The 62,465-nt window shown below is 46.3% G+C and overlaps 1 protein-coding gene across 2 annotated transcripts; it reads left to right on the top strand.

Annotated features, from left to right (window-relative positions):
• Positions 1–1,730: 1,730 nt before the first annotated feature.
• On the top strand, positions 1,731–41,355 carry exd2 (exonuclease 3'-5' domain containing 2). Of its 2 annotated transcripts, none has more exons than XM_078233459.1 (8): positions 1,731–2,237; positions 7,091–7,347; positions 24,314–24,440; positions 28,187–28,509; positions 31,115–31,221; positions 33,174–33,309; positions 34,876–35,232; positions 39,459–41,355. In XM_078233459.1, the coding sequence occupies exons 1-8, from the start codon at positions 1,893–1,895 to the stop codon at positions 39,673–39,675; spliced, it is 1,869 nt and encodes a 622-aa protein (XP_078089585.1). In that variant the 5' UTR covers positions 1,731–1,892; the 3' UTR covers positions 39,676–41,355. The 2 variants fall into 2 exon arrangements, with proteins under 2 accessions (XP_078089585.1, XP_078089584.1); XM_078233458.1 differs by having other exon boundaries at positions 24,311–24,440.
• The last annotated feature ends 21,110 nt before the right edge of the window (positions 41,356–62,465 follow it).

Genomic DNA, 62,465 nt, shown 5'->3' with positions numbered 1-62,465 from the left:
CCCCACGCCCCCCCCCTCTCCCCCACGCCCCCCCCCTCTCCCCCACGCCCCCCCGCCCCCCCCTATCCCCCCCGCCCCCCCCCTATCCCCCCCGCCCCCCCCTATCCCCCCCCGCCCCCCCCTATCCCCCCCGCCCCCCCCTATCCCCCCCGCCCCCCCTCCTCCCCTCTTCCCGGCCCCCTCCTCCCCTCTTCCCGGCCCCTCCTCTTTCCCCCCCTCCCGGCCCCTCCTCTTTCCCCCCCTCCCGGCCCCTCCTCTTTCCCCCCCCCTCCCGGCCCCTCCTCTTTCCCCCCCCTCCCGGCCCCTCCTCTTTCCCCCCCCTCCCGGCCCCTCCTCTTCCCCCCCCTCCCGGCCCCTCCTCTTCCCCCCCCCTCCCGGCCCCTCCTCTTCCCCCCCCCTCCCGGCCCCTCCTCTTCCCCCTCCTCTCCCCCCCCCTCCCGGCCCCTCCTCTCCCCCCCCCCCCTTCCCGGCCCCTCCTCTCCACCCCCCCCCTTCCCGGCCCTCCTCTCCCCCCCCCCTTCCCGGCCCCTCCTCTCCCCCCCCCCCTCCCGGCCTCTCCCCCCCCCCCCTCCCGGCCCCTCCTCTCCCCCCCCCCCCCCCCCCTCCCGGCCCCTCCTCTCCCCCCCCCCCCTCCCGGCCCCTCCTCTTCCCCCCCCCCTCCCGGCCCCTCCTCTTCCCCCCCCTCCCGGCCCCTCCTCTTCCCCCCCCCTCCCGGCCCCTCCTCTTCCCCCCCCCCTCCCGGCCCCTCCTCTTCCCCCCCCCTCCCGGCCCCTCCTCTTCCCCCCCCCTCCCGGCCCCTCCTCTTCCCCCCCCCTCCCGGCCCCTCCTCTTCCCCCCCCCTCCCGGCCCCTCCTCTCCCCCCCCCCCCTCCCGGCCCCTCCTCTTCCCCCCCCCCTCCCGGCCCCTCCTCTTCCCCCCCCCTCCCGGCCCCTCCTCTTCCCCCCCCCCTCCCGGCCCCTCCTCTTCCCCCCCCCTCCCGGCCCCTCCTCTTCCCCCCCCCCTCCCGGCCCCTCCTCTCCCCCCCCCCGGCCCCTCCCCTCCCCCCCCGGGCCCCTCCCCCCTCAGCACCCCCCAGCGCCCCCCCCAGCACCCCTTCTCCCTGCTCTCCCCCCTCCTCTCTCTGGCCTCCTCTCCCCTCCCTTTCTCTCTCTCTCTCTTCACAGATGCTATCTGACTGGAGTATTTCCTGTGTTTATGCTTACATGTCAGATTATATCATATGCTGCCTGGTTTGGAGGGTAGGTCTTATGAGGAAAGGTTGTGGGAGCTAGGGCTGTTCTCTCTGGAGCGGAGGAGGCTGAGGGGAGACTTAATAGAGCTTTATAAAATGATGAAGGGGATAGATAGAGTGAACGTTCAAAGACTATTTCCTCGGGTGGATGGAGCTATTACAAGGGGCATAACTATAGGGTTCGTGGTAGGAGATACAGGAAGGATATCAGAGGTAGGTTCTTTACGCAGAGAGTGGTTGGGGTGTGGAATGGACTGCCTGCAGTGATAGTGGAGTCAGACACTTTAGGAACATTGTAGCGGTTATTGGATAGGCACATGGAGCACACCAGGATGATAGGGAGTGGGATAGCTTGATCTTGCTTTCAGATAAAGCTCGGCACAACATCGTGGGCCGAAGGGCCTGTTCTGTGCTGTACTGTTCTATGTTCTATATGGCAGTTTTTTTCAACATGTTTGCAAGGTTCCTCAAAAGACAAACTGCAATGATTATTTTTTGGCAGGTTGATAATCGTGTTGTTGGAAGGCCACATTGGGTGGCTCGGTTTGAAATGTCTGGAGCTGCAACCGAGCTGCATGCGACACCGCGCCCTGTGTTTTCCCACTCCTTCCTGACGAGTAATGTGTGGTCCAAATCAGGACATCAGTCACACTGAAAAAGCATGTCCCGGCCACAGGCCCTGGCAGTGACAGCGGCCACAGTGCTGGGTACGGCTGTGGGCTGTCTGTACTTATGGAAGGCCTTTAAAAGTCCCAAATGGAAGAAGCCTCTCAGCAGACAGAATGGAGAAGCTCTGAACGAAGGAGAGAACGCCTCACAGAGTCACGGAGAGCAAGCTCGCCAACCGGACAACACGGATGATTTTGTTAATCCCAGTCCACTGGTGGGGAAATTGCTGAATGCAGAGGCCTTGATAGTGGAGTCAGAGACTGAGTGGGAGCAAGCCTGGCCGCTGCTGAAAGCAGAATTGGAACATTACCCACTCATAGGAATTGACTGTGAGTGGGTGAGTATCGTTCATAATATCTGTCGATATCTTTTGCTCTGTGCTTTTCTGTCTGGGAGGAGAAACAAGCCTAAGTAGCGTGGAAGGTTTAAAGTTTATTAATGTCACAAGCAGGCTTACATTAACACTGCAATGAAGTTACTGTGAAAATCCCCTATTCGCCACACTCCGGTGCCTGTTCAGGTACACTGACGGAGAATTTAGCACGGCCAATGCACCTAACCAGCACGTCTTTCGGACTGTGGGAGGAAACTGGAGCACCCGGAGGAAACCCACGCAGTCACGGGGAGAACGTTCAAGCTCCACACAGACAGCGACCCAAGCCGGACATCGAACCCGGGCCCCTGGCGCTGTGAGGCAGCAATGCTAACCACTGTGCTGCCATGGTACCAAGGTAGCAGAATTGAGGAATTATATATCCAGCTCCCTCACACTGTCACTCAGTAACCCCTCTCCCCCAGCACCCTGTGTTACTGACTGTATCTCTACTGATGTTAATCCAGCTCCCTCACACTGACACTCAGTAACCCATCTCCCCCAGCACCCTGTGTTACTGACTGTATCTCTACTGATGTTAATCCAGCTCCCTCACACTGTCACTCAGTAACCCCTCTCCCCCAGCACCCTGTGTTACTGACTGTATCTCTACTGCTGTTAATCCAGCTCCCTCACACTGACACTCAGTAACCCCTCTCCCCCAGCACCCTGTGTTACTGACTGTATCTCTACTGATGTTAATCCAGCTCCCTCACACTGACACTCAGTAACCCATCTCCCCCAGCACCCTGTGTTACTGACTGTATCTCTACTGCTGTTAATCCAGCTCCCTCACACTGACACTCAGTAACCCCTCTCCCCCAGCACCCTGTGTTACTGACTGTATCTCTACTGATGTTAACCCAACTCCCTCAGTATTGAGTGAAATATATAGATTCATGTAACCTCTTTAATGGCTTCAGGATGTCACCAAGTGGTTTACAACAAATGAAGTGTTTGCTTGGAAGTCCCAGATGTAAGGCAGGAAAGAAAATAGTTAATTACACATAAGCTTCCACAAATAACAATGGATAATCACCTAATTAACCGTGTTTTCTTTTATGATTGAGGCATAAATATTGGCCAGGGCACTCGGGAGAAATCCCTGGCTGTCTTTGAAATAGTGCCAGAGGATCTTTCATGTCCATCTGAGATCAGTAAGTTTAACAACACCAGGTTAAAGTCCAACAGGTTTATTTGGTAGCAAAAGCCACACAAGCTTTCGAAGCTCTAAGCCCCTTCTTCAGGTGAGTGGGAATTCTGTTCACAAACAGAGCTTATAAAGACACAGACTCAATTTACATGAATAATGGTTGGAATGCGAATACTTACAACTAATCAAGTCTTTAAGAAACAAAACAATGGGAGTGGAGAGAGCATCAAGACAGGCTAAAAAGATGTGTATTGTCTCCAGACAAGACAGCCAGTGAAACTCTGCAGGTCCACGCAACTGTGGGAGTTACAAATAGTGTGACATGAACCCAATATCCCGGTTGAGGCCGTCCTCGTGTGTGTTTGTGAACAGAATTCCCACTCACCTGAAGAAGGGGCTTAGAGCTTCGAAAGCTTGTGTGGCTTTTGCTACCAAATAAACCTGTTGGACTTTAACCTGGTGTTGTTAAACTTCTTACTGTGTTTACCCCAGTCCAACGCCGGCATCTCCACATCTGAGATCAGGCAGGGCTCTGGTTTCATGTCTGAATGGGACGATCCCAGCTCAATTATGGCTTTTTTGTGCTGAAGACTCTCGAGTGAGCCCCAGCCTCCTCACCCAGAGGTGAGAGTGCTGCCCGCTGATCAAGCCGAATAGCTGTTCATGGTCCGTTCCCCTGAACACCGACAGCAATATTGTGGAAAAGTTGACTAGAAATGGACAGTAACGCAGCTGAGTTTAAACTGTGGGTAGCTGAGTTTTTTCAGAGCACTGAAAAGGGAACTTCCTCAGCTCCTCGGCTATAGTGCTCCTGATTCTTCAACTGTGATGCCCATGATTGATGTATGCATGGGCACTGGTTTTCCATGCTGCTTGTCCAACACCAAAACTGGATGAGCAGAGGTAGCCTCCAAGTAACTATTGGAAAGTGCAAAAACATTTGTTTTGGTCCCCTCCTCCGTAAACTCATAGCTACTGATTCCATCTCTCTCCTTGGTCAGTATCTGAGGCTGAACTGTTCATAACTATGGCATCCTATTTGACCCTGAGCTGAGTATTTATAAGGATTTCTCAGACGTGTGGCGCAGTGGTGCAGGGACCTGGGTTCAGTTCCGACCTTGAGTGGCTGTCTTGTGTGGAGTCTGCACGTTCTCCCCGTGTCTGCGTGGGTTTCCTCTGGGTGCTCCGGTTTCCTCCCACAGTCCGAAAAATGTGCGGGTTAGGTGGATTGGCCATGGTAAATGCATGGGGTTATGGGGATAAGGTGGGGATGTGGGCCCCTGGGTAAGATGTTCTTTCGTAGAGTTGGTGCAGACTTGATGGGCCAAATGGCCTCGTTTTGCACTGTAGGGATTCTATGGTACTACACAGAAATAGATCACTTGGCCCAACTATTTTATGCGCCGCAAGAGCTTCCTCCCACCTTACTTCATTTCACCTCTATTCCATCGTCCTTTAAGTGTTTGTCAAGTTTCCCCCTCAAAGGCATCCATGCTGTTTACCTCAACTATGTCACGTGCTAATTTCTGATCATGAAAGGCCCTTGGATGAAGTGAAATAGTCCCTGGCCAGCGAGGGGAAGGCTCAACCGCGTCACCCCAGCCTAAGGCCATTCACCTGTCAGTCTGAAACAACCAAATTACCCATTAGCTGGCATTTACTAAATGCAGGATGTTGTGGGGTGGGTAATCGGGACAGTATCTCAGGCACTGCCTCTAGGACCATAGAATCATAGAAACCCTACAGTACAGAAAGAGGCCATTCGGCCCATCGAGTCTGCACCAACCACAATCCCACCCAGGCCCTACCCCCATATCCCTACATATTTTACCCGCTAATCCCTCTACGCATCCCAGGACACTAAGGGTCAATTTTAGCATGACCAATCAACCTAACCCGCACATCTTTGGACGGAAACCGGAGCACCCGGAGGAAACCCACGCAGACACGAGGAGAATGTGCAAACTCCACACAGGCAGTGACCCAAGCCGGGAATCGAACCCAGGTCCCTGGAGCTGTGAAGCAGCAGTGCTAACCACTGTGCTACCGTGCCGCCCACGTACAGACATTCACAGTGATTGGAGTGAGCAGCTAGAAAACTTGGGCGCAGGACATTTGAGCAAGAGAAAAGTTGTATCCATTCCTTATTTTCAGAACCCCCGATCCATGCTTTTGTTCCCTCTAGACTTGAATATTCCAATGCTGCCTTCATCAGCCTCCCACCTATTACCCTCTTTTCAGTTGATTCAAACTACTGCTGCCCATATCCTAGCTTATATCAAGTCTGGTTCATCCACTGACCCGATACTTGCTGACCTCCATTAGCTTCCAGTCTATCAAGACTTTGATCTTAAAAAAAAAAAATCTCATGCTGTTTAAATCTCGTCATGGCCCAACCCATGCTTCTCTCTGAAATCTTTGTAGGAATGGCACAGCGGTTAGCACTGCTGCCTCACAGCGCCAGGGACACGAGTTCGATTCCCGGCTTGGGTCACTGTCTGTGCAGAGTCTGCGCATTCTCCCCGTGTCTGTGTGGGTTTCCTCCGGGTGCTCCGGTTTCCTTCCATAGTCCCAAAGACATGCTGGTTTGGTGCATTGGCCATGCTAAATTCTCCCTCCGTGTACCCGAATAGGTGCCAGAGTGTGGTGATTAGGGGATTTTCACAGGAACTTCATTGCCGTGTTAATGTAAGCCTACTTGTGACACCAATAAATAAACTTTAAACTTCTCCTTTTCAGCAACTCTGCAATCCCTGTGTTCCCCAACTCTTTTTGCACATCATCGATTTACTATGCTTCACTATTGATAGAGTCTGCCTCGCCCTTAAGCTCTGGAATTCCCTCTTTAATCCTCTTCACCTTTCTCTCTTTCCCTGATTAGGTAAGTACTTGATTTGAAACAATGTGCAGTGGTATGGGGGAAAAGGCAGGGGAATGGCACTAAGCCAGAATGCTCACTTGGAGAGCTGGTGCAAACATGATGGGCCAAATGGCCTCCTGTGCCACAACAATTGTGATCAGTGCATTCCTTAAAGCCTAACTATTTGATAAGGCTTTTATCTTGTGACTAGGTGCCAAATTTTGTTTGATAATGCTGTTGTAAAGTGCCATTGAAGGCAATGTATAAATACAAGTTACTGTGATAGAATCATAGAGTCCTACAGTGCAGAAGGAGGCCATTCGGCCCATCGAGTCTGCACCGACCACAATCCCACCCAGGCCCTATCCCCATAACCCCACGCATTTACCCTAGCTAATCCCCCTGACACTAAGGGGCAATTTAGCACGGCCAATGCACCTAACCTGCACATCTTTGGACTGTGGGAGGAAACGGGAGCACCCGGAGGAAACCCATGCAGACATGGGGAGAAAGTGCAGGCTCTGCGCAGACAGTGACCCAAGCCGGGAATCTAACCTGGGTCCCTGGTGCTGTGAGGCAGCAGTGCTAACCGCTGTGCCACCGTGCTGCCCATTAAAGCATCTCATACTCCAGAAAGAGTTGAAGGGCATAGAGAGCAGAAAAGGCCCTTTGGCCCAACCTGCAAACTGGATTTAGTTGATTAGTTTTTAAACTGTATTTTCTTCTCTAGAAGTTTGAAACTTTTGGTTTAACAGTGGCAGCGGTGACATTTTCTTTTCCTCCTGTCTTGAAATTATTTTCCAGATTTCTGTCAAGGGGAAGCCAAACCCCGTGTCTCTCCTTCAGATTGCCTCTTACAGTGGTCTGTGCCTCCTCGTCCGCGTGACACACATGACCAGGGATGGTCAGTTGTTGCCGAAGACCTTACTCGACCTGATGGGGAATGGTAGTGTTCTGAAAGTTGGTGTTGATGCCTTTGAGGATGGCTGCAAGCTGCTCCGAGACTACTGCATTACAGTCAGGGGCTGCTTGGATGTGAGATACTTGGTCATGCGCCAGAGGTTTGTGATGGGTTGAATTATAAGGACAGATTGCAAAGATTATATTCGGTAGTGTGTGGGAGATTAAGGAATGCTGTAATTAAGGTGTTGATGGGGCACATAGAGACAGCAATATCTTTGGTGGGAGAGTCCAGAACAGGGGGAGGGAGGGGGGCATGACCTTAAAATGAGGACATGCAGGAAACACTTGGTCACAAAACGTAATAGAGATCTGGAACTGTCGCCAAAAAGCTTCTGGAGCTCAATTGAAATTTTCAAAGCTAAAATTGTTCGATTTTTGTTCAGCAAGATGGAGTTGAGAGACAGATCAGCCATTGTCTCACTGAATGGCAGATCAGACTCCAGGCACTGAAGAGTCTCCTCCTCTGCCAATTGTTTTCTGGAGAATTGTAGGGTTTTTTTTTCCCTCCCTCTTTCTAAGGCCGTGTATGTCTGTTTTCATCCTAGTGTAGGATTTCTTATCTTTGCTGTTTTAGGGTAAACCAGAGATTACTGAAGCTTCAACCTTAATAATGATTGGTTTTATTGACAAAACACACATTTTATAGAGGACATACTTACAATCTTAGTAATGCAATGCTGGAGTAAATGGGAGGTTAGCTCTCTGTTGACATGCTGCTGCTTGGTTTCTGTTCCTGGTATGTCTCTTCCTTTCACTTGAAATTTATGTTTTAATTGTTTCACTGCTGGCAAAGTCCTCTCTCAGTAACTTTCCCTTCCAGCCAATGCTGCGGCTGCTTCCTCATTGTGACAATTTTTAATATATTTGCACACAATGATTGTCTTTCATAAGATCATAAGGAATGGCAGTGGGAGTCGGCTGTTCAGCCCCTCAAACATGCTCTGGCATTCAGTAAGGTAACTGGGAGGGCTGGCGGTTGGGAGGGGGCTTGGGAGATCCTGCCCGAGGCTAGTGAGGCCCCGCGGGCGGGAGGAGGGTAGTGAGGTCCCGCGAGTGGGAGGAGGGTAGTGAGGCCCCGCGAGTGGGAGGAGGGTAGTGAGGCCCCGCGGGCGGGAGGAGGGTAGTGAGGTCCCGCCAGCGGGAGGAGGGTAGTGAGGCCCCGCGAGTGGGAGGAGGGTAGTGAGGCCCCGCGAGTGGGAGGAGGGTAGTGAGGTCCCGCCAGCGGGAGGAGGGTAGTGAGGCCCCGCGGGCGGGAGGAGGGTAGTGAGGTCCCGCCAGCGGGAGGAGGGTAGTGAGGCCCCGCGAGTGGGAGGAGGGTAGTGAGGTCCCGCCAGCGGGAGGAGGGTAGTGAGGCCCCGCGAGTGGGAGGAGGGTAGTGAGGTCCCGCCAGCGGGAGGAGGGTAGTGAGGCCCCGCCAGCGGGAGGAGGGTAGTGAGGCCCCGCCAGCGGGAGGAGGGTAGTGAGGCCCCGCCAGCGGGAGGAGGGTAGTGAGGCCCCGCCAGCGGGAGGAGGGTAGTGAGGCCCCGCGGGCAGGAGGAGGGTAATGAGGCCCTGCGAGCAGGAGGAGGGTAGTGAGGCCCCGCGAGCAGGAGGAGGGTAGTGAGGCCCCGCGAGCAGGAGGAGGGTAGTGAGGCCCCGCGAGCAGGAGGAGGGTAGTGAGGCCCCGCGAGCAGGAGGAGGGTAGTGAGGCCCCGCGAGCAGGAGGAGGGTAGTTAGGCCCCGCGAGCAGGAGGAGGGTAGTGAGGCCCAGTGAGTGGGAGGAGGGTAGTGAGGCTCCGTAATCGGGAGGGGGGTAGTGAGGATGAGGGGTGTGAGGTTCAGTCGGTGGGAGTGGATTTGGAGGGCCAGTGAGTGGATGGTTGGGATGGCGGTGATGAGCAAAGTGGCAGGATTTGTTTAAAGACCATACTGAGCATGTGCAGTTACAGTGGAGTTTCTGATCCATGTACAGGAACAGTGTTTTAAACAAAAAAGTGCCATTATAATGCACTTTAAACAGGGGATACCTGTACGAGGGTGATATTAGTCATTGAGATATACAGCATGGAAACAGGCCCTTCGTACCAACACGCCCATGCCAACCAAGTTTCCTAAACTGAACTAGTCCCTATCCTTCTAAACCTTTCCCATCCATGTACCTGTCCCAATGTCTCTTAAATGTTGTAATTGTACCCTCTCTCCCACCTCCTCTGGCAGCTGAATCCATACACGCATCCCACCCTCTGTGTGAAGAAGTTGCCCCTCAGGTCCCTTTTAAATCTTTCCCCTCTCACCTTTAACCTATGCCCTCTAGTTTTGGGCTCCCCTACCCTGGGGAAAAACCTTGACTAATCACCTTATCTATACCCCTCATGATTTTATAAACCTCATAAGGTCACCCCCTCATCCTCCTACGCTCCTCCTAAGTCTCAACATCTTACGTTTTTGCTTCAGTTCTGATTCCCCGTGGACTATTTTGGAGTTTTTGAGGGCAAATGTTTCTGCCGCCCCCACCCCCTCCCCATGTGTTTTGAGCCCCATGCTCCATGTGGTGGCAAATTCCAAATAGCCATTCTTTGATTAAAGAGGATTATCCTGAATTGCTTAATAGCTTTGTTAGTGACTGTTTATATTTCTGGCCTCTCGTTTTGGTCTCCCCTACGAGGGACAACATCTGCTACCCGAGTAAGCCTTTCAGAATTTTGAAGACCTCTATTAGGGCACTCCGCAGCCTTCTCTTTTCAAATGATGTCTGTCTCCCTTGGGCAAGTCATGTCCAATGCTTAGAGGGTGAGTCATTGGCCTAGTAGTCCACTTGACTCTTATCCCTCTCATTTGCGCATTGACTTTCTCTTTCTGCCCCAACTTTACCCGTGCCACATTTTGATTGGTACCTCAGCAGTTGGTAAATCTCAGATTGGTTGTGGCATTTCACTTGTTTTGGTCCCACAGACTGTTGGAGTTCAGCTGCTTAGTGCGCCTCCACACTGCATGCTTTATTGAAATCCGGCATATCAAAATAATGATATAAAATATTTACGGTCTGCATGTACAGTTCATTATGCTCCTTGGACAGTGGAATTAATTATTTAAGGTGGGATTTATTGTGAGCATAAATTTGTATTATTAATCCAACAGCAACATTCCCTTAGCCAATGGGAAATCTCACATCTCGAGCAGGGTTTTTATTGTCGAGATGAAATCAAAATTACATCGTGAAAAGGAAATAATTTGATTCATATGTCATTGTAAGATATACAGAGAGGCTTGTTTAACAGACTGTGACTTCTAGGTCTCCACCGAATATCCAACCCAATGGCTGGTTTGGGCAATCACTACTTCAGCTGTAACTCAGTTGTGGCATTTTCACCTTTGAGTCAGAAGGCCATTAGTCCACGCCAGAACCTGGAGTACATAATCCAGGCTGACATTCAGGTGCAATCCTGAGGGAATGCCGTCTTTAAGACGGGATGCTATCCTGAGGTGCTGTCTGCCCCCCCCTCAAGTGGATGTAAAAGAACCCAGGACTATAGTTTGTACAACATGGGAGTTAATTCCAGTGTCCCTCCCCCAACATTATCCCCCAAGCAACATCATTACTAGCATCTAAAATCAAAGCAAAATACTGTCCATTCTGGAAATCTTAAACAAAAACAGAAAATGTTAGAAAAACGCCACAGCTCTGGCAGCATCTGTGGTGAAAGTTAACCTTTTGAGTCATTTGATTTGATTTATTATTGTCACATGTATTAGTATACTGTGAGAAGTATTGTTTCTTGCGCGCTATACAGACAAATCATAGATAAGGAAAGGAGAGAGTGCAGAATGTAGTGTTATAGTCTTAGCTGGGGTGTAGAGAAAGATCAACTTAATGCAAGGTAGGTCCATTCAAAAGTCTGATGGCAGCAGGGAAGAAGCTGTTCTTGAGTCGGTTGGTACGTGACCTCAGACTTTTGTATCTTTTTCCCGAAGGAAGAAGGTGGAAGAGAGAATGTCCAGGGTGCGTGGGGTCATTAATAATGCTGGCTGCTTTTCCAAGGCAGCGGGAAGTGTAGACAGTGTCAATGGGTGGGAGACTATCAAAGATAGATGTAAAAGACCTGATGGAACAACTTGGAAGAGCAGTGTCCTGGCTAATATTTAGCCCTCAATAAACATGGTCAAAAACCGATTATCTTGCCACTATCATACTTCTGTTTGTGGGAGCTTGCTGTGTGGAAACTGCTTTCCATGTTTCTTGCCTTACACCAGTGACTATACTTGAAAAACACTCTGTTTGCTGTAAAACATTTTGGGAGATGCAGAGATTGTGAAAGGTTCGATAGGAATGCAAGTTTTTTTTACTTACATAGGATATCCGTTTGAGGAACTTGCTTCACAAATCACATTTTCTTGGCCCTTCAGTATCTAATTTATGGATAAATAATTTAGTGAATGGCTAATTATTGATTTTAGGCGGTTTTAAGGTTATTGAACAAAGTAGGACACAGGGTTACTGCTGGGAAAGGAGTAAAAAACAAAATAAAGATCAAAAAGCATCTTTCACAAGCTCAGGACTGCCAAAGTGCTTTACAGTTAAAGTGCTTTGAAGTGTAGTCTCTATTGTAATGTAGGCAATCCAACAGCGAATTTGCATTCTGGAAGATCTGACAAACAACACTCAACTAAATGACCGGATAATCCATCTCCGTGCTGCTGATTGAGGGATGAACAATGGCCAGGGCATTGAGGAGAATCCCCCTGCTCCTCTTCAAAATTGTGCCATGGGATTTATTTTACACCTGAGGGGGCAGATGATGTCCTGGTTTAACACCTCATCTGAATGATGGCAGCTCCCTCAGTATACACTCGATGTCAGTTTGGATTATATGCTCAAATCTATGGATTGGGACTGAACACACAATCTTCTGACTCACTTCAGAACATCAGTACTGAGCTGTAGCTGACACCCAATGAGAAGATTATTGTCCATCATGACCTCACTATTTGAGTATTGTTATGAAGCAGAGGTGGATCCTCCCTCTGAGAACTAACACCTAACCACTCAAAGAGGAGCACCTCGCCCTATAATCTGTAAAAGTGAGTGATACGATCTGCTCTTCAACAACTTTTGATGGTTAAATCAAAATAACTCCCTGACACACACTCTAAAATCAACAAGTAACAATTTATTTATCTAACTAACTGAACAAATGAACTAAACTATTAACAAACCAAATAAAACACGATTCTAATGGAATGCTGTTCCAACAAACACAATTCCCACTCATTAACAAAAAAAAGATATTTAGTCACTCTCTAAATTACAACCAGGTTTTGTCTCTTCTGGAATATTCTGGGCTTTCTCTGTTGATTCTTCTGTCAGGAACTTATGCCTTCTTTGGTACCTTCGCTATTGAGAAGAGGCTTTGAGCTAATAGCTGTAAGCTGTGGCAGATGGCAGTTGCTCTCTGCTTTTGTCTCTATACGTGTGAAGACATATCAATATCCCCATAATATGATTGGTCCTTGGTTGCCAACACCATCAAATTTAAATTTAATAGGTTCTTGGTATCCAAGTGTCTGATTCAAATTTGACTGGCTGAATTTTAAAAAACGAAAGCCTGTTGCCTTGGTAACCCTGCTGCTTAGCCTTCTGAAACAAATGTTTCATTTTGGGCACTCTATCTGTACTTGCATTTTTTTTAACCTTAAAAAAAAACACCTTTTAACAGACAATTTTACAAACACCAACTTCAGAATAATATTAATACCAGCCATTCAGTATTTTTTCCCCCTTCATGTGCTAGGTGACCGTGCAGTCCTGGGGATGATTGATCCAGCCACAAAGTCCAAACATGCACAGTTTCAGCACAGCAATGATAGACTCCGAAGGTGATGAAAAGGCTGAGGGACAATGTGCATCAGACAATCTACCATAGCAAAGATGCAGAAAGATCACAGACATTGTGCAGAGATAGTGGCTCCGTTGACCTTTGGATTACTGGCTTCAAGTTTAATCTGAGGTTTGTGTGATGTGATCATTGCATACTTCCTCCAATTGCCTTGCTTGATGGGTCTGTGTTTGATGATGCTACATGGTTTAGCAATATCCTTTTGTTCTGAGGTCAAAGTTCCTTCTGCAAGTTTGCTGAGGTCAGCTAAATAGTCCCCAGGTCAATTCCCTCTTCCAGGCTTTGGTGCCACACGTTGACACGAGCCAAAATATGGGAAAATATACACAGGCTTAGGGTAACTTCACCTCAAACCTGGTGCAAAGGTAACATGTATGCTAGCTGAAGTTCCCTCAATCATAAACCTCCTCATATCCCCAGCAATATATGCTGCTAATCCTCCACACATCCCCGACAACAGGGTGATAACACACCTCACATCTTTGATAATGCAAAAGGCAAATGCCCCATGTCACTAACAAAACATGCTGCAAGCTTTTCACATCCCAAACAATACACGGGGTTAATTCCACATCATTGCGCACAATACGAACACAGTTCATCCTCAATAACACACAGCACTAACACTGCTCATTCCCAATAACACACAGCACTAACACTGCTCATGCCCAATAACACACAGCACTAACACTGCTCATCCCCAATAACACACAGCACTAACACTGCTCATCCCCAATAACACACAGCGCTAACACTGCTCATCCCCAATAACACACAGTGCGAACACTGCTCGTCCCCAATAACACACAGTGCGAACACTGCTCATCCCCAATAACACACAGTGCGAACACTGCTCATCCCCAATAACACACAGCACTAACACTGCTCATCCCCAATAACACACAGTGCGAACACTGCTCATCCCCAATAACACACAGCACTAACACTGCTCATCCCCAATAACACACAGCACTAACACTGCTCATCCCCAATAACACACAGCACTAACACAGCTCATCCCCAATAACACACAGCACTAACACTGCTCATCCCCAATAACACACAGCACTAACACTGCTCATCCCCAATAACACACAGTGCGAACACTGTTCATCCCCAATAACACACAGCACTAACACTGCTCATCCCCAATAACACACAGTGCGAACACTGTTCATCCCCAATAACACACAGCACTAACACTGCTCATCCCCAATAACACACAGCACTAACACTGCTCATCCCCAGTAACACACAGCACTAACACTGCTCATCCCCAATAACACACAGCACTAACACTGCTCATCCCCAATAACACACAGTGCGAACACTGTTCATCCCCAATAACACACAGCACTAACACTGCTCATCCCCAATAACACACAGCACTAACACTGCTCATCCCCAGTAACACACAGCACTAACACTGCTCATCCCCAATAACACACAGCACTAACACAGCTCATCCCCAATAACACACAGCACTAACACTGCTCATCCCCAATAACACACAGTGCGAACACTGCTCATCCCCAATAACACACAGCACTAACACTGTTCATCCCCAATAACACACAGTGCGAACACTGCTCATCCCCAATAACACACAGTGCGAACACTGCTCATCCCCAATAACACACAGCACTAACACTGCTCATCCCCAATAACACACAGCACTAACACTGCTCATCCCCAATAACACACAGCACTAACACTGCTCATCCCCAATAACACACAGCGCTAACACTGTTCATCCCCAATAACACACAGCGCTAACACTGCTCATCCCCAATAACACACAGCACTAACACAGCTCATCCCCAATAACACACAGCACTAACACTGCTCATCCCCAATAACACACAGTGCGAACACTGCTCATCCCCAATAACACACAGTGCGAACACTGTTCATCCCCAACAACACACAGTGCGAACACTGTTCATCCCCAACAACACACAGTGCGAACACTGTTCATCCCCAATAACACACAGCACTAACACTGCTCATCCCCAATAACACACAGTGCGAACACTGCTCATCCCCAATAACACACAGCACTAACACTGCTCATCCCCAATAACACACAGCACTAACACTGCTCATCCCCAATAACACACAGTGCGAACACTGCTCATCCCCAATAACACACAGTGCGAACACTGCTCATCTCTGAGGCGATTGCTGAGCAGGGCTTGGTATGAGTTAGGATACTGGCAGTAGAGCTTTGGATGAACTCAAGTTTATATAGGGTGTAAGATAGAAGATGTACCATGAGCGCATCAGAATTATCCAGTTAAACGTAATAATGCATGGCTGGGGTTTCGTCAGCAGTTAAACTGAGGCAGGAGTAGAGTTTGGGATGTGTAAGGGGTTGAAGGAGATGATCTTTATGTTAGCTGCAGTACCCAGGTTGTGCATGAGCCTGAGACAATTGCTCGGAAAAGGGATGAAGCCTGTGGTTTGCAAATGAAGTTTGATGACGGAACAAAACCAGTGACTTCGAGCCACTTAATGTTCAGTTGGTCATTAAAAGTTGGGATGACGTGGCTCTTTCTCTTTCTCTCTCTCTCTCTCTCTCGAGGACTATTACAACTCTAGATCAATTCAAGAAGATGTTCAATAAGGTAGCATCAAGAATGTTAATTGTCTGAACATCTAACAAGGCAGCATATGCAAAAGGAAGGTATCCTAAACGTTTGGAGAAAAGGGGATCATGCTTTGAAACTGCTTGTTGCTTTGTCGGCTGCTCCTTTATAAGTGTTTCTATGTATACCCCCACTTCATGTGGCGTCCACATGATCCCTAATGACACCCAGCAATCCGTTTTGCTGTCGGCTCTTTAATCCGTCCATCTACCTCTTTCCAGCAGCTGCAGTTTAAAACAAACTGCAGTGTTTGGGTTTACGCAACCTTTTTTGTTGATTCATGGAGTATGGGTGTCGCTGGCTAGGCCAGCATTTATTGTCCATGCCCAGTTGCCTTGAACTGAGTCGCGTGCTTGGCCATTTCAGGGGGCAGTTAAGAGTGAGCCACATTGCTGTGGCTCTGGAGGCACATGTAGGCCAAGGACGGCAGATTTCCTACCCTAAAGGACCAGATGGGTTTTTCCGACAATGGTTTCTTGGTCATCAGTAGATTCTTAATTCCAGATATTTTTGATTGATTTCAGATTCCATCTGCCATAGCGGGATTCAAACCAGGGTCCCGAGAACATTCGCTGAGCTTCTGGGTTAATAGTCTAGTGATAGGCCACCGCCTCCTCAGTAGTGCGGAGCATTTGATCGAGGTTTAGTTTGAGTTGGGTTGAATTTGAATTTCTGTGCTACCCAGTTGCTCAGTTCCCTGAGTTTGCTTTAAAGCTTTTGCTAGATGTGGACATCCTTATTTTTCATGTGGCTCCAAAACAGATCATAACAGGGCGGCACGGTAGCACAGTGGTGAGCACTGCTGCTTCACAGCTCCAGGGACCTGGGTTCGATTCCTGGCTTGGGTCACTGTCTGTGTGGAGTTTGCACATTCTCCTCGTGTCTGCGTGGGTTTCCTCCGGGTGCTCCGGTTTCCTCCCACAGTCCAAAGATGTGCGGGTTAGGTTGATTGGCCATGCTAAAATTGCCCTTAGTGTCCTGAGATGCGTAGGTTAGAGGGATTAGTGGGTAAAATATGTAGGGGTATGGGGGTAGGGCCTGGGTGGGATTGTGGTCAGTGCAGACTCAATGGGCCGAATGGCCTCTTTCTGCGCTGTAGGGTTTCTATGATAAAGGACAGGGCCTTCGAGGAGAAGATAATTCACATGGACCCATCATAATTAAATGCTGTCCTCACAGACCTTACAATGTGAAAGTGTTCGAGTCTGCAGTAACACTCTGGCACTGCTGATAATGCAAGGCATGTTTCGCCAATAATTTTTAATGCGTGAATCAGAATTTCTACAAACGTAGCTGAAAACAATCAATTGGTAAATCTTATGGGGCACAGTTCAATTTAATTACCATTTACCAACTTGTGTAAACGGGAATGAATATTTTATACAAATGTTATTGGGCTCTTGAAGCATGCTATGTTCAGTTTGGTTGTGAATAGGATGTATTCAGTACCTTCCCCACTTAATGGGCGAACGAGGAATAGACCAGGAGCTTACTTCACTTCAGTTTTCTCCCTTTATCTTTGCATATTGTCCCCCACTTATTGTACTTCCTCCATCGCCTCAATACGTCCTTTGCCCCAGTGGTTACCCTTTTATATGTCACAGCACACCTCTATACTACAAAAACATTTGGAGGCACGCCTCCTATTTTCTCTGAACTGCCCTCTGGCAAAATACTTTTTTGGGGCGATTTTCAGCCCACGTTTGCAGCCGGAGAAAACAGCGACGTGGGTGGAAAATCCGGAGAGAACTGGGAAACACGGGTTTCCGTGTTATACTGTGGATGCCAAAAATCTGATTTCCGCCATAATAATGCTGAGCAATGATAGCTTCAGTTCCAGCTATGGCAAAACCGGGACCATTGACTTGGAAAAATGGAAACAGGACAAAAACTGTATAAAAGGGAACCTCATTTCCTTAAAAACACTGTTCACAAATCTATCCAGTTCATACACGATGTAATATTTTGAAATGGTAATCAACATGAATGTTGACTGTTTCCCTCCATAGATGCTGCCTGATTATCTGAGTTTTCCAGCATTTTTTTCTTCTTGTGTCAAATTTTCAACATCTGCAGTATTTTGCTTTTGCATTAATCTTTTGAGAACGATGTATGATAGAAGCAGGAAGGTTGTTTCCACTGGCGGGTGAAACTAGAACTAGGGGACATGGCCTCAAAATAAGAGGGAGCAGATTTAGGACTGAGTTGAGGAGGAACTTCTTCACCCAAAGGGTTGTTGAATCGGTGGAATTCCCTGCCCAGTGAAGCAGTTGAGGCTACCTCATTGAATGTTTTTAAGGCAAGAATAGATAAATTTTTGAACAGTAAAGGAATTAAGGGTTATGGTGAGTGGGCGGGTAAGTGGCGCTGAGTCCACGAAAAGATCAGCCATGATCTTATTGAATGGCGGAGCAGGCTCGAGGGGCCAGATGGCCTACTCCTGCTCCTAGTTCTTATGTTCTGTTACCTTGGATAGAAAAATGAAGTATGAGAGAAAAGCAGTAACATAATTTAAAAAGAGGAGAAAGCTGAAGTGCAGGTCAGAAGTCTCAGCATAATGCTCGTCTTATATCGAGACATTAGCTAAACATAACGATAGATACAAGTTTTTTTTATTTTTAATTTGATTTATTATTGTCACGTATTAACATACAGTGAAAAGTATTGTTTCTTGCGCTCTGTACAGACAAAAACATACCGTTCATAAAGAAGGAAAGGAGGGAGTGCAGAATGTAGTGTTACAGTCATAGCTAGGGTGTAGAGATAGATCAACTTAATGCGAGGTAGGTGCATTCAAAAGTCTGACGGCAGCAGGGAAGAAGCTGTTCTTGAGTCGATTGGTATGTGACCTCAGACTTTTGTATCTTTTTCCCGAAGGAACAAGGTGGAAGAATGTCCGGGGTGAGTGGGGTCCTTGATTATGCTGGCTGCTTTGCCGAGACAGCAGGAAGTGTAGACAGTGTCAATGGATGGGAGGCTGGTTTGCGTGATGGATTGGGCTACATTCACAACCTTTTGTAGCTTATTGCGGCAGAGCAGGAGCCATACCAACCTGTGATACAACCAGAAAGAATGCTTTCTATGGTGCATCTGTGAAAGTTAGTGAGAGTCATAGCTGACATGCCAAATTTTCTTAGTCTTCTGAGAAAGTAGAGGCATTGGTGAACTTTCTTAACTATAGTGTCGGCATGGGGGGACCCGGACAGGTTGTTGGTGATCTGGACACCTAAAAACTTGAAACTCTTGGACCTTTCTACTATGTCCTCTTTGATTGTTCTTCTTTACGCTTCCTGAAGTCGATGACAATCTCCTTCGTTTTGTTGACATTGAGGGAGAGATTATTGTTGCCGCACCAGCTCACCAGATTCTCTCCCATTCCTGTACTCGTCATTGTTTGAGATCCGACCCACTACGGCGGTGTCGTCCACAAATTTGAAAATCAAATTGGAGGTGAATTTAGCCCCACAGTCATAGGTGTAGAAGGAGTATAGTAGGGGATTGAGAACACAGCCTTGTGGGACACCAGTATTGAGGAGGAGGAGGTGTTGTTGCCTATCCGTACTGATTGTGGTCTGTGAGTTGGGAAGTTCAGGATCCAGTCGCAGAGCGTGCTGAGGTCCAGGCCACAGAGTTTGGAGATGAGTTTCGTGGGAATAATAGTGTTGGAGGCTGAGCTGTAGTCAATGAATAGGAGTCTGACATAGGTGTCCTAGTTATCTAGGTGTTCTAGGGTTGAGTGTAGGGCCTGGGAAATGGCGTCTGCTGTGGACCTGTTGCGGCAGTAGGCAAACTGTAGTGGATCCAGGTGGTCCGGGAGGCTGGAATTGATTCGTGCCATGACTAACCTTTCGAAGCACTTCATAATGATGGATGTCAGAGCCACCGGCCGATAGTCATTAAGACACGCTGTTTGGGTTTTCTTAGGTACCGGGATGATGGTCATCTTCTTGAAGCAGATAGGGACCTCAGATTGTTGTAAAGAGAGGTTGAAGATGTCTGCGAATACTCCTGCCAGCTGATCCACACAGGATCTGAGTGCATGTCCGGGTACCCCATCTAGGCCAGTTGCTTTCCATGGGTTGACCTTCAAGAAAGCTGCTCTGACATCTGCAACGGTGACCCCAGACACAGGTTTTTCCAGGGTGGAGGGCATGTTCTCGCTGACCCCTTGCTCAAAACAGGTGTAGAATGCATTGAGCTCATCAGGGAGAGGTGCGTTGCAGCCGGTGATTTTACATGCCTTCATCTTGTAGCGTGTTATGTCTTGCAGACCTTGCCATAGTCGGCGGGGGTCGGTGTAGCTAGCCTGGAACTCTCGCTTGGTCCGGTACTGTCTTTTGGCATCTTTGACGGATCTCCTCAGATCATATCTGGCTTTCTTGTAATGGTCAGTGTCACCTGACTTGAACTCCTCAGATCTGAACTTCAGCAAGCAGTGGATATCCCTGTTCATCCATGGTTTCTGGTTGGGGGACACACGGATTTGCTTCTTTGGCACACAGTCTTCTACACACTTACTAATGAAGTCCGTTACTGTAGTGGCGTACTCGTTCAGGCTGGTTATTGGCATGGTTGTGATTTTCAGAAAAGCATATACCTGATTTTTAACCTCTCTCTTGCTTCTCCCAGGATTTTTGCACCCTTTTTGAGTTTTTGCTTTTTGTGAGGGTGCATGGGGTCTTTGTCTTCAGCTCCAAATCCCATTGGTCATGCGCATAGGCCTGACCAACATAAAAAATCTAAACCACATGTATGGCTCTTTCATAGCCGGTGCATGTGCGGGAAGCCTGAAGTTCGTCGGGTCTTGGAGATGCTGACCACGAGCTGAAAACAAAGGTGCGAGGGACCAGATCAGAAACTCCAGGTCTATGTTCAGCCTAGACTCCAACTTTTAATTTTGATTTTGGCCGTAGAGTCAACATGAGATGTTTCGCTCCAGGTATAAAGCAGTTGACCCACGAGGAAGCTTTTATCAAAACAAACTTTATTTAAGAACACAGTTCGAATATAACAAAAAGAATTAGCATAACTTTTATCTATTAAAATACTTAAGCATGACGAGGCATAATTCTTAACAGCTAGCTATCTCTATTGTTCCAATTTAAAGCAATATCCCCATAGACATACACCTTCTTCAGAATTAGTTGGCACAAAAAACAACTATGCTCACTTCATGCTAGATCTCCAGCCTTTTAACACTCATGGACAGAGATCCAGACAGCAGTTTCCAGAGAAGGATACATCTTCAAACAGCAAAACCTCAGAGAAGTAAACCTAGTCTCCAGCAGTTCCCAATCTACAGACTTCAGAAAGGGGAAAAGAGGGGTATTGCTTTCTCTCTGAACTCCAAGCAGCATTGAACCTTGAATTCTTTGTGTAAGCCAAACTCCAGCCAGTCATATGACCTTACCTGTCCATCAACCTAATCAAACCCTTCTCTGCAAAATCCCAGGGGAACACAAACAGAACAGCATTAGTCCAGATTGAAACAAATATTGTAGCAATTAAGATCAATTATGCTGCTGCAGTATTAATAGAAGATGCCAGTTATAGACAGAATTGCACTGATAAAACGATCGGGACTGCGAGAGACATCCTGCACAGAAACATCACTAAAACACATTTCTTAGAGGCACAATATTGTCACACAGTTTTAGTTTGATTGCATGAATTATTAATCATTTTGAATCTTTTTTCACGGTTCACTTGGGCAGCTTTCACGTTACATTGGTTGGGAACCACTGCTTTACCCCTTCCACCAGACTCTTAAACTTATCTCTCTCCCAGTGCTTTCCCTTGAACTTCCCATTCAAACCTGTATCCTCCCCCCCTCATGTCTTGCTCACTGATAATCTTCCATATAAATTCCCCACTTTAACTCACTTCCCCCAAGACTGGGGGTGGTTACCTCTTCCCTGCCCTCCCTTTCTACCTGTTCCCTTCAAAGAACCTTCATTTTCTTTCAAACTTCAACCTTTTTATTAAGTTCAATTGGAATAAGGAAACTCTTTGAGGGTGATTTTACCATATTTTGTCCAAGTGCTGGGCAGACTTGAAACTGGGAGCGTTTCAGATCCTCCTTTTGGGCGTGTTTTCAGGCCCCCACATACACATTCTGCCTGCAAAATTCTGAGGGAGTCTGCTGCTCGCTGCAGATGCCTGTGGGTGGGGCTTAACGTGCCCGAAAGCCTGCAGAAGGAGTTAGTGCGCATGTGCAGGCCTCTGATGCTGCACATGCGCAGTAGCAGGGGTCTGACAGAAAAGAGAGAGACTTGTCAGGCCCCTGCTAGTGCAGGCAGCCTCAAACAACTCCCCCCATCCCCCGCCAATCTCCCCCACCCCCATCCCTCCCCCTGCAATTGTGGGGGCCTGTGGCCCGAGATACAGCTCCTGCTGACCACGCCGTCCAGATCGATCGTGGGAAACCCCCCCCACCAAACTCGGACCCGCTGTCCTCCCCCCACTGATCGCTGCAGAAAACAGACGCAATGCGATGGTAAAATTGCCTCCTTTGTTTTTCTCTCGAACCCTCTCCTTCCACTTCTCTATTGTGTTAGAAATTGTAGCATTAGAATTGATTTTTTCTGTTAGCAAAGCTGAAATAAAAAACATTGGCTGGCACAAGTTGTAACTTTTTTTGAAAATTGAATTATTTTTAAAAGAGGAAAATCCTTCGGTTTACTTCACTTTTCGTAGAAGACAAAACAGAAGTTACAACAGCTGCATATTCTAAATATAATCATTTATTTTCGTCATCCCTTTTTGAAAGAAAAATCTGTAATTTTCGCAAGCACTGCTTGTCTGTTTGGGTCTCAAAATTATTTGAATGAAAGCCACTGGGTAGAAGTTGCCAGAAACTTGAGAGCCATTCCTCAGTGCAGCTGACTGAGTGTTACTGATGCATCAGATATATGTTACAAATTCTTTTTTTTATTATTCATTCGTGGGACATGGGCGTCGCTGGCTGGCCAGCATTTATTGCCCATCCCTAGTTGCCCTTGAGAAGGTGGTGGTGAGCTGCCTTCTTGAATCGCTGCAGTCCATGTGCTGTGGGTTGACCCACAATGCTGCTAGGGCGAGTATTGCAGGATTTTGACCCAGCGACTGCAAAGGAACGGCGATATATTTCCAAGTCAGGATGGTGAGTGGCTTGGAGAGGAACTTGCAGGTGGTGGTGTTCCCATGTATCTGCTGCCCTTGTCCTTCTAGATGGAAGTGGTCATGGGTTTGGAAGGTGCTGTCTAAGGACCTTTGGTGAATTGCTGCAGTGCATCTTGTGGATAGTACACACTGCTGCTACTGAGCGTCGGTGGTGGACAGAGTGGATGTTTGTAGATGTGATGCCAACCAAGCGGGGCTGCTTTGTCCTAGATGGTGTTGAGCTTCTTGAGTGTTGTTGGAGCTACACCCATCCAGGCAGGTGGGGAGTATTCCATCACACTCCTGATTTATGCCTTACAGATGGTGGATAGGCTTTGGGGAGTCAGGAGGTGAGCTACTCAGGCAACACAATCTAAATGTAGCTCCCAGAGTTGAACTCTGGATAGAAGGATCAAGTTGTAACCCAGGCTTTTGGGAGAGGCTGAAGATTTCAAGTGGACAAATGAATGAAGGCATTAAACGATGCCGCAGACAATTCAATATATAAATTTAATCAAAGTACGTCTCTTTAAATTTTGTGCACTTTTGGGCACGAGCAGTGTCAGTTTCTGAGGAGAGAAAAATGGTAGAAAAATATTCAATAAAGCATTATGTGCTTTGTTGCACAGTTGCAAGGTGATTTTAGTTTTGCTGTAAAATAGCGACTATTATGTGTGTCTCGGTGTGACACCCTGAACATTAAACCTGCCTATCACAGAACCACCTCCTAAATAAAGTCAAGAGGCCCTGCAGCTACTAGCAATGAGTTTTCAGTGAAACACGTGCTCCTGTGTGTGGGAGTTATAAATGAGATTGGAATGAATAAGGTTTGCTTTGTTGGAATCCAGTATAATGAGAGTGAATTAGGGCAAGTTTAGGGCCCATAGTGAATAGAATTCCAATGAGTGTAAGTGTTGTTCCTGTTGGAGTTCTGTGTGATGGAATGACTGATGTTTAAACCATTATAGTTTCAGCAAGATGTGTTGAAATTTTGAGCAATGGGGGCTAGAACTATTTCACTTAGCTTTCTCTAGATTCCAATTTCAAGTGTTCAATTGTATTCCTCATTCAGATTTTATTATGAACCTATTACTGTACTGTATTAAGGGATACATGTTGCTATGCTATAATCTGCTCTACAGAGTTTTCTTGCCATTGTTTTGTGATTGTTACATTTTAAGCATGATTTTTATGACTTCCTGCTTTGCGCCCTGGTCATCTTTTGTAGTAAGAAGTTTAACAACACCAGGTTAAAGTCCAACAGGTTTATTTGGTAGCAAAAGCCGGTGGCTTTTGCTACCAAATAAACCTGTTGGACTTTAACCTGGTGTTGTTAAACTTCTTACCATGTTTACCCCAGTCCAACGCCGGCATCTCCTCATCACCTTTTGTTTCTACAGCAGGAAGAATAATTTTACCAGCTCCCTCAGCCTGAAGTCCTTGGCTCAAGACATCTTGCATTTTACCCTCGACAAATCCCTCCACCTGCGATGCAGCAACTGGGAGGCAGAAGAGTTGGCCAGCGAGCAGGTACTCTTGTTCAGGGACTGTCCATCAATTTATTTGAAAGCACATTATTTCATATTTTCTTTTGAGAGATGAAGTCACTTCCTTCACATTCGATTTCCTTTTTGGGTTTTTGGAGTGAGACTCAGATAGTGGTGATTCCCGATCACACCTTCCATCTCCACAACATCACCTGTCACTGTCCCTGCATTGGTCCATTTGCTGCTCAAAGCCCCATCCATGCATTTGCTGCCTCCAGACTTGACTATTCAAATGCTCTCCTCGCTGGTCTCTGTAATCTTCAGCTCAACTAAAGATTGGGCTAAATCCCCCGCCCCCCCTTGTTCTCAGTGACCTACACTGGCTTCTGGCAATGATGTGTGTTCCAACCCCTCCGAAACCTTATCCTTCACTATTTCTGCAACTTCCTCCAGCATTACAAACCTTAGAGTATTCTGCATTCCTCTAACTCTGGCCTCCCGCGCTGGCTTCCCGCGCAGTCCGAACTGTGTTCTCAGCTGCCCACGCCCTGAAGTCTGGAATTCCCTTCCTGAACCTCTCTACCTCTCGATCCCTTTCACTTCACCTGAGAGACTTCTCAAAACTCCTCTTGTCACATCTCCTAATGTTTCCTTTGGCTGTCAAATACTTAATCCAAAATGATAAACGCAGTATAAAAATGTAAGCAGCTACTGTGTTCAGGGTACAGTATTAGTTTGGTAGAGCAGCAACATCAAATAGTTATTTTGAACTTATGTTTTTAAATTGAGTGTCAAGTTACCTTGTTGAGCACACACTCACTAACCAATCCGTTTTACTGTCACTAAGATTTCAATAAATGTAGGACTAAGTATTCTGTAGTCACTGTTGTAATGCAAGAAACACGGAAGCTAATTTGTCCACAGCCAGCTCCCACAAGCAGCTGTCCAGGTTACGGAGAACTCTCCTGCTCTACCTTGATGGATTGCCATGGGGTCTTTTAGGTCCATCTGATATTGGAGATGGGACATTGGTTTAATGTCTCATCAGAAAAATAACACTTCTGACAGTGCAGAACTCCCTTAAATACTGCAATGCCATGATAGCCTGGGTCTTGTGCACAGCACTAAAGTGGGTCTGCGTGGGTTTCCTCCGGGTGCCCTGGTTTCCTCCCACACTCCAAAGATGTGCAGGTTAGGTTGATTGGCCATGCTAAATTGTCCCTTCGTGTCAGGGGATTAGCAGGGTAAATACGTGGGGTTAAGGGGATAGGGCCTGGGTGGGATTGTTGTTGGTGCAGACTCAATGGGCCGAATGGACTCCTTCTGCACTGCAGGGATTCTGTGAGTTACGTTGAGTTGGTATTTATGATGGAAGAGGTCACATGTGAGGCATCCTAAGGAAGCTGATATTAAATCAGGCATGGATGCTTATCAAATAAGCAAATTAACTGTAATTGGAAAATAAAAGCTCTCTTTCTACCCCCCTTGCACCCAATTTCACTGTTCATTTGCAGCTGAAACCCTCATTTATGTCTTTGGTAACTTTGGACTTGATTATTCTGTCCTGACTGGTTTCCCACATTCTCCCTAAACTTGAGGTCATCTAAAACTTTGCTGATTGTGTCTTAACGTCACACCAAGTACCTGTTCCCCTATTACCCCTGTACTCACCGACCTGTATTGACTCCCAATCAAGCAACATACTGATTTTAAAATTCTCAGCCTTGTTTTCAAACCCCTCCATGACCTCGCCCCTCTGTGATCTGTTCCAGTTCCCCCATCAGTCCAAAGATGTGCGGGTTAGGTTGATTGGCCAGGTTAAAAAATTGCCCCTTAGAGTCCTGGGATGTGTAGGTTAGAGGGATTAGCGGGTAAAATATGTGGGGGTAGGGCCTGGGTGGGATTGTGGTTGGTGCAGACTCGATGGGCCGAATGGCCTCCTTCTGCACTGTAGGGTTTCTATGATTCTATGAAACCCTCCTGGCTATCAGTGCTCATCTAATTTTGGCCTCTGGTGTATCCCCGACTTTAACTGCTCCACTGTGTTTTCAACTGCCTAGGTCCTAATCTCTGGAATTCCCTCCCTGCATTTGTCCGCCTCTCTAACCTCGCTTTACACCTTTAATTCAGCCCGTAAATCCTATCTCATTGTGCAAGTTTTTGGTCATCTAACCTAGTATCTCCTTTTGTGGCTCGGTGTCATATTTTGTTTTGTAATGCTCCTGTGTAGTGCTTGGGGTTGTTTAATCACACTAAAGATATGATATTAATATATGATATAAATGTAAGTTGTGGGCAAAACTGTGGCAAGTAGATTTCAATACAGGCAAATGTGAAGTCATCCATTTTGAATCTAAGATAGACCAGAGTATGTTCTAAATAATGAAAAGCTCGACACAGCTGAGGTCCAGTTACAGAGATTGCTAAAATATTATGGACGCATCTGAAAAATAATTTAAGAAGCTAATGGAATGCTGTCCTTTGTATTTATAGTATTGGAATGTAAGGAATTAGAAGCCATGCTGCACAGCCCTGGTCAGACACCTCTGGAGTACTGAATGTGTTCGGGAGTGCAGCATAAACATACTAAAATCATACCAGGGCTTCAAGGGTTAAATTATGGGGAGAGATTATAAAAATTTGAGACCTGTTCCTTGGAATGCAGAAGACTAATTTGATTGTAGTTTTCAAGGTATTACAGAGAATTGATTGAGTTGTTAACTATTTCAGCTAGTTAATAAATCTAGGACTAGAGGATATCGCTGAGTTAAGTTAGGAAATATTTTTGCATACTCAGGATGGTAGAGGTTTGGAACTTCTGAAAATTGCAGCTGATACTGGGTTAATATTAAATTCCACATCTGGAATTCATTGGTTTCTGTTAACTGAAGGTGTGAAGGAATGCAGCACAAAGTTGTGACACAGTGGTTAGCACTGCTACCTCGCAACGCCAGGGACCTGGGTTCAATTCCAGCCTCAGGTGACTGTGTGGCGTTTCCACGTTCTCCCCGTTTCTGCATGGGTTTCCTCCGGATGCTCCGATTTCCTCCCATAGTTCAGAGATGTGCAGGTTAGGTTGATTGGCCTTGCTAAATTGTCCCTTAGTGTTAGAGGAATTAACAGGGTAAATATGTAGGGTTATGGGGATAGGACCTGGATGGGAATGGTGTTGGTGCAGCCTCGATGGGCTGAATGGCTTCCTTCTGCAGTGTAGGGATTCTATGAAGGTTAGATCAGAGATCAACCATAATCTGAATGAGTGACAAATAGGCCCGAGGGGCTAAAAGGCCACCTATTCCTGTGTTCAATTCTACCAATTCCTTTTTAAAAATTAATTTGTGGGACCTGGGTGTCGCTGGCTGGGCCAGCATTTATTGCCCATCCCTACTTGCCCTTGGAGGGCAGTTGAGAGTCAACCACATTGTTGTGGCTCCGGAGTCACATGTAGGCCAGACCAAGTAAGGATGGCAGATTTCCTTCCCTCAAGGACATTAGTGAACCAGATGGCTTTTTCCGACAATGGTTTCATGGTCATCAGTAGATTCTTAATTTCAGATTTTTAAAATTGAATTCAAGTTCCACCATCTGTCGTGGCGGGATTCAAACCCAGGGTCCCAGAACATGAGCTGAATTTCTGGATTAATAATCTAGCGATAACCCCACTAGGCCATCGCCTCCCCTCCTTGTTACGTGCAAGAAATGTATTCATAGCAACTTGTAAGTTTTGGTAGGTTTTAGTTAATGTTTTAAATCTGTGTCTGAATTTTACATTCTGTTTTGTGCTGTCAGGTAAGGTATGCTGCACAAGATGCCCAGATATCTGTAGCTCTGTTCTTTCACCTGCTGGGATTCAGTTCCGCACCACTTGAAGATGGTACCTCATCCGAATGTGAACCCAGCTGGAGGCAGATGTTGGCACGGTGCCAGGGCCTGGTGGACATCCCGTTTAAGGGCAAAATGGGCTGGAGCAGAGGGGAAGATGGAACAGGAGAGGAGAACTCTCAGCAGAGACGGCGAAACAAGAAGTCTGGAGCTAACCAGAACTCAGAGCTGAACACCCAAGACCCGAGGAAAACTCAGCACAAACCACTGGGGGTGGGATATTCTGCCAGGTAAAAGGGGGGCGGTTTGTGTGCTCATTTCCTGAACCGTGAGTGTATCTGTACTTGGGACCGAACGGTAATGTGCCTCCTGGGAAAATTAGATACGTGCTCAGACCACATAATAATATAGTTCACACTGTCTCAAGTCTGGGCAAAATGATCAGCTCCAGGGCGGCATAGTGGTTAGCACTGCTGCCTCACAGTGCCAGGGATCCAGTTTCGATTCCTGGCTTGGGTCATTGTCTGTGTGGAGCCTGCACATTCTCCCCATGTCTGCGTGGGTTTCCTCCGGGTGCTCCGGTTTTCTCCCACAGTCTGAAAGACGTGCTGGTTAGGTGCATTGACCGTGCTAAATTCTCCCTCAGTGTAACCCGAACAGGCGCCGGAGTGTGGCGACGAGGGGATTTTCACAGTAACTTCATTGCAGTGTTAATATAAGACTACTTGTGACACTAATAAATAAATTTACTTACTTTAAAAAACATGATTGAAGAGCTGAAAAAGTGGAGGCAAAGGCCTTCAAGTAAAACTTCAGCAAGCATTCAAAAACACAAAAAGCTGCTTGTTAGCGGGGTTTTCCAACAAGGTGGCAATTATATTCAGGAAACCATTGTCACAGTATAAAGGTAAAACTTTATCTAAAACCAGTTATCAATAGGAGAAATTATATCAATTGGCTCAGATACAGAATACCCGGACTGTTCGAATAAATTCTAATGTCATCAGTAAAAAAACAGGACAGTTATACATTTTCTTAATTTGATTCTCCCCCTTACATTAATATAGAAGTAATTTTGTTTCATGTCAATACATCAGTATAAATCTTTGTCAGACACTTCAGCCAATTGCTTAGTACTTTACAGCATAATGGTTTCTTATTTGTCCATTACCGACCGGACATTATTCCCACTCTAGCTCTATTTCCCTATTGTCTGTATACGGCAGACATTACTGTGAGGTCCAACATGGAAGTTCCCACCGGCTCACTGCCAAGTTTGACTCGATATCTGTCCCCGCGCCCAGGGTTGTAATCTGTGTCTGGGCTGCGAACCAACTATTCATAAAATTGCAAAATGTGTTCCCTTATAATGATCTCCCAGATGTGAGTATGCTAACTGAAGGTTCCCAGGCCTATGGCTCTTAGACTATTCAACTTTCCCATTATGCCTTTCGGTACTTTGCATTGACTGAAAGCATAATCATAGTAAAATACTTTGAAATGCATTTAAAATATCAATTTATATGTCTTAAAATCATAATTACTTGATTCCGTTCTCTTTCTGCATTAACATGTGGGTAAGTTATCATTACTCCGCCTACTGTTAGCTCTGTCAGTATCTGTATTCTGTCTAAATTAAGAGAAATTTAAAATAATCGCTTTCACAGCTTAATTATCGTGAAATATGTATTTTGTTTCATTTAAACCTTTAAGTTTGAACATTAGAAAAATTAGTTTAAGATGGTGGAAATGGCAGGTGAAAAAGAGATTTGTACGAACCCAGTTGTCAGCCTCCACGTTCATTACATTGGCAAACACGTAAATTTGTACAGAGAATTCATAAGGGGGAGAATTTGACATACAAAGTGTTACAGCAACATGATCCCAGGAAATGAAGTTGTGCACAAAGGAGGTGAGTGCAACTGCAGCATTTGCATTAAGTCAGCGATAACTGAATAAAGACAAATGCTGCGGAAGTTTTTCATCTTATATTCGTCAGGATGTTACACAACAATACCAAATGTAAAGGAGACAACAATTGATACTGCATGGGAAGAGAGTGCTGTTTGGTTGGTAAGTGGATTCTGTCCTGAGTGTGTTAAGAATTACACTAAATCGATTTAAGATTATCAGTTGAGCTCGCAATGTGGCTCACTTATGTATGCTGGAAGCTACATATATTAATACACAGGGTCATGTCCTTTGCAGACAGAAAGGACAGGTACACAGACTGCGCCTTTTTTCAACTAAATAAAATATATGAAGCCATTCTCTGGTTCATTCCCCACGGCAATGTCTTGACCGAAGTCAACCTACCCAGTTTGAATTTAAATAAAAGCTTGGCAGTTAACTGTCAGTCAGCAGTTAAATGGTGCATTCTCAATTGCAACACCTCTACCATTCAGAGTCCATTGCCAACAAATCACCACTTTTTTCTTGCAGTATAAAATGTTGTTCCTTTTACATTTGGTATTCTTGAATATTGTTCTGATGAGTGCAAGGCAAAAAGCTTTGACAACATGTGTCTTTTTCATCAATACTACCAAACAGCAACTTAAAGATAGCTTGACTGCCTTATGGGGCAGATACTCAAAGTAAACTAGACGGCAGTGAACTCCACTAAAGAAAACAGTCAGAATGAAGTGCTTTGTCACTGAAATTAAACAGAGCAGATTAACTTTTGAGGACTAAATGTCTTTTGAAACTTGCACGTTCGTTAATTGCTAACATTGATTTTTCACCCTTTTGGTTTTTGCACTGACCTCTGGTTAGAATATAATCCTCTGTTGGCATGTAGAGCTATACCATTGATCCTTCAGGTCTTGTGCTGCGTAAGAAATGGCTCCCGATTATTACTTCAGGTGGAATGATTGCAATTTATTTCACTGTTTGCAGGAAATCACCACTGTATGACAACTGTTTCCTCCATGCCCCAGATGGACAACCTCTGTGCACCTGTGACAGGAAGAAGGCTCAATGGTACATAGACAAGGGCATTGGGGGTAAGTTTGTCTCCACTATGGACAAGAAAGACTTGTCTTCCTGTCACTGCCCAGAATAATGAACCATAAAAGGGAAATAAAAATGGTAGTGCAGACCAGTAAGAAATGATTTGGTGATCAGTAGTTACAAGGGACATTCTGCATCGTTCTTAGACTTATTTCCCAGTTGTTCATATCTATAATTTTTTGACAAGTTTTCGCTGTAAGATACTCAAAGTAAACTAATTAATTTAATCACAGGGTGGTGTTTCAATTGATCTCCTCCTGATCCCCCGACCTGATCCCTGGCTCCCGATCCCCTCCCCTCCTGATGCCCCCCCCCCCCCCCCCCCAGCCTGTCAATCCTTTCCTGTTTCTGGTATCCTTTCCTCATACCTATATATCCCCTTTACCCTCTCCAGTGCCTTTATATTCCCTATCCAGGCTTATCCAACCTTTTATCGTTCAGTGGGACATTTCAGTTTTTTCCTCGCTCAAGGGAATGCAGAGCAAATTTTGGAAAGATAAGGTTTGGCACAACATTAAAAATGGATTTTAGACAAAAAAACCTGATGCAGGAAAAGAAACAACTTGCTGAGCAAAAAAAGTCAAAACAATAAATTGATCATTTAAAAAAATGAGTCATTGAATAAAGATGTCAGTTAACGTTTGTGTGTCATTCCCAGTCTCAGGGTGCTCACACCTTCACTCACCCCTGAGGGAATGTGAGATTGCATGGTGTCTGGGGCTGAGGATGCATGAGAGTCCTGAGGCTGAATCTGAGTCTCGCTCCCCTCGCTCCCCTCGCTCTCTCCTCACCTCGCTCCCCTCGCTCTCTCCTCACCTCGCTCCCCTCGCTCTCTCCTCACCTCGCTCTCTCCTCACCTCGCTCTCCTTACTCAGCTCACTCTCCCCCTCCCCTCACTCACATGAGCACACACCCCTCTCTCCCTCACCCCCATGGCCCACCCTCAGCCTCGCCCCCTATTCCAGTACCCCATGCACCTGCCCCAGTTTCTGGAACTAAGCTGGAAAACTTATCCTGCCACTGCTTGTCCAGACACAGGCTGGTTTCTATCTTCATTTGGTGATGATAGGCTGGCTGGTAAGCTTATTGACAGCAAATGTAATGAGAAACCAGCTGTAATTGGACAAGCAGCTTTACAGTATTTTTCAAATATAAGCCAGTTAAATGTCCAGCACGGTTGGCGGACCAGGCCCAGAGGACTCGGGAGAATGCAGGACTCGGGGGATTTGCCACACATTTGACAGGCCCGCCCTATGTTGTCTCCAGTGCCCCTATATCCCATCCACCCTTTCCCATGCCTCATGCCCTCTATACCCTCTATAGTAAACTTAGGTCCCCTGTACCCTCAGTGCCACCATATGCTTTTAATAATTAGGCATCTAGAGCTGTATGCAGTATTTTATATGGTCTAACCAAGATTTGATACAGGTGTAGCATAGCTTCCCTACTTTTCAGTTCTATTCCTTCTGCTTGGTTGGTTTCTGTTATGGCTTTGCTGACCTGTGGTGCAACATTAGTGATTGGTACATTTGAACTCTGTCATCTCTTTATTCCTCTAACTCACATAGACTTGCACCTTCCAAGTAACAAGTGACCTCCCAGTTCTTCCCACCAAAGAGTACTGCCTCACATTTATTGGTGTTGAACTGCTTTTGCCAATACAAGTGCCACCCACTTTGCAAGTTTATTAATGTCCTGTGATTTGTTCTTGTCATTTCTCTATCTCTTCTCCTTTATCCTGTTTCCTTAGACCCAAAAGTAGTATTACATTTTTTAAATTTCCAAGGATGTTGATTCATACTTGCCTTTAAAAGAATGTAATTAGGTATTTCTAGGAGTTAGGCACGCTGCAAGTTGTTAATTCTAGCAATGGTTGCAAAGGCTGCTTGATCTATTTAATGTTCCTCAAAAGTCAAGTTTGATCAGGCATCTGTTCCTCATTTAGAACTGATCAGCGAGGACCCATTTGCTGTGAAATTGAAGTTTGAACCGTCAGGAAGACCGGACTCTCAGGAAGACTATTACCTGACAACCAAGGAGAACCTGTGTGTTGTGTGTGGCAAAAGAGAGTCTTACATCAGGTGAGCGGTTGTGTGCAGGGCTCCAACAGTTACTGCCTTTTACCTACCCCACATGGCTGACATTATCATATTTAGTGAAAGAAATACTGGGTTATTTTGCCTGGTCTGATCTGATCTGTGTAACATTTGTTCTGAGCCGGACTACACGTTTCCCTCAGTGGCTTCAGCATTTCCATATCAGCCTCCGACTAGTTTGAAATGTCAGAGTATTCCAACATCAGGGCATTGAAGTGCTGAACAACAACATCTTACACCTTTACTGTTGTGACTTGGAGGGGTGGCATGGCGGCACAGTGGTTAGCACTGCTGCCTCAAAGCGCCAGGGACCCGGGTTCACTTCCAGCCTCGGGTCACTGTCTGTGTGGAGCTTGCACGTTCTCCCCGTGTCTGCGTGGGTTTCCTCCGGGTGCTCCGGTTTCCTCCCACAGTCCAAAGATATGCAGGTTAGGTTGATTGGCTATGGTAAATTGTCCATTAGTGTCAGGGGGATTAGCAGGGCAAATACATAGGGTTGTGGGGATAGGGCCTGGGTGGGATTGTGGTCGGTGCAGACTCGATGGGCCGAACGGCCTCCTTCTGCACTGTAGGGATTCTATGACTCTGAGTACAGGAGCATTATCAAACAAAATTCAACAATGCACCCTGAGAAGAAATATTAGCCTGCTCGCAGCGTGTTTAAGGAGCTTCTTAAAGGAGGAGAGGGAGGTTTTTTTAATCTATTAATTTACAGGATATGGGTGATGGGGGCGAGGCCAGCATTTATTGCCCTTCGTTAGTTGCCCTTGAGAAGGTGGTGGTGAGCTGCCTTCTTGAACTGCTGCAGTCCCTGAGGTGTTGGTACACCCACAGTGCTGTTCGGGAGGGAATTCTAGGATTTTGACCCAGCGACAGTGAAGGAACATCGATATATTTCCAAATCAGTGACTTGGAGGGGTATCTGCTGCCCTTGTGGAGAGAATTTCAGAGCTTTAGGGCCCAGACAGTTGAAGACACAGCTGTCAATAATGGATACAGCTGTCAATGGTGGACACAGCTCAGCTTGTTTACTGGATAAGCTCGGGTGCTCCAGGCCTCTGAACTCCTGTTGCCACAGTAACCAAAGTCTTAGTCAAAGAGCTAGGATTTTAAGGAGAGCCTTAAAGGATGAGAGAGAAGGAGAGGCACGGAGGGAAAAGAATTCCATAGCTGAGGGCCTAGACAACCGAGGGCCAGCCACACTGGTGGAAAGATGATAATCAAAAATGTGTAAGAGGTCAAAATGTTATTAAAATGGAGATCTTCGAGGCTTGTGGAGCTGGAGGACAACAGGAGAAGTGAGACATTTGAAAAGAGGTATGATTTTTTTGCGGTGTTGCCAGATCGAATGTCAATACAGCTCAATAAGCGCAAAGGTGATGAGTACAAGGATTATGTAAAATTAATCCCAGTGGCTTGACATGTGATTGATGGGAGAATTACCCAATCGTCCCCATTCTGGCCCAGACTTCTTATGTCACTTTATGTAACGTACATAATGGTTTCCACTGGACTTTAGATAAGTAGTTGCAACGATTTGTGTTTCTTCAGGAAGAACATTGTTCCCCATGAATATCGAAGACATTTCCCGCTCCAGATGAAAGACCACAATTCTCACGATGTCCTGCTCCTGTGTACTGCCTGCCATGCCACCTCAAATTATTATGACAATGTCCTAAAGCAGCGGCTAGCCAAGGAGTTTGGTGCACCAATCGGTTGTGAGGAAAGTATCCGTCTGCTGGAGGACCCAGACCGCAGGCAGGTGCGTTCCGGAGCACGGGCCTTGTTGCATGCCGAAAGCCTGCCTGAGGCTCGGAGGGAAGAACTGGAGGGCATCCTAAAGGCTTTCTATGGTGTGGAGACAGTGACTAGAGAAATCCTGGAAGAGGGAGCATCGCTGGAAACCCGGTGAGAAAAATCTTGATTCCAAATGTTCAGTGCGGAAGGCAATGGCCTTGTCGCTAGACTATTAATCCAGAAACTCAGCTAATGTTCTGAGGACCAGGGTTCGAATCCCGCCACGGAAGATGGTGCAAATTTGAATTCAATAAAAAAAAGTCTGGAATTAAGAATTTGCTGATGACCATGAAACCATTGTCGATTGTCGGAAAAACCCATCTGGTTCACTAATGTCCTTTAGGGAAAGAAATCTGTCACCCTTACCCGGTCTGGCCTACATGTGACTCCAGAACCACAGCAATGTGGTTGACTCTCAACTGCCCTCGGGCAACTAAGGATGGGCAATAAATGCTGGCCAGCCAGCAACTCCCATGTCCCACGAATGAATAAAAAAAATTGCCACAAACATCTGGCAATTAAATTGTGCCTTAAACGTGGTAACAACGTTACTAAGGTGTTTAACAAGCAAAATTTAGGACAGGTGATCGGAAGATTGGTCTATAAGATGAGGACTTTAACGATTGGTTTTGATTTGATTTATTATTGTCACGTATTAGTATACAGTGAAAAGTATTGTTCCTCGTGTGCTATACAGACAAAGCATACCATTCATAGAGAAGGAAATGAGAGAGTGCAGAATGTAGTGTTACAGTCATACCTAGGGTGTAGAGAAAGGCCAACTTAATGCAAGGTAGGTCCATTCAAAGGTTTGACAGCAGCAGGGAAGAAGCTGTGCTTGAGTCGGTTGGTACGTGACCTCAGACTTTTGTACCTTTTTCCTGACGGGAGAAGGTGGAAGAGAGAATGTCTGGGGTGCGTGGGGTCTTTAATTATGCTGGCTGCTTTGCCGAGGCAGCAGGAAGTGTAGACAGAGCCAATGGATGGGAGGCTGGTTTGCGTGATGATTGGTTAAGGAGTGAGAGTGGCGCAGAGGCTTAGGGAGGGAATTCCAGAGCTCAGACATCCGAAGGCATGGCAGCCATTGGTGGAACCTTGGAATCTGGCAATTTGCCGGAATTGATTGAAAGCAGAGACCCCAAGGGTATTTGGAGAAGGTTACAAGAGTTACAAAGGGGTGAGACCATGGAGCGAGATTTGAAGATCAGCATGATGATTTTTAAAATCAGGAGAACAGCAGACTCGGAGTTGATGAAGTCAGTGAGCTCAGGATTGGTGAGTGAACAGTTTTTGGTGCAGCTAAGAACCACAGAATCACAGAATCCCTACAGTGCAGAAGGAGGCCATTCAGCCTATTGAGCCTGCGCTGACCACAATCCCACCCAGGCCCTATCCCCATAACCCCATGCATTTACCCTACTAGTCCCCCTGACACTAAGGGGCGATTTAGCATGGCCAATCCACCTAACCTACACATCTTTGGACTGAGAGAGGAAACCGGAGCGCCCAGAGGAAACCCACGCAGACACAGAGAGAATGTAGGATTAAGCTTTTCAATTGTTTGCTTCCCCTCCTTGAACAACAGGAGCGCAGAGTGGAAAATTTTTGACTTAATTAGATTTATTATTGTCACATGTCATGCCGTTCATAGAGTACATAGCGGAGAAGGAAAGGAGAGGGTGCAGAATATAGTGTTACAGTCGTAGCTAGGGTGTAGAGAAAGATCAACTTAATATCATGTAGGTCCATTCAAAAATCTGATGGCAACAGGGAAGAAGCTGTTCTTGAGTCGGTTGGTACGTGACCTCAGACTTTTGTATCTTTTTCCCAACGGAAGAAGGTAGAAAAGAAAATGTCTGGGGTGCGTGGGGTCCTTGATTATGCTGGCTGCTTTCCTGAGGCAGCGGGAAGTGTAGACGGAGTCAACGGATGGGAGGCTGGTTTGTGTGATGGACTGGGCTACATTCACAATCCTTTGTAGTTTCGTGCAGTCCTGTTTTGGAGTAGGAACCATACCAAGCTGTGATACATCTGGAAAGGATGTTTTTTATGGTGCATCTGTAAAAATTGTTAAGAGTCGTAGCAGCCGTGCCAAATTTCCTTAGCCTTCTGAGAAAGTAGAAGCGCTGGTGAGCTTTCTTAACTATAGTGTCGACATGGAGGGACCAGGGCAAACCTACAGCTTCATGAAAAAAGATCAAAGATTATGCAATTTATGTGTGTCTCCCGATAAGTGAGGCTCCACTCTGTTGTTGGACTATAAGTATTCATTCTGACTCCCATGCTCACCATTTAAATTCCATTTTGTTCATGTGCACTGAGACATGAGGAAACAGTTAACTCGATCAGATTTGAGGAGATGGGTATTGGATTTGGAGTCAATCCTTTTATATTTACTTTAGATTTTGGTAAAACATCACCTAACCGACCTCTACCAATTGCTGTCCTGTATTGGTTCGTTCTGTTTCCCACAGAAAGAAGCGTTAGTGATAAATATAAATTCCTCCACTTTACATTGGGGGAAAAATCTTCAATTTGTGCAGGGAAAAGCTCCTGTTTTCAAAGAGCTTTTCATGACCTCAGGGTATTCCAATATGCTTCAGAACAGTTGAAGTATATTCACCATTGGCACTGTTGCAATTACGGCAAATTTGGCAGCCAGTTTGCACACGCCAAGGTCCCATGAACAGCAGTGTGATAATCACCAGATAACCTATCCTCGTGCTGGATGAGGGTTGAATGTTGGCCAAGACACAGGGTGAACAGCCCTGTTCTTTCAATAGTGTGATAGAATCTTTTATTTCTACCTCAGAGGACAGACAAAGCCCTGTTTTTAGTGTCTCACCCAAAGGATGGCCAAGATCTTGCAATAGTGCAGAATTTCAACAGTTCTCACTCGGTTGTTAGCCTGGATCATTTGTTCACGTTGTTGAGTGGAACATAAATCCATGACCTTTGACTCTAGGGTGAGAGTCCGCCACCGAGCCAGACCAACACATAGGAAAGATAAATTATTAGTGTCACAAGTAGGCTTACATTAGCACTGCAATGAAGTTACTGTGAAAATCCCCTAGTCGCCACACTCCGGCGTACACTGAGGGAGAATTTAGCATGCCCAATGCGCCTAACCAGCACGTCTTTCAGACTCTGGGAGGAAACCGGAGCACCCGGAGGAAACACACACAGACACAAGGAGAACGTGCAAACTCCGTACAGTGACCCAAGCCGGGAATCGAACCCAGGTCCCTGGCGCTGTGAGGTAGCAGTGCTAACCACTGTGCCACCATGCTGCTCCAGTTCTGATTGCAGGGCAATTGTCTAACAGAAGTTTGAACATCGCGAGCAACTGCTGGGGTATCCTTACCTGGGGACCTCCGGGTGGGGGGAGGGGACTGATGTTTTTAGGTGCACCTTTGGGATATTCCCCAGTTACAATGCCTGGAAGTTTCAAAGTTACAGGCCAATATGATTCATTTGATAGGACACCTAGATCCCTCTGTACCATTGAACTCTACAACCTTTATCCATTTAAATGGTATACTGCTTTACTATTCTCCCTGTCCAAAGTGAACAAGTTCATATTTACCCACATTATCCACCATCTGCTAAATATTTGTCCACTCACTTAACTCTATAGGAACATAGGAATTAGGAGCAGAAGTAGGCAAATTCAGCTCTTCGAGCCTGCTCTGCCATTCAATCAGATCGTGGCTGATCTCTCCCTTCCTGTTCCCCATATCTCTTTATCCTTTTGTTTTAGTAATATATCCATCTCCTTCTTGAAACCATTCAAAGATTCAGACTCCACCGCACTATGGGGCAGCGAGTTCCACAGATTCACCACTCTCTGCGAGAAGTAGTTGCTCCTCATCTCAGTTTGAAATCTACCACCTCGCAACCTATACCTGTGACCTCTTGTTCGAGATTGCCCCACAAGGGGAAACATTTGGTCTACATTTACTTTATCAATCCCTTTATAATTTTAGATACCTCGATCAGATCCCCTCTCAACCTTCTAAACTCTAGCGAGTACAAACCCAAACTGTTTAATCTCTCAACTCTTTAATCCTTGGAATCAATTTGGTTTGCAGACTTTCTCTACCTCCTTTTGATAACTTGCTTTCCTACTTATCTTGGTGTTACATCACAGAAACGGGCCATTTGGCCAAACTGGCGTTTATTCTCCATCATCAAACATGTTAGCATAACCATGTATAACATTCTACTTCATGTATGTCCATAACATTTTAATATGTATTTGGAGTTTGATATATGGAAGAATAACAATGTGTATCTGCTGATGGTTCAACCAGCTTCTCTCTCTCTCTCTCTCTCAGGATATTCAACGAGAGCTACATCCCTCATGGTCTGAAGGTGACGCAGTCTTGTGCTGCTGGTGGGCTCCAAGCCCTTATGGCTTTGGAGAAATGCTGGCGACAGCACTTCCTGGATTACATGCGGCCCCGGCACCTTCCACCCCTGTGGTCTGTGGATCACAATCACAGTAAGCTCATCCGCAAGTACGGGGAGGACTTGAAGATTGAATTGACGTGAAGGCCTATGCAACTCAATCCTCCATTTTTGTTTTGCATTTGTTTCTCAAGACTGAACAGGGATCATTGAGAAAATGTGCATCAATCTGCTGGGAAGGATCGCAAGCTCCTGTTATTAAATTCGTGAAGGTGGAGAGTGATGCTGAAGTGATGAACTGATAAATAAAACACTAAGGCTAGTTTCTGACCTGTTATCAGGGAACAGATTCAGGTATCAGAGAGCAGCTTTGCAAATGTAACTAACATTGTACAATGTTGACCAACACACATTTTTAAATTAGGCTTTTACTAAAAAATAACCTCAATTTTCATTTTTAAATAAAATCTTTGTACCACATGAATAGGGAATCTTCTACATGGAAGAGGCATCAGTGCATAATGGGGGATAGCCATTGGAGCTTCTATCATAACCAAATCACCTGGAATTCAGCCATTTGCTATTGTTGGCGGGGTTTAAATATCGGGTACTCAGACTTTGTTGCTGGCCCAGAACTCGTCAGAACAGGAAAGGATATTTTAACTTGTACGGAGTGCCTCAGTCAAAACCTACTCCGGGTATCTTGTACTCATCAGCGGTATGGCACTTTCACAATAACAACTGTAGCGTGCTGTCGGAAAGTGAAAATTCCTGCATCATGGTGCCATTTCCAGTTTGAATAGTCCTGTGGGTCCAATGTGAGCCAGTCCCTTTCACAGAGGGAGGTTTCTTCTTCAACATTTTGCAGCTGTCTTCCCCTTGTATTAATCTCTCGGATTAACACTGACTAGGTTTGATGCATGTACCTTTCTGCCTCTCCGCTTTTGCAAGCTTTCTACGGTCTGGAAGGCATTGTGCTTGAGCCCTCAATAAATGCGTGGTTTACAATTACAAATAATCGTTTCATGCCTGGATCTTTTTTTCAACCTCGCAGCACCATGAGCAGACGATCTCATGAGCCGCAAACCCTCAGTCCTTTGGCTTCTGTTGTTCCTGCTTTCTTTGAAAGAACGTCGCCAAACAACAAGTTGTGCCTTTAGCGTATGAAGCATCCCTAGGTTTTAGCAAGTAGGGTCTGACACGGAGCCAAGGGAGGAGATATTCGGACAGGTGATCAATAGCTTGGCCAAAGATGAATTTGAAGGAATAGGTGGGAAGGAGGGAAGTTCAGAACTCTTGTGCTTAGCAAACTGAAGGTAAGACCATACGTGGTGGAGCAAAGAAAATTAGAGATGCTCGGGGGGGGGCCGGAGTGAGAGGCTGGGATGGCTCTTTGCAGAGATCTCCAGGAATTGTTGGATTGGAGGATATTAAAGAAATGGCCAGATTTTTTATAAACCCTCTTCATTTTACAGTTGCTAAGTGATTAGAAGCATTATTTTGATTTGATTTATTATTGTCACATTTATTGCGGTGGTTAGCACCGATGCCTCCAAGCACCAGGACCGAGGTTCAATTCCCAGCATTGGGTCACTGTGTGGAGTTTGCACGTTCTGCCTGTGTCTGTGTGGGTTTCCTCTGGGTGATCCGGTTTCCTCCCACACTCCAAAAAGACGTGTTGGTTAGGTGCATTGGCCATGCTAAATTCTCCCTCAGTGTACTGAACAGGCGCTTGAGTGTGGCGACTAGGGGACTTTAACAGTAACTTCATTGCAGTGTTAATGTAAGCCGACTTGTGACTAATAAATAAAACTTTATGCAGTGAAAAGTGTTGTTTCTTGCGTATTATACAGATAAAACATACTGTTCATAAAGTACATAGAGAAGGAAAGAGGGTGCGGAATATGGTGTTGCAGTTACAGGTAGGTTAGAAAGAACAGCTTCATATATGATAGTTCCATTAATAAGTCTGATGGCAGCAGGGAAGAAGCTGTCTTTTGAGTCGGTTGGTACGTGTTTTCAGACTTTTGTATCTTTTTCCCGACGGAAGAAGGTGGGAGAGAGAATGTCCGGGATGCGTGGGGTCCTTAATTATGCTGGCTGCTTTGCCGAGGCAGCGGGAAGTGTAGACAGAGTCAATGGATGGGAGGCTGGTTTGAATGATGGACTGGGCTACATTCACGACCCTTTGTAGTTTCTTGCGGTCTTGGTCAGAACAGGAGCCATACCAAGCTGTGATATATCCGGAACGAAAGCTTGCTATGGTGCATCTGTCAAAATGGGTGAGAGTTATAGTGGACATGCCAAATGGGGAGATGAGGACAACCTTTTTCACCCAGATCATGGTAGGGGTCTGGAGCTCACTGCCTGAAAAGCTGGTAGAGGCAGAAACAGCTCATTTAAAAGGTATCTGGACATGAATCTGAAGTGCCTGTAACCAAATGTTGGGAGGTAGGATTAAGCTGGGTGGCTTGCTTTTTTCAAGTCAGCACAGACAGGATAGGCCAAGTGGCCTCTTTCTATGGAAAAAGCAGACTCTGGCCAGAGATCCAAGCAGTTCTAGACAAGCAATCATTCTGTCAATTTACTTACATTGTCAGGTGTCTCTGAATCAGCAGGTTAAAGCACAAACTCTAGCTGACATTTCAACGCACTAAAGAAGGGACAATTACAAGTGCCATCTTTTAGGACAAGGCATTAAACAAAACATTCTCATTGGCCCTCTTGGGTAGAAATAAGCGATGCTGGGACACTATTTCTTGGGATTTAGAAGAGTATGGGAGTTCTGCCTGAGGTCCTGGCTAACACTTAGTCTTCAACCAGCAGTGAAAAAAAAGATTTTCTGCTCTGAATCTCGTTGATGTTCTGTTATGTGAGCAGGCACCGTCTTGCAGCAAAGAATATGTGAACACAACTCAGAAACAGCTCCAATTAACTCCACTGTCATTCTCGAAGGGTCTGGATATTGCCCCATCCTAGCTGACCTTACGCATCATGGTGACAGGGAAAGAGATCAACAGTGGGCAGCTAATTTTTTTTCAGCAGCTTAAATAGAGTGTCTCACCAGGTTGAATCCATTGCTGAAATAAATGAAAGAAATTTATAGTGGCCTCCCAGAATCACTACACAATGGTCATAGAATAGAATCCCTGCAATGCAGAAGGAGGTCTTCGGCCCATCGAGTCTGCGCCAACCCTCTGATAGAGGCCATTCGGCCCATCGAACCTACACCGACAACAATCCCACCCAGGTCCTATCCCAGTAACCTCACGTATTTGCCCTGCTAATCTTCCTGATACTAAGCGTCAATTTAGCACGGCCAATCAACCTAAACTTTTGATTGTAAGAGGAACCCGGTGCACCCTGAGGAAACCCGCACAGACACGGGGAAAATGTGCAAACTCCACACAGACAGTGACCTGAGGCCGGAATTGAACCCGGGTCCCTGGCGCTATGGCAGCAGTGCTAACCACTGCGCCACCGTGCCATCCTAAACAGGGTTCCTGCCTTGTCACTGAACCTCTCAAATAGAATGCCTTACCATGCCAGTTAAAACCACACCATTGCTTTGACCTGCTCTAAGTCTTGGACCAGTGACAACACGGATGTATAACCTCGCCTCACATTTCAGTGCAGCAAGGTTGGAGGTGCAATTTTTCACGTCAGCCGCTAAATGAGGCCTCCTTCCCCTGAATAGGTGGATGTCAAAGATCCCATGGATGTCTCAAAGAAGAACAGGGGAATTTCCCCTGTTCCTTGGCTATCCTTTACTTTAAACCAACACCATCAACGCAGTAAACAGTTATTCATCTGATTGTCACTGTGGGGTCTTGCTGTGCAAAAATTAAAGTGACGACATTTTAGAAAGTAAATTATTAGTGGGGGAAACTTGAGGTTGTAAAAGGTGCTGCATAAATGCGCCCTTGTCATAGAATCCCTGCAGTGCAGAAGGAGGCCATTTGGCCCACCGAGTCTGCACCGACCACAGTCCCAACCAGGCCCTATTCCCGTAACCCCTAATATTTACCCTGCTAATCACCCTGACAAAAGTGTCAATTTAGCATAGCCAATCAACCTAACCCACACATCTTTGGACTGTGGGAGGAAACCAAAGCAAACCCACGCAGACATGGGGAGAGCGTACAAACTCCACACACAGACAGTGACCCGAGGCCGGAATTGAACCCGGGTCCCTGGCGCTGTGAGGCAACAGAGCTAACCACTGTGACACTGTGCCGTGTCTCTCATTGCTTCTTTCTAATTTACATATTTATCTTCTCAAGATCAATTAGGGATAGGGAATTAATGCCAGCCGTAGCAGCAACACCCACATCCCGTAAATGTTGAAGAAAAAACACACAAGTATGTCTAAATGTAATGATCTACAGCTAAATAGCACAATATTTCTGTTCAACTGGGTGCCTTCTAACATTACCAGCACTGTGACTAGGTACATTCCATTAATCTTCTCCATCATCATGATCACTATTGATCTTTCTTGTAAGAAAAAAGCACTCTAAACGAGGAGTTTGCTTATTGTAAGCAGCGACTCTCCTAGCTTTAACCTGTTTGTCCTGTCAATGACTCTGCTGTGGGCAATTATCAATTCTTTAGCTGCCAGGTTTGCATTTACAAGGATGAAATACAGTTGCCTGTAGAGCAAGGAATGTAAGATGTTTTACATAGAAACATACATAGAAACTAAAGGCAGGAGTAGGCCATTCAGCCCTTTGAGCCTGTTCCGCCATTCATTATGACCATGGCTGATCATCAAATTTAATACCCTGATCCTGCCTTTCTCCCATATCCTATGATCCCTTTAGAACCAAGAACTATATCTAATTTCTTCTTGAAATCAGACAATGTTCTGGCCTCAACTACTTTCTGTGGGAGTGAATTCCCAGATTCTCTAGGTGAAAAAAATGTCTTCTCACCTCAGTTCTAAAAGGTTTACCCCTTATCCTCAAACTATGACCCTTAGTTCTGGACTCCCCCACCATTGGGAACATTCTTTCTGAATCTATCCTGTCTAATCCTGTTAGAATTTTCTAAGTTTCTATGAGATCCCCGCTCACTCTTCTGAACTCCAATGAATATAATCCTAACCAATTTAGTCTCTCCTCATATGACAGACCTGCCATCCCAGGAATCAGCCTGGTAAACTTTGCTGTACTCCCTCTGTAGCAAGGACACCCTTCCTCAGATAAGGACACCAAAACTGCACACAATACTCCACTGTGGCCTCACCAACTCCCTATACAATTGCAGTAAAGCATCCCTATTCCTATCTTCAAATTCTCTCGCTATGAAGGCCAATATACCATTTGCCTTCTTCACTGCCTGCTGTACCTGCGCGCTTACTTTCAGTGACTGATGCACGAGGACTCCAAGGTCTTGCTGAGCATCTACCTCTCTCAATTTGCATCCATTCAAACAATAATCTGTCTTTCTATTTTTGCTACCAATAACCTCACATTTATCCACATTATACTGCATCTGCCATGCATTTGCCCACTCACTCAGCCTGTCCAAATCACGCTGAAGCATCTCTGCATCCTCCTCACAGCTCACCTTGCCACCCAACTTTGTATCATCTTCAAATTTGGAGATAATACGTTGAGTTCCCTTTTCCAAACCATTAACATATAATGTGAACAGTTGGAGTCCTAGCACAGATCCCTGTGGTACTCCACTAGTCACTGACAGCCAATCGGAAAAAAACCCATTTATTCCGATTTGTTGCTTCCTGTCTGCTATTCAACTTTCTATCCACCTCAACACGTAATCCCATGCGCTTCAACTTTACATAGTAACAATCCGCTATGTGAGACCTTGTCGAAAGCCTTCTGAAAGTCTAAATAAACAATATCCACTGGTTCTCCCTGGTCAACTCTACCAGTTACAACCTCAATGAATTCCAGTTGATTCCAGTAGAGATTCTCCACCTTTTTACTTTTGAGGCCCCCTTCTGTGTTCTAAAAATTCCATGGACCACCTTTCCCCCAACCAAGCCCATGCAACACGAGAACGTTTTTGTATAAAAACTGGTTATACAGCTGGTGGTGAATAATAATTCTATCAAAAACATGTGCTTTTGACAAGCACATAAGCTTCATCCTGGATCAACGCTTTATTTTATTTCTGTTATTGCTGAAGATCCACTTTTGCAGAAGCAGGTTATAATGGACTGTCAGTTCTGCAGAAAGAGTGGGTTCTGAATTTTGTTTGCGCTATAGACAACATGATGGCTAGGCCAGCATTTATTGTCCATAGACCATAAAATATAGGAGCAGAATTAGGCCATTCGGCCCATCGGATCTGCTCCGCCATTCAATCATGGCTGATATGATTCTCATCCCCATTCTCCTGTCTTCTCTCTGTCACCCCGATCCCCTTATTAATCAAGAACCTATCTATCTCTGCCTTAAAGACACTCGATGACCTGGCCTCCACAGCGCTCTGTGGCAATGAGTTCCACAGATTCACCACCCTCTGGCTGAAGAAATTCCTTCTCATCTCAGTTGTAAAGGAGCGTCCCTTCATTCTGGGGTTGTGCCCTCGAGTTCTAGCCTCTCCCACTAGTGGAAACATCCTCTCCACGTCCATTCTATCCAGGCCTCTCAATATTCTATAAGTTTCAATTAGATCCCCCCCTCATCCTTCTAAACTCCATCGAACATAGACCCATACTCCTCAACCGTTCCTCATATGACAAACCCTTCATTCTTGGAATCATTCTTGTGAACCTTCTCTGGACCCTTTCCAAGGCCAGCACATCCTTCCTTAGGTTTGGAGCCCAAAACTGCTCACAATATTCCAAATGGGGTCTGACCAGAACCTTATACAGCCTCAGCAGTACATCCCTGCTCTTGTATTACAAGAGTACAAAGAAAGTAGGAAGGAACTCAAACGGGGAATTAGAAGGGCAAAAAGGGGTCACGAAATGTCCTTGGCAGACAGGATTAAGGAGAATCCCAAAGCATTTTATTCATACGTTAGGAACAAAAGGGTTGTCAGGGAAAAAATCGGACCTCTCAGGGACAAAAGTGGGGAATTATGCTTGGAGCCCAAAGAAGTAGGGGAGATCCTAAATGAATACTTTGCGTCGGTATTCACAAAGGAGAGGGATGTGTTGACTGGGAGTGTCTCGGAGGGGAGTGTTGAGCCGTTGGAGAAAATCTCCATTACAAGGGAGGAAGTGTTAGGTTTGTTAGAGAATACAAAGACTGACAAATCCCCAGGGCCTGATGGAATCTATCCAAGGCTGCTCAGGGAGACGAGAGATGAAATCGCTGGGCCTCTGACGCAAATCTTTGTCTCGTCACTGGGCGCAGGTGAGGTCCCAGAGGATTGGAGGATAGCTAATGTGCTCCCGTTATTTAAGAAGGGTAGGAAGGATAACCCGGGTAATTATAGGCCGGTGAGCTTGACGTCCGTGGTGGGGAAGTTGTTGGAGAAGATTCTTAGAGATAGGATGTATGCGCATTTAGAAAGGAATAAACTCATTAACGATAGTCAGCATGGTTTTGTGAGAGGGAGGTCATGCCTCACTAACCTGGTGGAGTTTTTTGAAGAAGTCACCAGAATGGTTGATGAGGGAAGGGCCGTGGATGTCGTCTATATGGACTTTAGTAAAGCGTTTGACAAAGTCCCTCATGGTAGGCTGGTGAAAAAGGTTGGATCTCATGGGATAAAGGGGGAGGTGGCTAGATGGGTGGAGAACTGGCTTGGTCACAGAAGACAGAGGGTGGTAGTGGAAAGGTCTTTTTCCGGCTGGAGGCCTGTGACTAGTGGTGTTCCGCAGGGCTCTGTATTGGGACCTCTGCTGTTTGTGATTTATAGAAACGATCTGGAAGAAGGTGTAACTGGGGTGATCAGTAAGTTTGCGGACGACACAAAATTGGCAGGACTTGCAGATAGTGAGGAGCATTGTCAGAAGCTACAGAAGGATATAGATAGGCTGGAAATTTGGGCAAAGAAATGGCAGATGGAGTTCAATCCTGATCAATGCGAAGTGATGCATTTTGGTAGAAATAATGTTGGGAGGAGCTATACGATAAATGGCAGAACCATAAAGGGTGTAGATACACAGAGGGACCTGGGTGTGCAAGTCTACAGATCCTTGAAGGTGACGTCACAGGTGGAGAAGGTGGTGAAGAAGGCATATGGCATGCTTGCCTTTATAGGATGGGGCATAGAGTATAAAAGTTGGGGTCTGATGTTGCAGATGTATAGAACGTTGGTTCGGCCGCATTTGGAATACTGCGTCCAGTTCTGGTCGCCACACTACCAGAAGGACGTGGAGGCTTTGGAAAGAGTACAGAGGAGGTTTACCAGGATGTTGCCTGGTATGGAGGGGCTTAGTTATGAGGAGAGATTGGGTAAACTGGGGTTGTTCTCCCTGGAAAGACGGAGGATGAGGGGAGACTTAATAGAGGTGTATAAAATTATGAAAGGCATAGATAGGGTGAACGGTGGGAAGCTTTTCCCCAGGTCGGTGGTGACGTTCATGAGGGGTCATAGGTTCAAGGTGAAGGGGGGGAGGTTTAACACAGATATCAGAAGGACATATTTTACACAGAGGGTGGTGGGGGCCTGGAATGTGTTGCCAGGCAAGGTGGTGGAGGCGGACACACTGGGAACGTTTAAGACTTATCTAGATAGCCATATGAACGGAGTGGGAATGGAGGGATACAAAAGAATGGTCTAGTTGGACCAGGGAGCGGCACGGGCTTGGAGGGCCGAAGGGCCTGTTCCTGTGCTGTATTGTTCTTTGTATTCTAGCCCTCTAGAAATGAATACTAACATTGAGTTTGCCTGCCTAACTGCCAACTGAACCTGCAAGTTAACCTTAAGGGAGTCTTGAACCAGGACTCTCAAATCCCTTTGTGCTTCAGATTTCTGAAGCCTTTCCGCATCTAGAAAATAATCTACGCCTCTATTCCGACTAAAGTGTATAACCTCACACTTTCCCACATTGTACTCCATCTGCCACTCCTTTGCCCACTCTCCTAGCCTGCCCAAGTCCTTCTGCAGCCTCCCCACTTCCCCAACACTGTTTCTCTACATATCTTTGTACTGGGCAGTTAAGAGTCAACCACATTGCTGTGGATCTGGAGTCACATGTAGACCAGACCAGGAGCGGATTTCCTCCGCTAAAGGACATCAGTGAGCCAGATGGGTTTTTACGGTTTCATGGTCATCATTGCACTTTTAATCCCAGAATTTTATTGAATTTGAATTCCACCATCTGCCACGGGTCAGGTCCCCGTGGGTCTCTGGATTACTAGTGCAGTGACAAGATCACTCCGCCACTGCCTGCACATCCGCGCTTTCTAGTGGGGTTATAGAATGACACAATGACACAGCACTGCTGCCTCACAGCGCCAGGGACCCGGGTTCAATTCCAGCCTCAGCCACTGTCTGTGTGGAGTCTGCACATTCTCCCCGTGTCTGTGTGGGTTTCCTCCGGGTGCTCCGGTTTCCTCCCACACTCCAAAGATGTGCGGATTAGGTTAAATGGCCATACTGAATTGTCCCTTAGTGTCAGGGAGATTAGCAGGGTAAAGATGTTATGGCGATAGGGCCTGGGTGGGATTGTTGTCAGTGCATGCTCAATGAGGCAAATGACCTCTTTCTGTGCTATAGGGATTCTATGATTCTATGAATCCCTACAGTGCAGAAGGAGGCCATTCAGCCCATTGATTCTACGCCGACTCTCTGACAGAGTATCTTATCCTATCCTCATAACCCCACACATTTACCATGGCCAATCCACCTAACCTGCACATCTTTGGATTGTGGGAGGAAACCAGAGCACCCGGAGGAAACCCACATCGACATGGGAAGAACTTGTAAACTCACACAGACAGTCACCCAAGGCCAGAAACGAACCTGGGTCCCTGGCGCTCTGAGGCAGCAGTGCTAACCACTGGATGGCAATCATCTTGGGCATCTCTTGAACTTTGATTCACCTTTCCAGCACTGCTTGCCAGTTGACTCAGGACAGCAAAGTGAGCGCAGCCCAGGGACCTAACCCTGGCATTGCACTGACTCAGCGATCTGTCAGTGCAGACCTATTCATTCGTTACATGTATTACACAGCCCACGCTGCTAAGGTAGGTGTCTTATATAATAGGATATCTTGCAAAACATGACTTTGGTTAGACAAGTTCAACACATCAGCTTCAATTCCTGTTACTAAAATTATGCACAATTATATCAAACCTACACGTGTGTGGAAACACACACACACACACACTCACACACACACAGACATACACTCACACACACACAGACACACACTCACACACACACACTCACACACACACTCACACTCACACACACACTCACACACACACAGACACACACTCACACACACACAGACACACACGCACACACACACACACTCACACACACACATAACACACACAACACACACACATACACACACTCACATACACATACACTCACATGCACACACACAGACACACACACACGCACACACACACACACATGCACACACACGCACACACACACATGCACACACACGCACACACACGCACTCACACTCACACGCACTCACACACACACACACACACACTCACATACACACACAGACACACACATACTCACACACACACTCATTCACACGCACGCGCACACACATACACACACACACACTCACATAACACACACAACACACGCACACACACTCACACACACACACATAAAACACACAACACACACACACATACACACACTCACATAACACACACAACACACGCACACACACTCCAACACACACACTCTCACACACACACTCACACTCACAACTTTGTATGAAAGCAATCTAATTCAAAGCCATGTGTATAGATTCGTCATAAAGCAGCTCCAATATCACACCTGGCATTATTTGTCACTACCTTTACTCCCACTGCATATATTTCATACACAGCCAATTGTGTTTAATGGACAGGCCACAACGCAAATACAAACTCAGCAAAATCTGTTTGCCTTCGGTACTCAGGCAGTAGAGAAAGAGAATAATTTTTTTAAAATTCAGTCGTGAGACACGGGCGTCTCTGCCTGGCCAGCATTTATTGCCCATCCTTACTTGCCCTTGAAAACATGGTGGTGAGCTGCCTTCTTGAATCGCTGCAGTCGACGTGCTGTGGGTTGACCGTTAGGGAGGGAATTCCAGGGTTTTGACCCAGCGACTGCGAAGGAACGGCCAATCTATTTCTAAGTCAGGATGGTGAGTGACTCGGAGGGGAACTTGCAGGTGGTGGGGTTCCCATTTATCTGCTGCCCTTGGAAGTGGTTGTGGGTTTGGAAGGTTCTGTCTAAGGATCTTTGGTGAATTACCATAAGACCATAAGACATAGGAGCGGAAGTAAGGCCATTCGGCCCATCGAGTCCACTCCACCATTCAATCATGGTTGATTTCAACTCCATTTACCCGCTCTCTCCCCATAGCCCTTAATTCCTCGAGAAATCAAGAATTTATCAATTTCTGTCTTGAAGACGCTCAACGTCTCGGCCTCCACAGCCCTCTGTGGCAATGAATTCCACAGACCCACCACTCTCTGGCTGAAGAAATTTCTCCTCATCTCTGTTCTAAAGTGACTCCCTTTTATTCTAAGGCTGTGCCCCCGCGTCCTAGTCTCCCCTGTTAATGGAAACAACTTCCCTACGTCCATCCTATCTAAGCCGTTCATTATCTTGTAAGTTTCTATCAGATCTCCCCTCAACCTCCTAAACTCCAATGAATATAATCCCACGATCCTCAGACGTTCATCGTATGTCAGGCCTACCATTCCTGGGATCATCCGTGTGAATCTCCGCTGGACCCGCTCCAGTGCCAGTATGTCCTTCCTGAGGTGTGGGGCCCAAAATTGCTCACAGTACTCCAAATGGGGCCTAACCAGTGCTTTATAAAGCCTCAGAAGTACATCCCTGCTTTTGTATTCCAAGCCTCTTGAGATAAATGACAACATTACATTTGCTTTCTTAATTACGGACTCAACCTGCAAGTTTACCTTTAGAGAATCCTGGACTAGGACTCCCAAGTCCCTTTGCACTTTAGCATTATGAATTTTGTCACCGTTTAGAAAATAGTCCATGCCTCTATTCTTTTTTCCAAAGTGTACGACCTCGCACTTGCCCACGTTGAATTTCATCAGCCACTTCTTGGACCACTCTCCTAAACTGTCTAAATCTTTCTGCAGCCTCCCCACCTCCTCAATACTACCTGCCCCTCCACCTATCTTTGTATCATCGGCAAACTTGGCCAGAATGCTCCCAGTCCCGTCATCTAGATCGTTAATATATAAAGAGAACAGCTGTGGCCCCAACACTGAACCCTGCGGGACACCACTTGTCACCGGTTGCCATTCTGAGAAAGAACCTTTTATCCCAACTCTCTGCCTTCTGTCTGACAGCCAATCGTCAATCCATGTTAGTACCTTGCCTCGAATACCATGGGCCCTTATTTTACTCAGCAGTCTCCCGTGAGGCACCTTGTCAAAGGCCTTTTGGAAGTCAAGATAGATAACATCCATTGGCTCTCCTTGGTCTAACCTATTTGTTATCTCTTCAAAGAACTCTAACAGGTTTGTCAGGCACAACCTCCCCTTACTAAATCCATGCTGACTTGTCTTAATCCGACCCTGCACTTCCAAGAATTTAGAAATCTCATCCTTAACGATGGATTCTAGAATTTTGCCAACAACTGAGGTTAGGCTAATTGGCCTATAATTTTCCATCTTTTTTCTTGTTCCCTTCTTGAACAGTGGGGTTACAACAGCGATTTTCCAATCCTCTGGGACTTTCCCTGACTCCAGTGACTTTTGAAAGATCATAACTAACGCCTCCACTATTTCTTCAGCTATCTCCTTTAGAACTCTAGGATGTAGCCCATCTGGGCCCGGAGATTTATCAATTTTCAGACCTTTTAGTTTCTCTAGCACTTTCTCCTTTGTGATGGCAACCATATTCAACTCTGCCCCCTGACTTTCCTGAATTGTTGGGATATTACTCATGTCTTCTACTGTGAAGACTGACGCAAAGTACTTATTAAGTTCCTCAGCTGCAGTGCATCTTGTAGATAATACACACTGCTGCTACTGAGCATCGGTGGTGGAATAGAATCATAGACTTACTGCAGTGCAGAAGGAGACCATTCAGCCTGCACAGACAACAATCCCACTCAGGCCCTATCCTCTTAACTCGATGTATTTACCCTGCTAATCCCCCTGACACTGAGGGACAATTTAGCACTGCACCTAATCCACATATCTTTGGACTGTGGGAGGAAACTGGAGCACCTGGAGGAAACCCACGCAGACACGGGGAGAATGTGCAAACTCCACACAGACAGTGAACTGAGGTCAGAATTGAACCCGGGTCCCTGACGCTGTGAGGGGCAGTGCTAACCTCTGTGCCACTGTGCTGTCCCTGTACCACCATTCTGCCCCTCTGCCAACATTCCGCCTCTGTTGAACTAACTTAAGGAAGGACAGGGCGTACAACTCAACTATCATCCAACTATCTGCTTCGTGGTCCAGTCTTTGAGCTAGACGGGACAGAGTCATAACATGTAACGTGTAACATGTAACATGTATCCCTAACATGTAAAGCGAGAGACATGGAGCAGCAGATCCGCCCACACTTGCTTTCTTTTCAGCCTTTTTCTACCAGTATTCCCGATCAGCTTTCTTTTGCTGGAGCCACCTTTGCAGAGTTCTGCGCTTGTACAATCTTCTGCTCCACTCCACCGCAGCAAGGCCAAGGATACAATAAAACATTGTTTCATTGCGTCTGCTACTCATGGACAGTGAAACCTATCCCAACGCGTTGTTCCTTCTTGAAACAGAGCGACAATAAATCAGGAAAATGACAGCGCCAACAGGTTGTGTTTCAGCTTTGACTTTGCTGTTTTATTTTTTTGGAAGGCTTGCATCATGCACTCTGGCGTCGCTGCTTGGAATGAATACATTTTCCTTCACTTCCTTTGATTCATCCGTGCAATACAATGCTCACAGGGAACTGATGGGAGAGAAGTGGGTAATAAAATTCAGCTCCAGTCCTCACTAACACCAAGAATCCAGAGCTCCAATGAATCTGTTGTTACTTGCTCATGACCAATTGCAGACTCCATAGTACCCGACCATCAGGATATGTATTTTAAAGTGAATAAGAGTATTGGGACTTAGTTCAAGCAATATAGTCTCGCCTCTCTGGGAATTGCCTCAGATTTTGTATGGAATGCCCACAATGTGTCTCTGGTCTTTTTCTGACTGGAAAAACACGACATTATTTAAGCTAGAAGTATGAAGCAATAACGGTAAGGAATTCCCACAGGAGCAGTAACATCATAAGTTATTTCTTGGGTAGAAAATGAGATATTCTGGAATCTCCAAGGCTGTTCTTTAGTATTTTAAAATGGAATCATAGAATCATAGAATCCATACAGTGCAGAAGAGGCTATTCAGCCCACTGAGTCTGCACTGACTCTCTGAAGGAGTATCTTACCCAGGCCCACCCCCACTGCCCAAACTCCGTAATCCCGTACATTTGTCATGGCTAATCCCTCTAACCTACACATTGTGGGACACTAAGGGGCAATTTAGCATGACAAATCCACCTAACCTGCACATCTTTGGAGTGTGGGAGGAAACCGGAGCACCCGGAGGAAACCCATGCAGACACGGGGAGAACGTGAAAATTCCGCACAGTCACCCGAGGCTGGAATTGAACCCGGGTCCCCGGCGCTGTGAGGCAACAGTGCCAACCACTGGGCCACCGTGCCGCCCTTGGTAGCCTTTTTAGTTTTTACATACGGCTGGATGTTACAGCTGCCTCCCCCTGCTCCCAACTGCCCCACCCGTCACTGGGTTTAGTCTCCACGGGGCAGCATGCAGAATATGAAAGGAGCTCAGTCCACCCCTCCCTGCACACCATAACATCTCATCCCCATTTATATAAACAATTAGCAGCCAGGAGAATTTGTCACCAACTCAACTGGGACATTATGCTGCCCATTCCATAATATTGTCGGCATGGGTAGGCGGGCAGGAGTGGGCAGTGTGTTTTTTGAAGCCAGGCTTAGAAAGGGTGAGAAAGTAAGAGGAGGCATGTCATTTGGGTGGGGAGCCGTGTATGTAGCACTGGCAACCCCATCCCCAAGATTTCATCCCCCCACCCTTCATTCCTTGCCCCAGTCTCTCTCGCCCTCCCTGGCTTACCTCTATCTGGTAGCCTTCTTCCTGTTCCTTTTTGTCGTTCCAGTAATGCCCACTGCTGAGTCTGGAGCTGTTGAGACTGCTAGAGCTGCTAGCGAATCACATTTGGTTTGGTTTGATTTGATTTATTATTGTCACGTGTATTAACATACAGTGAGAAGTATTGTTTCTTGCGCATTATACAGAAAAAGCATACTGTTCATAGAGAAGGAAAACAGAGAGTGCAGAATGTAGTGTTACAGTCATAGCTAGGGTATAGAGAAAGATCAACTTAATGCAAGATAGGTCCATTCAAAAGTCTGACAGCAGCAGGGAAGAAGCTGTTCTTGAGTCGGTTGGTACATGACCTCAGACTTTTGTATCTTTTTCCCGAAGGAAGAAGGTGGAAGAGAGAATGTCTGGGGTGCGTGGGATCCTTAATTATGCTGGCTGCTTTTCTGAGGCAGTGGGAAGTGTAGACAGAGTCAATGGATGGGAGGCTGGTTTGCGTAATGGATTTGGCTACATTTCACGACATTTTGTAGTTTCTTGTGGTCTTGGGCAGAGCAGGAGCCATATCAAGCTGTGATACAACCAGGAAGAATGCTTTCTATGGTGCATCTGTAAAAGTTGGTGAGTCGTAGCTGACATACCAAATTTCCTTAGTCTTCTGAGAAAGTAGAGGTGTTGGTGGGCTTTCTTAACTATAGTGTCGGCATGGGGGAACCAGGACAGGTTGTTGGTGATCTGGACACCTAAAAACTTGAAGCTCTTGACTATTTCTACTTGATCTCCATTGATGTAGACAGAGGCATGTTCCCCATTACGCTTCCTGAAGTCGATGACAATCTCCTTCGTTTTGTTGATATTGAGGGAGAGATTATTGTTGCTGCACCAGTTCACCAGATTCTCTACCTCATTCCTGTACTCCGTCTCATCATTGTTTGAGATCTGACCCACTGCGGTGGTGTCATCAGCAAACCTGAAAATCAAATTGGAGGGGAATTTGGCCACGTGGTCATAGGTTTATAAGGAGTATAGTAGGGGGCTGAGAACACAGCCTTGTGGGGCACCGGTGTTGAGGATGATCGTGGAGGAGGTGTTGTTGCCTATCCTTACTGACTGTGGTCTGTGAGTTAGGAAGTTCAGGATCCAATCGCAGAGGGAGGTGCCGAGGCCCAGGCCACAGAGTTTGGAGATGATTTTTGTAGGAACCCAGAGCGGGAATTTCTCCCGGTGAGGGGTTTGGCATCGCCATCTCCAGTTGCAATTTTTTTCTCTTGATTCATCTAGCGAGCGCACTCCAGCAGCCACACTAGATTCGGATCTCGGTCAGCTATGGCTTCTTCCGTTACGTGTCAACACCCACTGTCTAGATCATCCACAATAGTTTTTACTCTGACGATATCACTGACTACCACACATTGGGCGGGATTTTCCGGCCAAGCTTGCCCCAAAACTGGAAAATCCCGCCCGAGGTCAACGGACGTTTGCACGGTCCGTTCCCCACCGGCTACGATTCCCGAGGCGGGTGGGAGGGGAAAATCCCATTCGCTGTCTGCGTTGATACGCTTCTGGAGCTGTGGAAATGCCGAACAGCATGTGCAACCATCTGTATCCCACAAACAGCATCCAGAATGTCATTAGTAAGCTGTTACTTTCATCCAGCTTCTCCTGCCAGTAAGCATCCCTCACATTGAGAGCAGAATTTTCCCATCCCGCCCATCACACAAATCATAGCGGGCAGCACACGGACCATACATTGACCTTGGGCAGGATTTTCCGGTCTTGGCCCCCCTAGGCAGGAAAAGATCTTTGCATCGGCAAGTTATGGCAAAATTCCTTCGATGGTTGGCTTGAGGTAGTGAGAACTCCAGCGCTTAAGTTAGATCCTTTGGGTAAAAGTATACTCACAGTTTTCTAGGTTGTTTCACTGTTACCATGCTGCTAATCCACACTGTGGAAGTTGACACTATTTGATTACTCCTCTCTTTTTCAGCTTTTCAATCATGTTTTTTTAAAGTAAGTAAAATTTATTTATTAGTCACAAGTAGGCTTACATTAACACTGCAATGAAGTTACTGTGAAAATCCCCGAGTCGCCACACTCCGGCGCATGTTCGGGTACACTGAGGGAGAATTTAGCATGGCCAATGCACCCTAACCAGCACGTCTTTCAGACTATGGGAGGAAACTGGAGCACCCGGAGGAAGCCCATGCAGACACGGGGAGAACATGCAGACTCCACACAGACAGTGACCCAAGGCTGGAATTGAACCTGGATCCCTGGCGCTGTGAGGCAGCAGTGCTAACCACTGTGCCACCGTGCGGGCTTGAGGACAGTTGGAATTTTTCTCAGCAGATGCTGCACTGGTCTTACACTCCCATCCACTTCCAGATGATATTCTCTTGGTGGACATTCCAATCCGGTAAACACATCTTTGTACTCCTCTGGATCTGATCCATCATCAATGGTTTAGTGTGCTGTGACACGTTGTGAATCTGTGACATGTTCAGGGTTACCAATCCAAGCTTTAGACTGACTTCAGCTGCAATGAGTGATGGTCACATCCCATCTATGACCTGCAACTCCAGATCTTCCTTCTTGCCATTGTATTGGGTTGTCACACACATCTGTACTCGCGGTATGAGCATTGAGTATTTGAGGGTGACACAGCGGTCAGCACTGCTGCCCCACAGCGCCAGGGGACCCAGGTTCAATTCTGGCCTTTGGTCACTGTCTGTGTGGAGTTTGCACATTCCCCCTGTGTCTGCGTGGGTTTCCTCCGGGTGCTCCGGTTTCCTCCCACATGCCAAAGATGTGCGGGTTAGGTGGATTGGCCATGCTAAATTGCCCCTTAGTGTCAGCGGGATTAGCAGGGTAAATACGTGGAGTTACGGGGATAGGGCCTGGGTGGGATTGTGGTCGGTACAGACTCGATGGGCTGAATGTCCTCCTTCTGCACTGTAGGATTCTATGAATGTGCCATCTTACTTTCGAGGGCTTCCTTTTCAGATCGTCATGCTGAGTCACTTTGCATAGACCTGTGGAGGTCGTTATGTTGCGTATCGCAGCAGTGTCTATTTGCCTTTTTTGTTTGCTTGACTCTTTCCCTCTGTGGTCATCACGGTAACAGTTCCAAACCATTTGTTGCCTACAGGTGTTACTGAAACAACCTGTTGTATAGTTGTATAGTTCTTCATCAGACTCAGGTGCTGATATCACTCCAGTGGTTTTATGAAGGGTAAGTCATGCTTGACAAACTTTCTTGAGTTCTTTGAGGACATAACCAGCAAGGTGGATAGTGGGGAACCTGTGGATGCGCTATATCTAGACTTCCAGATGGCGTTTGACAAGATGCCTCATAAAAAACTGATCCAGAAGGTGAGATTGCAGGGGATTAGGGGTAGAGAACTGGATTGGATTGAGGATTGGCCAGCTGACTGACAGAATGCAGAGGGTTGGGATAAATAGGTCCTTCTCTGTCTTAAAAGTTGCTATTGAATCTGCTTCCGCTACCCTTTCAGGTGGTGCCTTCCTGACCATAAGAACTTGCTGCGTTAAATAATCTTCCCATCTCCCTCTGGTTCTTTTACTTTAACTCTGGGTCCTTTGGACACCTGCCAGTGGAAACTATTTCTCCTTATTTAGTATGCCAAGACCCTACATTATTTTGAGCGCTTCTTTTAAATCTCTACTTCATGTCCTCTGCTTGGGTTCTTTAATCTCCCCACGATGTATTTTCAGAATAGCTTGTGAGACCAGTTCACAATAGTCATGCGTGCAAGGAAAGCACAAATCATTCTTAGTTAACTGGTAATGAATATTTCCACTGTTGAAGTGGATAAGGCATGGAGAACTACCATCCATCTCTGGAGAGTGCTGACTAAGTTGGCCTTGAGGCAAGGACTATAGAATTTTCCATCTGTCTTTACATTTTGCGCCTCAACTCTCATATACCTTCCAATGATTGCAAAAACAAGAGGGAGATAACATTTCTGTGCAGTTAGCAAGTAGCTACAATAGACAGTATTGTGCATCAACTCAATCTCCCAACACATATACAAAGACAAAACAATCCCTTCTGAAAGCAGCTGACAATCAGTTCAGTTAACGTTTTGTAACTTCATTTTGTTCCAGATTTCAGTGAGTGGGACTGGACTCACCACTGACAGGGAGCAATGGGGATCAGCACATCACTGAGTGGAAGTTAAAAACACACTGCCCTTAGCCAATTTAAATTGCAATTTGAGTAGTGAGTGATTCAGGAAACAAGGAATGAGACAAGGCAACTTGACTCATCAAGCCTGTTTTCCCACAGATCTGGTGCGTTGGTTCCATCATATGGGTGGCACAGTGGTTAACACTGCCGCCTCAGTGTCAGGGACCCGGGTTCAATTCCGGCCTTGGGTCACTGTCTGTGTGGTGTTTGCACATTCTCCCCGTGTCTGCGTGGGTTTCCTCCGGCTGCCCCGGTTTCCTCCTACAGTCTAAAGATGTGTGGGTTAGATTAATTGGCCATGCTAAATTGCCCCTTAGTGTCCCAGGATACGTAGATTAGGGGGATTAGCAGGGTAAATATGTGGGGCTATGTGGATAGGACCTGGATAAGATACTCTGTCAGAGCATCGGTGTAGACTCAATGGACTGAATGGCCTTCTTCTGCACTTAATGATCCTACGATACTCTGCTCATAAAAGTATTTACATAATGAAAAAAACCATTACACAATCTTTTCTACACTGTCAGGTCACACTTTAAAATTTGGGGAAGTAGTCACAGTTGTAATGTTAGAAACTGAATCACCACTTTGTGTGCAAGAAAGAGCGGCATGGTGGCACAGTGGTTGGCACTGCTGCCTCACAGCGCCAGGTACTCGGGTTCGATTCCCAGCTTGGGTCACTGTCTGTGTGGAGTCTGCACGTTCTCCCCGTGTCTGCGTGGATTTCCTCCGGGTGCTCCAGTTTCCTCTCACAGTCCGAAAGATGTGCTGGTTAGGTGCATTGACCATGCTAAATTCTCCCTCAGTGTACCCAAACAGGCGCCGGAGTGTGACAACTTGGGGGTTTTCACAGTAACTTCATTGCACTGTTAATGTAAGCCTTACTTGTGACACTAATAAATAAACTTTAAATTTTTAAAGAAAAAACAATTTGATAATGAGCAGATAATCTTTATTTTCAGTGGTGCTGGCCAGGACAATGAGGTAAAGTCTCCTGTTCTTTCTCAAAACAGTACGTGGGATCTTTTACATCCACTTGAGTGGTGTGGTGAACCATAGATGGTCAGCACTATGGGTGTTTGTACATATGTTACTGTTGTCACTGTTGGGGTTAGGGTTGGGGTGTTCCACCTGTTGATATTGTTCTGTGGTACACTCCGGTTGGCTCCGCCTACCTATAGGAGTATAAAGGTCACTGCACTTCCTAGTGACCCTTTAGTCTGGGATTGTATTGTTAAGCAGTATGCTCCATTCTTGTTGTTAATAAAAGCCTTTATTTCCCAGGTACGATCCAGCCTCCCGAGTGATTTAATCGTGCATCAAGTGGGCAGAGCGGATCCTGGCGCACTGTCTCATCTGAAAGTTGGCATCTCCCACAATGCAGCTTTCCGCCGATAATGCAGCGAAGTGTCAGCCTCGGTCTTGTACATGAATCTCTGGCTCGAGCTTCTCGCTCACAGATGAGATACAAAGCTTCATTATTTTTTGACGACCGTGTCTCATACGTCAGAACAATGATCACGTTCCAGAAGTATTTCATTGGCTGTAAAGCACTTTGGGATGTCCTGAGGACATTATAATTTGTTTCTGGTTCTCGTATGATAAGACCCGTGGAAAATCCTGTTTGGGACAGAAATGCGATGTACAAATATTTAAATTTGTGAAGCATATCGGGCAAATTAGGTATCTTGTATTTAGATACTCTTTTGCTCCTTCTTCATCCCCGGTATTATATATCAGATGGCTTTGTGTATCTTGGCAGTTTGAGAGGATTAATTTTGTGAGCCTGTCAGTTTTGGAAGGATTATGAAAAATATTTATGAAAATGATGACTCATTTTGAGTAGTAACTGGGAACACTGTGTTAATTATTCCCCACTTATAAATCATGTATATGCCAAATGAATGAGTGTCATTTATTTAAAGAGGCTCTTGTCTCTGTGCACGAAGCATTTTTCAAAGTCTCCGTTGCTTTGCTGAGGGGAAGAACCATTGTGTCAGCTTCATCTTATTGTCAATACAATTGATGCAGCGAAGTGCCTCATTGCAACTTTCAGCTCCAGCGTCACCTACTTGTGAACAACTTGGGGGGGGGGGCAAACTTTGCCAAACATTTTCTCATGAAGGGTGGCACGGTAGCACAGTGGTTAGCACTGCTGCTTCACAGCTCCAGGGTCCCGGGTTCGATTCCCGGCTCGGGTCGCTGTCTGTGTGGAGTTTGCACATTCTCCTCGTGTCTGCGTGGGTTTCCTCCGGGTGCTCCGGTTTCCTCCCACAGTCCAAAGATGTGCGGGTTAGGTTGATTGGCCAGGTTAAAATTGCCCTGAGATTCGTAGGTTAGCGGGATTAGTGGGTAAATATGTGGGGGTAGGGCCTGGGTGGGATGGTGGTCGGTGCAGACTCGATGGGCCGAATGGCCTCCTTCTGCACTGTAGGGTTTCTATGATTCTATGATTCTAAGAAGGCAGAAGCCACAGACCGCAGTCAGTAAGGATAGGCAACAACACCCCCTCCACAATCATCCTCAACACCGGTGCCCTACAAGGTTATGTCCTCAGCCCCTTACTATACTCATACACCTATGACTGTATGGCCAAATTCTCCTCCAACTCAATTTTCAAGCTTGCTGACGACACTCCCATAGTGGGTCAGATCTCAAACAATGACAAGACGGGGTACAGGAATGAGATAGAGAATCTGGTGATAATAATCTCTCCCTCAATGTCAACAAAACGAAAGAGATTGTCATCGACTTCAGGAAGCGTAAAGGAGGACATGCCCCTGTCTACATCAATGGGGACAAAGTAGAAATGGTCGAGAGCTTCAAGTTTTTAGGTGTCCAGATCACCAAAACCTGTCCTAGTCCTTCCATGCTGACACGATAGTTAAGAAAGCCCACCAACGCCTATACTTTCTCAGAAGACGAAGGAAATTTGGCATGTCAGCTATGACTCTCACAACATTTACAGATGCACCATAGAAAGCATTCTTTCTGGTTGTATCACAGCTTGGTATGGCTCCTGCTCTGCCCAAGACCGCTAGAAACTACAAAAGGTCGTGAATGTAGCCCAATCCATCATGCAAACCAGCCTCCCATCCATTGACTCTGTCTACACTTCCCGCTGCCTCGGAAAGCAGCCAGTATAAGTAAGGCCCCCACGCGCTCCAGAAATACTCTCTTCCACCTTCTCCCCTCGGGAAAAAGATACAAAAATCTGAGGTCACGTACCAACCAACTCAAGAACAGTTCTTCCCTGCTGCCATCAGACTTTTGAATGGACTTACCTTGCATTAAGTTGATCTTTCTCTACACCAGGGGTCTCCAAACTACGGCCCACGGGCCACATCCGGCCCGCAGCGGGCTAACATCTGGCCCGCAGCCAGTGGGGCGGGACGGGATTCCCGCTGCCGAAAACACTCCCACGTCCGGAACCCCGCCGCTGACTCAGGATCCGGACGCAGGGACGGAAGCCATAGGCCGGACATTTG

Source organism: Mustelus asterias, chromosome 18 (genome assembly GCF_964213995.1).
Source record: "Mustelus asterias chromosome 18, sMusAst1.hap1.1, whole genome shotgun sequence".
Taxonomy (NCBI): Eukaryota; Metazoa; Chordata; class Chondrichthyes; order Carcharhiniformes; family Triakidae; genus Mustelus; species Mustelus asterias.
This window is presented reverse-complemented; position numbering and strand designations above follow the sequence as displayed.

Excerpts from the sequence above, each read along its gene's own strand:
- exd2 (XM_078233458.1), top strand. The coding sequence starts at position 1,893 with ATGTCCCGGCCACAGGCCCTGGCAGTGACAGCGGCCACAGTGCTGGGT. Across the intron at positions 24,441-28,186 it reads AAGAGTTGGCCAGCGAGCAG|GTAAGGTATGCTGCACAAGA; the intron begins GTACTCTTGTTC and ends TTGTGCTGTCAG. Across the intron at positions 28,510-31,114 it reads GGGGTGGGATATTCTGCCAG|GAAATCACCACTGTATGACA; the intron begins GTAAAAGGGGGG and ends CACTGTTTGCAG.